Raw genomic sequence first — 72,089 nt, forward strand, 5'->3', positions numbered from 1 at the left:
TGTGATGAGTTTGAGAAATCCATGGAGCACATAAAGCATATTTGAAGATTTAACCTCCTTTATAAGGAGGATTGCCATACAGGCTGAAAAGAAGCCCAATTCCTTACCTTGGCCCTGTAAGGGTTTTGTGAGAGCCATCATCATTACACAAGAACTGCTCCAATCCCACAGACATGGATGTGCCATTAGTACTGAATGGAGTCCAAACATCAAATAGCTATCAGAGGATGAAATACATAGATGATGACTCAGAACAAAGTACAACATTATATTACCTGATTGAAATGCAAAGTACAAGTAACTGTGTGCTATGAAGTAGATCAGGTGTAGAGAGTTTGTGAGCCAGTGCAGGAGAACCCACCTGAGTACAAAACACAGTCGAGCATTTAAAGTCCACCCTGGTTTCTGTGAGGCTACAGGACCATGAGCCAAGGTGAATTCAGTAAAGGCACCTTTTCCCTTATGAGATGCCACTGTCCCTTTACTGTACAGTAACCACAGGGTTTACAGCAGTTCTCTCTTGACAGAACCCAAGACACTCCTGCACGTAGGCTATGAAAAACTGGTCACTGTCCAAGGAAAAGCAACATAAAAAGGACAATAAATTTATAGTGTAATTTTGCCCTAGTTACAACAGTGTACAACTAGGACAAGCAAGGCTGCTTTCCACAAACAAATTTATCACCACTGTTTGCTCCTCTATTGCTTTCAATAAGAAATGCCAAAATAAGTATGATTTAACAAGGCTATCAGCTGGCTGGAATACTCATTGGGTTTGGTGCAATACAATAAAATTGGTTGCTAAGTGTTGTGTTAAAAATAAATAAATAAAGAAGGAATGAATATGGACCTAAATCTGCCACTTAATGCACCACAGCTATGCCTCAATATTTACTGTAAACCAGGAGAAGATTGTCTTTGGATCCCAACTTGCATATTCATAAGGTTGTCATACAGCTTGAAAGTGGGTTTTTTCTGTTTTGTTATAGCACTTTAGATATTAGGGGTGTTTTAGCACACAGTTTATGTAAATCCTGCTCTGAGCAATCTGGATTTCACTGATGCTGAGTTTAGAATTCTGTTGAGTTAGGGGAAGATGGAGACTTGAGGAAAAGCACTCTGTTGGAAAATTCAACAGCGAGTACAGAGATGGAGCTGTACAAGGAAGGTGTGACAAGGCAGGAGTGATGGAAGAACCAGGTCCATGCAGAAGTTCCAGACTCCCTGACCCAGGACCTGTTTTCTAAAGTAACCTCAATTTGCTGATGTTTCTTTGAGCCTTCTCCACCCCATCCACAGTTTGTGGTATTAGTCCCTTGCATGATTATGATGGAAGAACCTCAAACTGTGAACTAGATAATACTTCTTGGAGGAAGAGCAAAGTTAAGTGGGGTAGGTGAGCACAGGTTAATTGAGTAACAGCGTACTTTGGGATCCTTGTACAGAGGAATGTCAAGCAGAGATAACAACTGTATTCTATTACCAGTGACACCAGTTCCATCAGAGCATCCTTACATGTGCTGCACTCAGCCTTGGTTTTATGTCTGGGAAGGTCTGAGTTATTAATGGAGATGTGACACTGTGAAGCTGAATGCCTCTGGGGATCAGGATTGTGAAACAACAAACCTTCATTCACCGACACGCCAGGTGACTTGAAGCATTCCATTCTGCACGGAATGCCGCTGTTCCTCATCCCTGCCACTGCTGTTTACCTGAAGGGAAAGCTCTGCGGAGCACATGCTGGGCTTTGCCATTTGCGTGTACAGTGCATAGTATAATCCCAGTAATTCATCATATCAAAAGCAATGATTTCGTCTTACTAAAAGGATAACCTGAGTTCTTGAAGAATGTGACAGCTGGAGAGCAGAGGGGAGCCGAAGGGAATGCAGCAATCCCTGCCAGGACTGCTTGCAGGATTTGATTTGGGATGTTCAGGACTAATGTCATGGGCTCCCACGTCCCGAGTTATGCCATGCTGCAGCAGCAAATCCTTATTCTACTCATCTCATGACTTAACACATCCATGGTTACTGTAACATATCAGTGTTACACCTTCATTAATCCCTTTTTTCCATACAAACCCTGTATACAGTAGTGAAGTATTGCACACAGTTCACTAAAAAGAAATTCATGTCGGTCCCTGCTTCCTAACTAGCAGTGTCCTTGTACCAGAAAGGGGAGACAGGACATGAGTGAGGAAAAGAGTGGCAGAGACCCCATACATACCCCATCTTTTCTAGAAACAGGACAGAAGACAGCTCTGAGACCAGTGCTGCAATCCAGCTGCCTCTGCTTCCTTCTCTGTGGGAACAGAGAGATAACCAGACATCTGGATCATACACACATCACATCTCCATTTTCCAGATCATATTCAAGAGCACACAACAGACACTTGCTTTCCTCCAGTGGAATGAGAAACCAGATGGCTTCAAAAGATCCACTTTGCCTCCAAGGCGGCATATGGAATATCAATCAATAATAGATTAATAGACCTTTCCCCACTTAAAAATTGAAGCTGTTTGTTAGCTGAGCTGTTTTTGCCAGGGAAGTGCTACAGAACAATGGCTGCATTCAAAGAGCCATGTCATCTCTTTGGAGATGTCCTTTGCAGGCCCTTGAGGAAATCACTTCAGAAGGAGCTTGAGACAGAAGAATCCTCACAAAAGCTGGTTTTAGTTCTAAAAAGCAGCGGCCATTTGGAGCCTTCAGAGAAAAGGGATGGGTATTACAAAGCAGGAAAAGCTGTTCATCTTCAACTTAACAGCAAGCAACCAAATACAACAAGGAAAATAATTTGTCTGAGGAGCACAGTCATGGCAGGCCCATAGGAATAATGGCTTAAGGTGTTCCTGCCCTCACCTGAGCAATCCAGAGAGAGCAGTCACTAACAAAGCCAGGACCAGAGCCAAGAGCAGAGCAAGTCTCAGGGCTCCGAGTTCTTGCACTGAAACTCTGGATACTGAGGGACAGCAAATGCAGTTGATTAATTTGAACAGGGTTTTTCAAGTCTTATTAAATGGTATTTTTAACTCTGCTGGGAATCCTAATCCTCTGGTTTTGGCAATTGATGCACTGTTGGGTGTGCATTTCCCTCACCGTCTTCCTCTCCCCTGGGATCTCACCTCCTTATTATGAACCTGGATAAGCAGCTTTAATTCAGAGTCAGTCTCATCTCCTGAATTAAACTGGGCCCAGAAAAATCCTATTACTGTTGTGAGGGAAGGTGAATAAATGTGTATCTTGGCTGATCATGTATTAATCCTGGTATCCACTTAGGGTCTGAAAGGAAATGTCTGTTCAGTTGCCTAGCAATATAATTGAATGTAAGTCTTAGCATTCTGAAAAAGGGTCAATTGCTAAATAAGCCCCAAAACCTCATTTTCATGCTTTTTTTCCTCAAGCTTTATATTTTCTAAATGCAAACCCAATAACTACCAGATACAAGAATATGAAATAAGACAATGGCGAAAGCTCATATTTTACATGCTGAGTGTCTCACTCATCAGGTGCAGAGCTCACACCAACTGAGACAGATTTCACATAGAAGAAAAACAAGGAAAGAACGAGGGAAGGTTGCCAGGGTGCAGCAGGAATAGCACATTATTTCATGCAATGTCAGGTGCTGGTGTTCACTGGGTCACATCCATTTCCTATCGCAGACCTGTGCCTGTCTGCAACCAGCTGGGGAGCTGGCCCAGGTAATCTGAACACCAAATTCCTGGCTTTTTTTCTTAAATGAGCATGGATTCTCCTTCCTGAAAAAATGCAAGTACAGTGAGAACCATTGGGGGGGGGGGGGAATGTTAATATCTATTTACAGTGATCTAAAACTGTTTGTTCAGAGAACTTCCCCCAGGAGAGGATTTGCCTTTGGCCTGGAGAGTACATCTGGGAAGAGAGCCCTCAGTGAAAGGTGCCTTGTGAGCAGTCACTAGGAAGAAGCAGTAATTCCATTTGCTGTGGAGAACTGAGTGTGTGCTGCTAAATGTCAAGTGTTTCTGTGAACAGCTGGAGAGATGAAGCCACAAAACTCCTGTTTATAACCCTGCAGCCTCTTATCCTGTATTGGGATGCAATTTGGTTCAGCCATGTGGCTCAGCATATTAATCACATTGGTTTAGGCCATTTTATATTACCCTTTTTGTGTGGCAAATATGGGAGACAAAAGTCTTGAGATCAACTGTTTTAAGGCTTTTCCACTTGATACGTGTTATTCTTCCCTGAGAACTTCTAAGGAATTCACCCAAACATGATAAATATCAAAATCTATATGGAAGACAGTCAGTCTCCTCACCCCATTGCTTTTGGAAAAACAAACAGCACTCTAAGCAGAGATTCCTCCAGCAAGAAATGCCATAAAATCCTTCAGGATACAGGCTATTACCAACCTAATGACTATCAAACGTATTCATAGAATCATAGAATAGTTAGGGTTGGAAAGGACCTTAAGATCATCCAGTTCCAACCCCCCTGCCGTGGGCAGGGACACCTCACACTAAACCATCTCACCCAAGGCCTCGTCCAACCTGACCTTGAACACTGCCAGGGATGGAGCCTTCACAACTTCCCTGGGCAACCCATTCCAGTGCCTCATCACCCTAACAGGAAAGAATTTCCTCCTTAGATCCAATCTAAACTTCTCCTGTTTCAGTTTTAACCCGTTACCCCTTGTCCTGTCACTAAAGTCCCTAATGAAGAGTCCCTCCCCTTTTTTGATAATGGGTTGCAGTAGCAAAAGGACTGATAGGCTGATGTGCAGTATCTTTCAGATACTGTCTCTTTCACGTCACAACCATTTTTTCCCTTCATTAGTACCTGGATATAGTCTGAAAGAATCTGAGAGAGAAATTAAAGTGAATGAGAAGATGTTAGCGGATGCTGCATGCCTGTACCTGCTTTTGGGCTTAGGCTTCTAGCTCATTAGAGACTCATTGGGTCTTTAGGAAGATGAGATGTGCTCCATTTGGATCTCCCTGTCACTGGAGAATATTTCCTTCTTTCTGATTGCCACCTTGCTCAGTGTGTGCCATCAGTCCCCCTCTGACTCCACTTCCAGAGCATTCCTTATCCAGCTAGCAGCGTCTGCTCTCTTCTGGGTCAAATGCTTATCAAACTTTGGAAAATCTGGTGTCCACAAGTGTGAAGAACTGCCAAAATTTCCAATGCATGGAATGAGGAAAACTGCAAAGAGCCTTAATACCATCTGGAAACACCTTTAAATGTGGAAACCCATAGAACCATAGAATAGTTTGGGTTGGAAGGGACCTTAAAGCTCATCCAGTTCCATGGGCAGGGACACCTTGCACTAGAGCAGGTTGCTCCAAGCCCCATCCAACCTGGCCTTGAACACTGCCAGGGATGGGGAATTTCTTCTCCTTTCTAAAGATAAATACTTGTAGAGTTTTTGAGTCATGGGGTAGGATACATGTGGAATAATACCAGGGAGCCTCTTCTCTCTCAAAGGCACACCTTGGCTCATACAGCTAAAAAGAATTCAAATAGGTGCCACTTCTTTAACTGTAAGGGCAACTTAATACTGAGAGATTCGGTGCATAGATCTCACAATTGAGATGAGACACCTTCATAAGCCCAGAAATAAGTAGGTGAAATTCTCTACGTGCTATTATATATAACAGTTAATAACACGTTCAGAACAAGCCATGGTAAACCCCATCAATTCCAAAGTACACCTTCAGAATCTAGGGATGCTTTCAGTCTCTCCTGGATCCGTGCTGCATTTCCCTGTCTGTTTGTATCAGAGTTCCAAGAAAAAAAACCTCAGCAACCACTTATTCCCATAAGATTTCAGATTAGTCAAAGGAATGCTATGGATATTGATAAAGGTCTTCCAGTTTTACAGAAGCAAATACCTTACCAGCACTGCCAATATTTCTGACAGTTAAAGTAATTGCAATACTTTGTGGATCTTGATTTCTAATCTGCTTTTTATTGCAGTAAAAATCACGTCTGATTATGTCTTTCTATGGGTTACATGCTGGTGTTTTAAACACATTTTTCTTCATAACTGACATTTTTCTAAATAACTATTGAATTTGAGTTATATCTTACCCAAAATGGAGCCCTGTATTATGCTGGGTGCTGCTCCTGTGCCTAATACGAGACAACCTCCTCCTCAAAGAGTTTACAGCCGAAAGAAAGAAAGGAGATTCATTGTTATGGAATAAATAAGGATGTATGCACATTGACACCAGGAAATACACAAACTGGGAGCTGCAGGGACTTGGGGAACCTGGAAACTGAAACCCTAGGCTTTAAGCACAAATCCAGCCCCTTTGTTTTAGTGTATTTTTCATGAAATACTATAAATCTCCAATTTCTCTAAATAGATCTCTGGGCACCTCTGATACAGTGAGAACTATGGGGAAAGCACAGTCCTAATTCTAACTGTACCCACATTTTATCAAGTATTAGTGATTCCAGGTTGCGCAGAACAAGACTGCTGTGTCCTGTATTTTAGTATGAATAAATGCTTCATGTTTGCTTTTCATTTTGCATATAGATGCACAAAAAAGCATTTTACCACCAGGCGTTTAAGAATGGATTGCACACAGATCCTGGAACCTGGCCAACACATTGCTCATTGATCTGTGCTGGAAATGCTTTGTTACATAAATCAAAATGAGGAACAAAACGTTAAATCCTGACACTTAGATTATTTTCCCCTTTTTTTTCGTGCCCCGAGACAATCAGGCAAGAGGCCTGCCTGCAGGGAAGGGACAGGGGGGAAATCGAGCTTTATTTCATCGGAGACTTTAATCACTGACATCTTTCTTTTTCCTCTTTATTTTTTCCATCATCAGATATTCATGGGAATGAAACAATGACCAAGGTTTCTACAGTGCTGTACAGAGTGGAAGCGTTGTGCAATCCCTCAGCTCTACAGCGCACTGAGTAAACAGCCCTTCATCTCAGTGCCAGTTCAGTAATGTTCTCATGCCCTCTTTTGGGGGGAGGCAGTTATTCTCCATATAGCCTTCAAACAGCAAGTGACACATCTCAGTGTTGAAATAATGCAATTTGCTAACGTGAACTCTCATTGGTGAAGATGAGCTAAGCCTCAATTTTTCCTCCACCCCCACTTTCTTCCCCTTAGATACACTCAGTGTGCAATTTCCAAGTGATTGTAGTGAAAGACTGTCATCTTTATTCCCAGCAGAGGAATGTCTGCTTACAGTCATTAGTGAGCATCGCTTGCATTGCAATGATACTAAAGAGAAATGTAAGGTAGGCAGCATCACATGTGTTACACCAGCATGTATGAACTTTGACTGAGCAAATACTCCAGGCTTGAAAGAGCACTGGCAGTAGTGCTGTGGGCATCTGTAATTCAGCAAAAACAGCTTTACAAAACAAACAGCAGGAGAAAGAAGTATTATTATCTCTGCTTTATAGATGGGGAATTGATGCACATAACTCATCCCTTTTGCAGCCCCACAGAGCTCATGTAATTGTTCCCTGCAGCTACATTTCTCCAGTGGCTTAGTACACATAAGAGTAAAATCCATCCATGATCATACTGCTTTCTTAAAGCATTGCAGTCCCGAGATGGGAGTGATGTAAAGCAGCAGTAACCTGGCTGGCTGCACAGGGGGAAGATTCACCTCCAAAGGACATACTCCCCAAATACAGACCCAACAGATCTGTGGGTGGAATTTTGTGAATGGCTTCCACGGCACTCACAGTGTTGGCAGTGCTTCCAACATTGAAATAAGAAGATATACTCAGTTCTCCAGCTCTTGCAAATACAGCTGATGTCTGTGGTGCATCAAGAACGTCTCACTAATGCCTTATGATTTCCCTAAATACATTACGAAAGGTGCATCTGTAGGGAGAATTCACAGCGCAACCTGCATCCATTAAACCATATTAGCAGAGTTTTGCGAAGAAAAGTTTCAGTCACTCAAATGCAACTCTCCTTTTTAATTAAAGTGACTAATAACTTTGGACAGAAGACTGGAACCCTGTTTCATTGCAACCCTGCAAGCAGTTCCCTTAAGGGCTGTAGCTTAACCACCAGGTACCTGGATTCTAGTGACAGGAGGCCCCTTGGGTGAGGGATAAAAGGCATCTGAAGGGGGCTACCAGGATGCTGGAGAGGGACTCTTTGTCAGGGACCGTAGTGATAGAACAAGGGGTGATGGGTTCAAACTGAAACAGGGGAAGTTCAGGTTGGAGATAAGGCAGAAGTTCTTTACTGTGAGTGTGCTGAGGTGCTGGCACAGGGTGCCCAGAGCAGTGGTAATTGCTCCATCCCTGGGGAGGGCTCAAGGCGAGGTTGGACAGAGCCATTGGTCTAGTGTGAGGTGCCCCTGCCCATGGCAGGGGTTGGAATTGGATGAGTTTAAGGTGCTTTCCAACCCAAGCCATCCTATGGTTCTTTAGCCCAAGGCAGAGCAGAGAGGTGGCAGAGAGTGGAGAGGGTTAGAGCTTGTATTAACGCATGCACACATATGTGCATCTCCAGGTATCCAGAGGGGAAAAGAGGGATGATTGCCTTTATATTGAAGGAAAAGAGACAAACTGAATCCCAAATCTCCTGAACATATATCTCTGCTTGGGTGAAGAACCACTGGATTCAATGCACATGCCACAGATTGTAGGACTGCCAATAGTTTTCCTCTTTCAGCGTCTTGATCACCTAACTAAATAAGGAGGATAACAGCATTGACCTACTGTCCATCTTAACTGCAGTAAACTCTGTGGAGAGGCCCCACAACCTTCAATAAGCATTTCATTAATGCCACACTCTGCAAATCACATTTGTTCACACCCTAGAGAAGGGCTTTGAGATCCTCATGTTGCTAAAGGGCGGATGTCCTGTGCACATGTACTCCAGGTCTTCCTCACCCCGCCTCACTTCCTGCTCCCCATAGATACCCATAGATCTACATTCAGATTTAATTGAATAGGTCCAGAAGAAAAAAGTACCGGTTAAGATTGTTCTATCAGCTAAAAATAAAAGCTCAACTGCTTGAAGCTGTGCGGGCAATGGCCCTCCTACCAGTGCTGTAATCAACCTGCAGCATCAGTAGGATTTTACACGATCTTTTCCCTTCCAATATGTGATTGTACAAACCTTAGAGAAAAAATAAATCCTGCAATATAATGAGGGATTTAGGGTTTTTTTTTCCTCTCCTTTGATTGCTATTGCTTGGTGTTACCTGGGCAGGAAACATCTGCTTCTTTCCCCATTAAAGAGCAAAGATTACCAGTTTTTAGTTAAACCTGGCATTCTACAGCTATTTACTGGGACTTGAGGAGGGAAAAAAAGAGAAGAAGAAGTTGGAACCTAATTACACAGCAGATGCTGAGAGTGGTATTTATTCACCAAAACCACACAGGTCATTCATTAAAATCTCAGTTTTAATTAGCAAACACCTGTTTTGTGTTTGATTTTACACTGATACGTCCTGTCTGCAATTTGCTTTCTTCAGTACAAGCAATTAGATAGCCCTGACAGTTACAGTTAATCTAATTACAACAGGGGTGCCTTGGGAGCCCAGCCTGGACTTTCAGAAATGACACACATAGGATGACAGCTCCATCCCACCCGGGCTGTGGTAGTTGCTGGGATGGAGGGATGGTCTTTTTCCACCTTTCTGAATGACAAAAAGATATCGCAAAGTTCCAGCCTTTTCTCTTTTAAAGAAAAATTCCTTTGTAGGAAATAATCTGAGCTCCAGAAGGACACGTGATGCTATTGCTGCTTCCAGACATGACCTCTAGTCTCAAATTCACATTTAGAGTGATATATTGCAACAGGCTCATTGAATACAGCCCATTCACTCTCCTCTTGTTGCCCTGAATTATTCTTCACTGGTTTCCCACAACCCTTTCAAGTCCTTAAAGGAGAATTGAAAAGCAGCTCTTCTCTCCTCTCTTTTCTCTATGGTCCCCACTAGCTGAGAGGGAAGTCTGAAAGGTTGGAAGGAATCACTTCGAAAGGTCTCCTCTGCACAAGAGTGAAAAGCACCTGCTATCCCCTCGTGCTGCCTCCTGTGGAGTGATCCCAGATGAGCCTTAGGTCAGAAATCAGATACTTCCAATCAACATTCACCCTGGAATTACTCTATTTTCTGTTTACTGACAAATAAAACCATAAAAGAATTGGAAGTCGCAGTTATTTGAGACAGTTCTATCCTCTGGCTGATGTATTTCATTTTATGCCATGGGAGTTTCCAGGAATCCAAAGTTTTTCACTTTAGCTTACCTGCAGCCTAGTAGTCATAAAGGAGATACCAAGATACAGACCAGGCCATGTTTTAATACAAGGGAAGAACATGGGATACCTGAGGGAACCCACCCAACATCTTGTTTTTAGGCTTTACAAAACCAAGTGCTTGAAAACTGTACTTAACAAAACACTGAGCAATGAAAATGCATTTTGATTACAATGCTGAGATGAACTGTATTATTGTGGATGTAAATGAGACATTATCATGAATTCTGGTTTGAAATACATCTATTTGAAGCTTGTGTTCTACATCACAATCACATGTTGCACATTTTCCACAAAGAATTTTGGCACCCAGAGTCACTGTGCTACTCTCTTTTCAAATCTCCTTTGTCAAAGCTCGCCTCATCCTTTAAACAAGGCTGAAGTAATTCTCTAATTCAAAGACTAATGTAGCAATAAGCAAACTACAGTAATGTGAGTGTTGTTGTAATAAATTGTTGCATCAAAAGGAGTGTGAGCAGCAGGTCGAAGGAGGTGATCCTACCCCTCTGCTCTCATGAGACCCCACTCGCAGCACTGTGTGTACCCAGCATAAGGACATGGAGCTGTTGGAGCAAGTCCAGAGGAGACCATGAGAATGCTCAGGGGCTGGAGCAGTTCCTGAATGGAGTCAGGCTGAGAACACTGGGGCTGGAGAAGCTGCATGGAGACCTCAGAGCCGCTTCCAGTGTCTGAAGGGGGCTACAAGGATGCTGGGGAGGGACTCTTCATCAGGGACTGTAGGGATAGGACAAGGGGTGATGGGTTCAGACTGAAACAGGGGAGGTTCAGGTTGGAGACAAAGAAGTTCTTTACTGTGAGGGTGCTGAGGCGCTGGCACAGGATGCCCAGAGAAGCTGTGGCTGCCCCATCCCTGGCAGTGTTCAAGGCCAGGTTGGACAGAGCCTTGGGTGACATGGTTTAGTGTGAGGTGCCCCTGCCCATGGCAGGAGTTGGAATTAGATGAGCTTAAGGTCCTTTCCAAGCCAAACTATTCTATGATTCTATGACTAACAAGGTGGCTTTTGCTGAGTGTTACCCCAATGTCTGAATGTCCCACCACCCATTGCTCTCAGTGTAGTATTTAGCAGTCCATTAAAATAGGAAGTGATACAAGTGATACCTGTGATTATAAAATTATCATCATTTAGGACAGATCTTCTTCTGAAAACATTCCATGCCTCGCATTTATGCCACGGCTTTCTTTTTATTTGTCTAGTAAGCTGGCCTCCTCCCCATCTATCATAGAAATCCACTGTAAAAGGAAAGAAAATCACCTTGGGGTAGGTGAAGAGATTTTGAAATAAGGGAATAAAGTATTTAAATTTAACTGTGTCATCCTGGATAGGCTCCATACTAGAACTGATTAATCCAGCCCTCTGCTTGTCCTGGAGGGGAATGGTGCTCCTAAATGCACAGGGTGAAAGCTGTGGAAGGAGATATGGGGCAGATTCATTCCTCCCTGACGAAGGGAGATGTGAGGCTCCCAGCAGGAGAGTGTGCAGTAATGGAGCACTCATTACTAGCTGAAAGCAAGCTGGGAGAGTTCAGGGGTGTTGGGATGTGCCACAATAATGCAGATATGTCAGTGGAGAGAGGACAACTTGTGAGTTTGGCAAGTGTATTTCTGCACTGAGTGAGAGCACAAACCTGGGAGATAATGAGCAAGTTGCATTCCGGAGCAATTTCCTGCTTCACCCCAGTCAGGCATATCTGGCCTATTAAATAGTTGTAAAGTTACATCATGGACAATGGCACATAAGCTGATGATGGATGTGTTGTGTAAATCATGGCACTGGGAAAAAAAAATGCTTAAAGGGGCTTGTGTGGATTTCTTCCTGCCTAATTTTTAATACCACTGTGACAGAGCCAGCCTTTCCTTTGGCACACTGGTTCCATTCTGTGACCCAGACAAAGCTCAGGATAACATTCCACATTTGGGCTTTGATACTAAGAACATAATTTACACCACGCCTGAAGCTACTCTGCTATTATACCAGCATCTCCCCATTAACCCTCAGCCTCAGGAAATAATGCTGCACCAGGGGGCTTTAAAGCCAGCTTGCCCGATTCCTTTAGCCTGTAACCAGCACAGCTGGGAGCCCAGGCCAAGGACCTTATTTTGAACTCTGGATTCTACTAAGGCAGTGCTGCTTTCCCTCCACTCATCAGATTTATCCCTGCCTGCTTCTGGATTATCATTAAAATGCCTATGAAACCAAAACGAGGTGATAGTGATGACACAAAGTGCCTGTGCTTGTCCCACAGTCCTTCTGCTTGTGGAGAGCTGCAACTTGCTCCTAGCATGGCTAAAGCATATTGATACCTCATCTCTCGTCTCTGGGGTGAGTGGGAATCTCCTCTGAGGAGATGTGTCCATACCAGCCGGGAGATGTCCAGCTGAGTGCTGTCACACAACATGAAGCATCCTGAGGCAATGGGACCTCACATCAGGGATGCTCATCCCCATTTGGAATGGGTGCCTGGGGGTATTTTGAATGGGAAGCCAGGTTTTAAGACTCTATTCACAATAAGGTACTTGGCTTCTAGAACCAGCCCTTTAGTTTTAATTTGATGTCTAACTTGCCATATCAATATGAACAAGCTTTGGAATTGTGACTTACTGTTCTGGCTGATTTTAGATTCAATTCCTGTTCTTATATAAATCTTACATTGTGATAACACACCCTGGAGTAACGTCAAACTGTGCATGCCCCGGCACCCTCAGAGAAATGATGGCATAAACCTACAGAAGCCAATGTTGATACAGTGCTTTAAACTAGTCAAGGAGCTGGTATTTTAGGTGCAAATGAGAGGATGAGAAATGAAGTTCATACAAATTTAAGGACCAGCCTTCCAGTTGCAGCAAAGCCAGCCTTGGGTCTTAAAAACTTTTGCATTAGTCCAGCTACTAATGAACGGGGACAGGATCACAATGTGGCTTACCACAAGATACTACATGGATACACACCATCCTGGACTGCAAAGTTTCACTACTCAAAGGATTCACTTTTTGGTCAGAAAGAAGAAATAGCTCCAGGTTACACAGAGTAATTGGAACAGAACAACACAAAATCATCTCTCTGGAGAGTCACAAAAGACTTGGGCTTCTTTCAGCAAATCCTTTCCAGAGCTAGTTCAGATACTTCGAGATAGCCAAAACAAGTACACGAACAGAATACAGACCTCTTTCTAGCTTTATATCCTGACATCCTCTTACCCCTTCCAAGCTAGATGACATAAAATATAGAACTTCACAAAGAGAACCTTCCCAGGTAAGTATTATTTAAGCGATATTCTCCTTTAGGTCACTACTCAATAGTCCTGTCAGTTCAAAGCATGCTTTGGGTCACAGCAATTCCTCCCCCCAAGAATAGAAGAAAGTCTTAAGAAGATATGGACTACTGGAAGACGGGTCTTCTTTTAATCAGCTTTAATATCAGAGTGGCAGCAGCAACCTCTATGCTTAGGCCACAAAGGTTTTATTATCCTTTCTTTTGAAACTGATAAATTGGTGCAGACTTCGGGATGGCTTTTTAACAGCCACCAGAAAAAAAAAAAGAGAAAAGGAAGAGAATGAAAAGGGAAGGAAGAAAGGATGTGGCTATCTTGTGAGATACTTAGAGCTCTCTGGAAAATTCAGATGGACAGACCTGTCATGCTGCTGTCATCCTGCCTCTTCTCTTCTGAAGAGTTTATAGCTGTCCATTGCAGCACTCCGGTCGTGCCAGTCATCCCACCGTGTTTTGTGATGGCAACTGTGTCATTGTTTTCTTGCTGCATGATGGCTTTCAGCTCCTCCTGTTTGTTGCCTGTTGCTGCAGGCACTGATATAGATGCACCAGTGGATCCCATCACCTTCTGGGAGGAAGAAGCCGTAATTCCTACATGACCATTCTCAGGTGCTTCTGTGATGTCTAACGCATCATAGAATCATAGAATGGTTTGGGTTAGAAAGGGCCTTAAGATCATTCAGTTCCAACCCTCCTGTCATGGCCAGGGACACCTTACCCTAGACCACATCACCCAAGGCTCTGTCCACCCTGGCTTTGAACACTGCCAGTGTTGGAGCATTTACCACTTTATTGGGCACCCTGTGCCAGTGCCTCACCACCCTCACAGTGAAGAACTTTTCCCTTATACCTAACCTGAAAACAACATCAATAACTCTCAAGTCCTTGCTGCCACATGGATCTTCACCCCTGAACTCCACTGAGACAGCAGACCAAAGGACCTCGCTATCACACTGTCCCTCCAACACTGCTGTGCAGCCCCCAGGCTTATCTCCAGCAGCCTGGGTCGATCCCTGTCCCCCTTCAAATCTAGTTTAAAGCTCTTTCAACAACCCTGCTACCTCCTGCTCCTAACTGAGGTCTGCCAGGCTAACAGCAGCTCCAGGTCATGGCTGCTGTGAGCCCAAGAAGCAATGGTGCTTGCAGACAGTAAATTAAAAGGGCTGGTGGTGAAAAGATATTTAGAAGTAGTGACAAACAGTGTTCCTGAATTAACTTTAAGCCTCACATTAGTCCCACTAAAGACAGCAGGATTATTCAAATGCCGATTTTCTCAGCTGATGAACTGTTTAATTGGACTGAAACCCACTGAATAAACATCTACATGGACGTCGCTGAGAAAACACAAAGGGAAACGGATTAGGAGTGGAAGCAGTTTCTTTTCAGCAGGCTTCACTGTGGATGTTTATGAATTATCCCTCCTTTTGCATAAAGGATGGGGGAACATGGTTAACCAAAGCAATAACAATAACTTGGCACTTCTACTGTGTCCTGGAGGAAAGTTTATTGCACACTGTGTGTGCTTGTAGTGAGCAGTGTGCCATTCTGAGAGCTTCCTTAGGAGCCCATCGTGGTCCATTTTCAAATGAAGGGACAGAATTCTTGCAGTGATAGTGAAGCTGAGTGGCAGGAACCTGCATTTATGTAGATAACACAAACGCATTGCTTTTTCTCCTGAAGTAATCTCAACCTTATGATACTGATTTGAAGGGGTAACTGCCCATGTGATAAAACCCAGTGGAGGGGAAGACTGAAGAGGAGGAAGCAACATCTTCTGACAGAGAATAAATATTTGCCTCATGGGGCACTATAATCATCTGGTCATCTATAATATCACGAATGAGAAATCAAAACCTCCAGCACTGTTTAATCAACATGTTTGAGCACAGGCAGGGCACATTACTACACAAACCTGGTAAAACCAAATGAAGTTTATGGACATAAACCTAATTAATTTAGTGTATTTGGATTCCCGTCCTTTGGTCCCTGTTGTGTAAACTGCAGCAGCTGCAGCTGTATTGCAATGAGGATCAAGTTGTGCCAAACACGATGTGAGTTTCAGTTTGCAAATATTTGAGGCTTCAGCGTGGGAAGGTTGACACAGCATCGCAATCAATTCAACAAACAAGCTACAAGGGTACTATTGACAGGGAGCACAACGCTCCAGCAAATCTGCCCATTGAAGGCAATGTGTACCCAAATATGAATTCTGATTTTCGTAATCCTTTTGCCATCAAGGAATCCATCCTCCCGTGCCACTTCAGCATAGCAAAATCTAAGGTCTTGATTTATTCATGGCAAAAGCCAACTAGCATAGCAAATGGTAAAGAAATTAAAGGACATGCTGATTTAGAAATTACTCAAACAGCTCTGGGAGGTGGTGGGGCCAGCTGGAGATAAGCTGTGGTAGGGACATGCCAAATCCTCCTCGTGTTCCAGAACCAATATCCATAGGACTAAATGCCAAATATTTTCACTCAAAATATCTGCATAGCTTTCAGGTCGAGCTGGGCCTTATGTATTGGACTGAATTTCATCTCTGGCATTAATGAAGAGACAGGGACTGCCAGTTAGTTTTTCATGCAGTGTACTATTAGCACAAGCTGCTCACAGAGCACCCAAAGCACCCAGCCATGGCTGTGAATGATTTTGCATCTAAGATACACATGCATTTATCCACTGGAATTCCCAGGGGGTTTATAAAGACCTCCCAAATGGCACCCAAACAATGAATGAGGGAGAGACTTGCATCAAAACCACAGTGGTTTGCTCTTCAACAGGACTAGATGGAGGAGTAAGGACAGTGCTGTGAGTACTGTGAGTCAGAAGGAGACCTCAGGGCTGAATTTCAAGTGTGGTTTCAGTTTAAATCAGAATTGCTGGCCAAGACCTCTGTTTGCTCCCAGAACCCACTGGCAGCGGCTGAAGGGAAGCCAGACTCACCAGACCCTGCACTTCTCTTGACATGCCATTCCTGGTTTAGACCTCTGTCAGACTGTGGTAGGAGTCTCATGACGTTGACAACTCCTTGCTAGAAGGAGCAGTAGAGTCCCTTGATGTGTATTTAACATAGAGCAGATCAACATTCTTTTTCCCCCTCCTCTTGCTGGCCCTGTCACAGGCAGGATGCATGAGGGCAGGCTCCAGACTGAGCTGTCACTGCTCCACTGTCCATTCACATTAAGCTCTGGACGCTGAGAGGAGAAGCTGCTGTTACAACTCATATTCCTCAGCTGCCTGGCACAGCTGATGCATGGGCACCTTGGTGGAAAACAGGAGCATGCTTCATTGCTTTGCTTGTGGGTTGGCAGCCAGGCAAAGGCCCACCATACATGTTAAGTCCTGTAAACACTCTGCTGACACCTGAATATGCTGCTTGCTCTGAACACTTGCAGGGACAGTTCCCAGCTCCTTTGGGAGCTCTCTGCAGTAGGAGAGAGGCAGGGAGGAAAGAAACCGACAGCAGCACTCCAGAACGTGCTGGTGAAACTCTGCTGCAGGAGCTGCTGCAGCGTGTTTGGGTTCTGTGGCATCTCCCCACAGTGGTTGCATTTGCTGTCTCTTCCCCAGCTCAAACCATGGGATTCTTCCACACTCACTGGGCTATTCCTTTGAAACCAGATCAATAACTTGCTCAGCCCATCTGTTCATAGGTATAGGTATAGATCACAGCTGACACACTGTGGCCTTGGTGCCACTTGTACAAAATTAATAATACTGATAATTCCAGTGGCTCCTAATGAACACAAAAAAATATCAAATCCAATTACAGGAAATAGTGGTTTAGAACAAGGACTTTGAGCCTCATTACCCACACAGTCTAGTTCTTGTTTTAACCTGGGCTTGCTTTGTTCTTGAGGTTTGGAACATCCCTTTCAGCTAACACAAGTGAAACCAGAGGGCAACATAAAACACTTAAGGACCACTTTCTGATAAGCGGACACATCATCATTAGCAAAATGCTTTTATCATCTGTGATTTCTCGGATAATTCAAAAGGTTTTCTTTAACCATTCTTTTAAAGGGATTTTATCAAGTCTTATCATATTAAACATCTATATCTGGGTGACATAGAATTTTATGGAGTGACATTCAGTCCCATGTATCCCAAGATACATGGATTGAAACCAAAGATTCATTTCAAACCACCCAAACCATCAGTGTCAGTGCCAGCTACCTGAGCAAACCCTGCCTGAGGCAGAGCAGGACAGTGAGATGCTGTGTCCTCATCCAGACCTGCTCTAGGCAGAGCCCTCCACATGGATTTTCCTGCACCTGGTTTTGAAAATTTCCAACCCAGGGATGAAACTTGCCAGTCTGATTGCATGAAACTCGGTCTTCACAGCAGATTCTAGCACCTACCTGGAAAAGAGGCTGTTTTATATGGTTCAGAATCCCACTGAAGATAACAAGACTTCTGGGCATTTAAAAACTGCTTTTACAGTTGATTGTTCACAGAAACTTGAAAAACTTCAGTGAGGTTCAAAGCTTTTGCTCATCATCATGGTGAAGCAAGTACAATTCCTGATGCTGCCTACACTGCAGCAGCAGCCAAGCGAAGGTACAAAATATTCATCACTTTGCATCTCCTTTTGTCATTCCTTTTTGTTCTGTGTATCTGCATTTGTGAATTGTGCAGCAAAATACGTCTGTATTTGTATTTACATGAATCTGACTAGAGAAATACCTGCGGCTTTGACACTGCATTTACCACAGCAGCAATCTCAGACATCCTTATTCAGACTCTTATTTTCATCCTAGCTGAGGATGTGTCCTAATTCTGTGTTCAGAAGATGAGATATTTGCATTATGCATTCTAAATATAGTTTTTTCTTATTTATAAAATCAGGTTGAATGGTCATCAACAGAAATGTATCTGAGTTAGTTTCCTGCCCCATGGGAGTTGCTCTTCAAGGATTTGATATGAGGGTGGGACTAAAACTTGATGCAGCTTCAGTGTAGAATGATGATTTACTGTATGTTTAATTTTATAGCTGAAGGGTGAAGCTAAAATACATGTTCCCTGTGAGGGTGAGGCACTGGCCCAGGGTGCCCAGAGAAGCTGTGGCTGCCCCATCCCTGGCAGTGTTCAAGGCCAGGTTGGACACAGGGGCTTGGAGCAAGCTGCTCTAGTGGAAGGTGTCCCCGCCTGTGGCAGGGTCTTGGAACTGGGTGAGCTTTAAGGTCCTTTCAACCCAAACCAGTCTGGTACTGTACGCTAAAAAACATTGATATTTTGGCTCTCATGCCATGTTAGGAACAGAAACTGTGTACCTTACCCTAAAGTTCTGTGACTAACAGCTGAAGGGAATTAAATAATCATGTAATGGAAAATTCCTGTTGGGTTTAAGAAGCCTGACTCCTTTTTATTCAAACGCTTTGCTTTTGTGGTTGTTTCTGTTTAAAATTCTACAGCCAAATTTATCTGTAGTATAACACCATTGATTTCAATGGACTTACAGCAGGGATAAAGATGTTAACACTCACTTATCATATCCACCCTGTAATTTTTCCTCCATCAGGTAAAGCTCTGCTTAGCAGACAGGATATAGGGGATTGTTGCAGCCGCTGTCCTTGTGACATTTCATTAAGCTGGTCTTCTAAAGCTTATCATTAGAGGTACTGAAGTCTTGTTGGGAGAACTTAATTGCATCCCATTTTCCCTGACCAAAGATGCATTTGAAAAGTCAGCTTGCATTTTGATTTTTCTTTACTTTTTCAAGGTCTTTGTGCTGCCCAGAATTTTAAATCCCTCCATCTGCTTCAATCCCTCTTCACCTGCAGTTTGCACAACTCCTGCTACTCCTAACTTAATGTTCCTGTTCCTTCCCAGTCTCCCAGTCAGACTCCAGAACATAGACTACTACCACTGGAAAAGACTTATGTTTAGGCTTCTGCACGGGTGGGAAAATAATGAAAAGGCCATGAAAGTATAGAGAGCAGAGGACATTTCTCTTTTCTGCAAGCAAAAACTATTGTCCCTTCCTGTAAAATACCCCAAGCAAGAGAGGAAACTCCAAAGTTCTTTCCATCTTATGCCCTGCTCCTTCCTTCTGATTTCAAACAGTAAGTTACACATATTTCTAGCCTCACAAAGCTGTGTACACACAGCTAACAGGAGGTCTGTGAATATTCCTCCATCTGGAGGCTCAATTTTTAATGTTATAAAGCAAGTTTTGTTTACAGCTTTGCCACTCCAGGGTATTGAAGGTGAAGTGACAGAAAATACTCACCTAATAGAAGGGGTTTTGTTGTGGCCCTTCAGGTTTCTGTTCAAAGGATTTAATAATTATCTGTTAATTGTTTAAATAATAACCTGTTCATTTCAGGTACCTAAATCTGCCTTTCTTTGGGACAGACGATCCTGAGAGCTTCTTCTGAGGGGCAGCTCTGCTGAAGCTGATGGAGTTTCAATCAGGAGCGTGTTAAGAGGAGAATCAGGCCCCTTGTTTGTTTTTTATAACCTCTGCTCTCCAGAATCCAATTCCCTCTCCCTGTCTGTGCACAATAAAAGTGTTATTTAAGGCCAGTCCTCCTTGCCGAGTTCTGCACTTTGACACAAACAATGACTATTTATTCGCAGACATATTAATATATTGTAGCTGCAGAGAGACATTCGTTAGCACATGCAATAGGAAGTGCCTGTGCAATCCATGCTGTAATGGCTGAGTCAATTATCACCACATAAATCTTTACTTTCAAGCATATTATGGGTTTTTCCTGCAGCAAGTAACACTGTCTCTCAGTTGCAGTCAGGAATGATCATTAGTACACTGCTGGTTTTGAAGGGGATGGTTCTTAGTGACAAGTCATGGAAAAGAGGAGTGGGTTTGGGGTTTGTTTTGTTTTTGTGGTTTAAAGGTATTTAGATGGAGTGTGTGCAATAGGCAGCTCTGCTGGCTTAATTTGACCAGCCTCATCTTCCTGTTCAGCGATGTACACAGTGCCAGCCTTAAGGAGATAAGTCTTTCAATTACCCTTCAGCAGTCCCTGCTTTTCCATCCCTGAGCCCCTCAGGGCTCTGACAATATAATGAAATTCAGGCTCTGTAGCCTGAGAAACAGCCTAGCTCTGCCAACACACCTCAGCCACACACAGAGCCCACGGCTGCACTGCAGGTAGTAGCAGAACTGCCTCATATGAACCACATTCAAATAAGCCATTAACTAACTGCTTTGTCTACCAAAAGCAAGGAATGCATTTTGACTTGGACCACTGCAAATCCTACAGGTCTCCACAGAATCCTTAACATCCGTTCAGCAAATCTCTATTACCCACAGTGTCCAAGGCAGATAAAAGAAGCCAGCTTGGATCCTATGGTATAAAAAGGCCCTAATCCCTCATGGCAAGCCAGGAGGTGTATCTGTCTGACCACGCAGCACAGGTACCCATGCAACTTTGCCAAAATAGCCGTGTCCTGCCCTGGAGGAGCCCCTGCATCACTTACTTTGCCTTTCATTGTGCTGTAATTTGAAAATCTATCTATGTTTCTATAGACTTCGAAAGGTTTCTGTAAGCTATTCTTCCAGAAGGTGAACTGGTGCCAGAGGCTATTTTGGAATTAGAAAAGCAAAGGGCAAACCTAGTTATTTTGTGCAGAAAAGCTGCTAGCACTCGCACACAGTACACTGAGGAAGAGAACAACTCATCAGGATTATAAATCCTGGATTCTGATGGCTGGGTTCTGCTTCTAGCACAAAATGTGCAGGCCTAGACAAATCTGACGGAGGTCATTTCATTTGCACGTGGCGAGGACAGCATCAGAATCAGCCCCTTGCTCATCAGGGGCTTTTTGTCTGTATTAATGGTCCACAATTAGCTCTACTTTGTGCATATTGAAAGAACAGATTGCACTACAGCAGGCTCAGATGAAACTTTAGCTTGTCCAGCTATGAAATTACAGAAATAAACCCTGAATATTAAAAGCCCAAGGGGTCTAAAAAATCTAGTGTTGTATTCTATTTGATAAAGATTCTGCACAGAGCAAAAGGAAATGACCAGACCTGCAGAAACACAGTTCACATGTAGTGGGCTTGCTTTGTGTAGGTATCGGAGCAGAATCAAGTTTGATTGAATGGCTGCACAGCCACTAATAATAGGTGTAATTATTGCACCCCACTTACATCCAGCCTGCGTATGGTCATAAAGCATTCCAGCTATTCCAGAGAGACACTAATGCAAGCCATCAAATAGATTCCTTTAAGTAAGGATTGAAGTGTTGCCACAAGAGAGATTTAGTGGAGATGAAACTGGGGAGAGGGAAGGGGTATGAGCGTTGATCTAAGGTGAGACACACAAGTCCAATGACTCAGATGATCTCAGCTCTGTTTCTAATGCCTGGGAGTAACAGGGTTTGGAAGCATGTTGCAGCTTTCTCTTCCATGCATCTGCAATAAATCTAATTATTCCCACAATATAAAGGCCTGCCACATCACCCCTTCCACTCCAATATCCAATTTAGACCACCAATGACATTTAAAAGGCACCTTTGTGTTCAAGCACTCAAGCTGCAAGGCAAGCTCTACGTGTAGGTGTGTAGAAGGGAAAAGATTCATTCTAAAAGCTGGCAAAATGAGCCAGGATAATAGAAAAGCAGACATTACTTTAAGAGGGAGTGTATGTGTGCTCATGTGCCTGTGGTCTTTTCGCCAGCCTGAAAGAGTGTGCAGCTTTGCTGAGTCAATTCTGAGCCTGTTCAAAAATAACAGAAACAAAATGTTCTTATGCTTTAGTTCTCCTTGTTTGTATATTCAATTCCAAGTGCAGAATGAAGATTCTCCCTGCCCAAGCCGCAGAAAATAACACTCAAAGTGCATCTCAATGCAATTCCATGCAGCTTGATGTTTACCTTGGGCACACTTTCAGCTTTACACAATGTTAATTAATCCTTTATGATCTGCATTGAGAAATAAGCCAAAGAGTAGAGTTCCTGCTGTCTTGTTCCCAGCCGTAACTGCGCGCAGAGAACAGGACAAAAGGGGTTGTGTTCACTTTAACCTTACCCTATGCAGCTGATGCTGTGCAGCAGTATGAGCCTGGCACCTTCTGAAAAGGAAGCTGCTGATCCTTTGGTTCGTGTGTTGTGTGCAGTGTGTCCCAGATTCCTTGTTTTGTGGGCATCCCAAGTAAGCTGAGACTGTAACTTCCTAAAGGAATGCTTCTCCTGGAGACTGGCCTCAGCTGCCAGCTCAGAGGCACCCTACACAGTTCAATTGTCCTGTATAAGTAAATCTTAGCTTAAGCAGACCTTGATCTTGACCTTTCTAAGAGGTGAAATCCAACTGCAAGATGGATCTATGAAAATTGTACTTATAACCTCAAAGGTTTCTATGAGAACCTCAACCTCTGGTATTTTCCTCTCCACTAGAGAAGGAAGGTATCAGTGGTTAAGGCTCTCCAGAGATGTTTTGGCTTTAGGCTGTAGAAAAAGCATCGGTGAGAGCCTGTAGTAAGGTTACTACTAACACAGCAATAAATAAAAATACTTATTGGAAAGCAAAGAGCAACCTGAGGGAAATCTCAGTGTGTAAGACCGATAAGCAGGCACAGGCTGTTCCGAAGAATTACTTGTGCAATCTCACTTGAGTAGCTTTCTAAGGCAAATTAAAAGAGAAAAACTGTAAGTGTATTGAGAGGAGACAGAATACAAAATGAGGTTTGTGCTTCTATTTTTCTTCCTCCCCGTGACTTGAAGTACAACCTTGAGGGGACTGTTACTCTGAGATTCACTGCCTCTATTCATGAAATGAACGCGGCAAAATTATCATAATGTAACTTATTTAGCTCATTTTGTTACCAGGAAATTCAAACAAAGAACTTGCCAAGACTCAGTCTGGAGTTTCAGAAAGCAGGCTCCCTTTCCTGCAACACTGGGGATGGCTCCATCTTACGTGTGTGCCTGATGGTTTCGTTATGAGTGGTTTATTAGGATAAAACATACATGTGCATTGCTTTTCCAAGAAATGATGGGCACATTCAGAATGTTCTCAGAACTCATTATTATATGTAAATGTTTGAGATGCATGTGCACACAGTCCCTGAGGTTGTCGTAGGGGTCCTCTGGTGATCTTCAATAGCCTTCCTCACTGTGTCTGCCGGATGAACTCCGTCCTTGCACATGCCCTGTTGTTCTCTGGCTGTTATCCATTCCCATGTTTCTCAAAACTTGCTGATTCCAACATTTTGATCTGCTTATGTCACTGTTTCAAGGACAGAGTGTCCCATGATTACCTCTTCTCTGGTCCAGACACAATAATTTACTTGTTCTTCATCAGGGTGATAAGACTTCTCCAAGGCTGGAGTCAGCTCCTTCACTCATTTGTGCAAAGGACTTGGAAATGCTCAGATGAAACCTTTTTGATGACAATTATTATTTGTAGAAATGTCACAAACCAGGAGTGGAGCTACCTACTAGGACCTTCATAGAATCATAGAATTGTTAAGGTTGGAGAGGACCTTAAGATCATCCAGTTCCAACCCCCAGCCATGGGCAGGGACACCTAAACCTAGACCATGTCCCCCAAGGCTCTGTCCAACCTGGCCTTGAGCACCGCCAGGGATGGGGCAGCCAAAGCTTCTCTGAACAACAGTTCACAGGCAGAACGATAAAGAGGACTAATAGAGGAAAAATATAACAGCATTCACTGTTTTATAAAGGTCAAGGGAAAATACAAATTGCATTTACCTGGGAAGAGGGATAAGCACTTTGAAATAAAAAGGCAAATCTGTATAATGCAGAACAAAGGCAGTTTAAGCAAAGCTCATTTTTATAATAATGCCAGGTTCCCAGTTGTGTCAGATTATTATGGTCAAATTGTAAATTAACTCCAGATATCCCATGTTAAATGAAGCTGGGTCAAGCATTAGTTCCTGTTCTTTGACTCCACTTGCATACTAAAAACCTATTGTGTTAGTACCATCAGCTGGATTTTACTGGACAGCTTGTCACAAACACGGTATTTCTCACCGAAGCTGGATTTGATGAGGCCCATGTATTTCATTTCCACTTCCCCAGGAGAACAGTGCATTATCACAAGTGTACGCAAAAAACAACCCAGTAGGTGTTTTACATCAAAATTGGCTGAAAATTACCCAAATAAATCTAAGAGATTGATCAGACATTACTCTTTGCTTCAAGATAAACACATACTTGCCTCAAGTCTTGATTCTTGTTTGTTTTCTGAGCTATTCTGGATTTGATATTTCCACATTTCCTTCATCCAGACCATAGGTTAGCTATTTCCAGGAGCTGCAGCACCACAGAAAGGAAGCCAGCTCCAAGATTTACAGATGTTATAGAGCACTTGCTTTTTTCTAAGCTAGGTATCTACAGTAGCTCCTCGTGAAACCTTTGTTATTGGATTAATTCATTCATTGGTGTTCTAATTGGGAAAAACTACCTACTTACAATAATGAACTTGAGACACCCACCTTCCCCATACTAACACACTCTCATTTTCAGGCTGATCTTAATTTTCTGTGGATAAAGTCAGACTGAAAGGAAACCTGTCAGTATTTGCCACTGGAAATCACCCATTCATTTCACTGGAAGTGATCCCAACACTGAGACAATTTCTGACTGCATTGTGCTCATCTTTTTCTGTTTGTGTGGAACACAAAGAATCAGATGGTTTTTTCCCTCACTTTGCTTTGCAAAAATTCCCATTAGGTAACTGGGAGTCAAGCACAAAGTGAGTAGGATGGCTGCTAATGGTATAGATTTCCTCGGCGTGGGAAGCCTGCGGTGAAGTTTGCCACACTGAATCAGATGACTGATCCATCAGGTTCTCTAGCTGGCCTCTGGCAGTGGTCCATACCTGCTGGCCACCTTCCAACCCAAATCATTTCACTCTTACAGTTAAGGTATCTCTTCCCTTATGGTCTTAACCAGATGATTATTCTCTCATTGTTCATTTCTTGGCCCAGACTGCTGAGTATAGTTTGTGTTTCTAGAAGAAAATCACAGACAGGACAGAAATAGGCTGCTTCTGAGGCTTGGTGATGCTTTAACATTCAGGTAAGATAAGCAACATTTTTCAAGTGCTGCATTTTGTTTTCTTCTAATCCCAGTGTGTTATCTTTGGCTTTTCAACCATTCTAATGTGTGGCAATTATTTTTGAATAAATCAGTGTATGATTTCAAAATTAAATAAATACCCTCTGCAAACCATGAGCAGATGCTACAGCTGATGCTACAGAGGAAACAGAAGGAAATTCCTGATTAATTACATATGGAGCTGCTTTGGTCAGCTACAAATACCCAGTGTACAATCACGGGCTGTTTAAATAACCCTCAGTAGGTCTTTCAGACTGCTGGGGCTGCAGGTTCTTCTGTGAATGTTCTGACACTGTATCCACCTCAGCTAAGAGGTGGCTATGGTGACACTATAGATCTATTGACAGCCACATAAAGCTCAGACCAGACCACCTGAGAGGGTCTGTAGGAAGAGGGATGCTGCTTAAACCTTCTGTGACATTTAACAGTGAGAGATCAATGAGCACTTCAGAGCATCTGCTCCTTTTACTGCTGGCTCACGAGAGAGAAGCAAGGCTTCATGCAGACCCCTGACTTTAAGAGCCATAGCAGATGGATGAGACAATGGCCCTGAGCTTCCCCCACTGCACCCAGGCCAGGCACCGTGAAGATCTCAGCAGTGTGAGCAGAGAAAGTGGGGAAGAAAAGAAACACCAGGCAAACCCTGCAGTTGCAGGGAGCTCCGAAACTGCCTTTCAATCCACTGCTCTGCTTCAGTATCCCCTCCTTTGAAAACACAAACACACCAGAAAGGGGAATAGGTGGTTTTGAGAAGCCATAGCGCAGCAGCAGCAGCCTGACACCCTGCTGACAATAACAAAGACTGTGCTGCCGACCTCTAAAACGTGTGACAAAGATGCTGGGATGGGGGGGGGGTGGGGTGGTGAGAAGGGAGAAGCATTATTTGTAATTCCTCGTGTGGGTTATTTTTCCTCTGCAGTTTATAAAACAGCCCTTTGGAAGCTGGGAAATGAAATCTGTTTCTTTTCTCAGGGCATGGCTGCATGCTGGTAAAGCTAGCTGAAGTTTTGCCACTGCCTTCAATGGGAGGACAATCAGTTCCTTTGCTGGTCTCCACAGCTTTGAATTCTCTGGTTGCTTCACCACTAGGGGTGGATGCCACGCTGCATGCTTTGGAAAGAGTGGCATTAAAGCTTTTGTACCAAGGAGAGTAGAAACAGCAAAGGTTGGAATTCAGTGCTGCTTTTCTGAATCACTGAGTGAAAGTGGAGATGGGATTACAGAGGAATCAGATCTATGAATTCCACTTTATTTTCATGTTCAAAGCTTTCCTATCAGCATTGTTTAGATTCTTTGCATGTACTCATAATTTTCACGATCCCCACTGCACAAACTGCATCAAAGAGAAAAGCCCAGGTCTGTTCAGTTCCTTTCTCAGCACAAAGAACAACTGAGCTCCTCTCTACTCTGACATTGCACAGGCCAACAGAGAACCAAGGGGCGCACACTTTCCTTTCAGTTCCACCAGAGAACATCCCCTCTTGATGTGCAAGCCAGGAGTCAGGCATCAACAAGAGCAGCCTCTTCCTACATGCACACAGCAGCAGCAATGATGCTCACCCTGAAAAGAATCACAGCCTATCACTGTTATTTCCTCCCTTGAAAAGGAATACAAAAATCATGCTGCTTATCCCAGCTCTGTTTGCTGACCTGATAACTTATTCTACACCTGGTAAGATTTGAAGCACCTTTCCTGCAAAACCAGCCTCCAGCTCACATGAAGCAAATCTCTGGACAGAAAAAGCTCAGGTTCCATGAGGAATTATGAGGGAGACAGAAAGGGACTGGATTGTACGCTGGAGCCTGGGGTATGTGCAGAGATACTTAATGAAATGACAGCCCTTGTTTTGTAAAGGAGCTAATGGCTTTGACAAGAATCATAGTTTCTATTCAAGAGGCTCTTGCAGCCCAAGTAACGAGTCTGTAATTCACTCGCCAGGACTGTCATATTCACAAAATGCATTTGTTAGAAGCTGCATCAGGCCGAATGCTTAATAAATTCAATAATCTCCCCACTAAATGCATTAGTGCTGCCCCAGCTATGAGCTTGATAGATCGTGGTAGTTGCCCTTAAGCAATTAGTATTGGGACAATCGCTCCGATTCAGTTGAAACAAAGCACTGGCACTTGGAAATTAGTTTACTCTAATGAGAGAAAGAATTTCTGAAGAGGGTGTAGGCAACAAAAACTGAAAAATACGATGGTGCAGGGACAAAAATGAGCAAGAATGACTTTACAAAATCGCACACAAGGTCAGTTCCCAGGTACTCTGGGACAAAGACCACATGTAGGTGATGTGCCATGAGCATAAGCTGCATCCAGTACTGTTAAGAACAGGGTTATTCTCCTGCCTTTCTATGAATGGTAACTGAAACAAGTCCTTCCCAACCTTTTTAGCTTCATTAAATTATAAGTCACGAGAAAGATGGTCGTCTGAGAGCAAACTGATTTCTGTGGCTAAAGAACTGTCAGGCTAATATGAGATGCCATGAACAAGTGGCAGTTGTGCAATAACTTACCCAGCAAATACACTGTGTCTGTGTTCCCTGAAACAACCCTGAGCTGGATGCTTGCTGTCCCTTCAAGAAGTCAAAGGACACTGCAGCAAAAAGAAGGTTATTCCTATGTGCACAAGTGCCCACTTTTGCTCTGCACAAATAATTGAATTATACATCTGATTAAATCAGAAAATAGGAAGATCTTTGGCTGTGCAACACTCCACGCTCAGTACCTGAACTCAAGTTCCGCACTCACCTCTCTGCCAGTTATAATATAGCAATTAGTTCCAGCAGAACTGTATTTGCTTATAGAACTAATTAGAGATCAAGAAAGTGGCTCACTTTTGATAATTACATGGTTGTGTCCCATCTATCAGCCAGTGTTAAATTGTTGTTATATTAATGTAAAGCTTATAATCATGGCTGTTGTAAATTGAATAAATGTTCTTGCCAATTCTCCAATGCAATTAATTTACATAAAAGCCTCTGGAACTAAAATTAAAATGATATACATCTTTCCAAGGGTTTCATTTAAAACAAAGCTAAATAATAGAGAAATTATATATCTTTTTTCTTTTCACATTCTTCTGTTTACTGAAGTTAATGGCCAAATAATCATTGAAATGTGCCTAACCCAGTTATTCAGAATTGTTATACCAATAGCTCATTTACATGTACAGTGATGCATTATTCAAGACATTAATATTTTAAAAAGCCTGTCCTAAACCAAGGGAGATTCCAGATGATGGTGCAGGAGATCAGAGGGAATTCTATTCCCTCACAGTCATCTGCACGTAAATCATGCTCATCTCTTTTATTTAGGCATCTGCATTTTTGTATAGAGCATGGATGCTGCTGATACAGACAAATCTGACCAAGCCTTCCCTGCTGAAGAAAGAAAATCTACATTCTAGTCATCTATAAACCTGTCACAGCCCAAATTTAAACAAGCTGCACCATGCTTTTTCAAACAAGTAATATTGTGAATCACAGAAGCTAGGGTCAGAAACGGTGTGTAAAAATACGTATGCCTCCAAAATCATGAGGGTTGGTAAAGGGGAACTCGTTTAAAGCTGTGACAACTTTGCTTACCATGCAAACACTGCGTGTTACAGTGCTATTTCTTCCACCTCCTCTCAGACTGTTTTGCCTGCCTGTTAAGAAGCAGATGCAGACTAAGTATAGATAGACAGTTAACTGTGGCTCTGAGCCTGAGCTCAAGACCAGGTGTGCTTCTCATTCCTGCTTCAAAACATTAGATCTCTACCCAGTCAACACATCTTTCTGGATGGGAAGACATCAAGTTCACATCGTGCCTGACCATAAGTTCACATTCTTGTACACAGAGCCTGGCTTGGGAAAACTGGAGCAGATCCATGTGTGTAGAAGGTCCATGCCAATGATCATCCTGAGCCTGGTCTTGCCCAGAGCCTGCATGGCTGCTTCACATCCCAACAAAGGATGGCTACAGTCAACGTAGCTAGAAAGGGTGAGACCTCCTTCACTGATGTTTACACGTGGTTTACAGGAGGGCATTCTAAAAATCAGTTTTAATGCTTTAGGACTCCTCAATGCCTCCACAGAACTAAATGTTAAGAAAAGGGTTAAAATGTGGTGTGTGTCCCAGTAAAAGAATTAGTCAGAACACCACTGGTAGGTAATTACTGGCCTGGTCCTCTCTCCTGCTGCAGCCTGCTTAATACACTGCCCATTTTACTCTACAGTTCATTTTTTTCTACTCTGATATTTCTGACATTATCTTATTCTAGCTGAGCTTAAATACTCACTAGAGTGGAAGTTGTTTTCCCTTGATTGTCTTGGAGCAAATCTCCTCACTGCACCCACCCTATTACAGGGAACCAAGCATGTTAGGGGAGGAAGCCAGTGACATTAGATAATGATTCAGAGGACCTCCTAAAGCTCACTCATTTCCTTCCACTGTCTCTAAATTATTATTCCCAGCAACTTTTGGAATTTCTACTCTTTTTCCTGTAATAGCCTTATCCAAGGAGACAGTGGCTGTGAGCATGCAGAGCATAGGGGTGGCAGTTCAGTAACTCAGATCAGCTTGCATTATGCTTCAATCCATGTTAGCTCCATACAGTCACAAAACCCACACAACTCACACGATTGCCCTTCCTTAAGTGTTCGCTCCTGACAGTTTGGGTTTCTGCCATGGATGGGCATTTCGTAAAAACTCCTGGAAAAGAAACTCATGGATGTGTGGAAGTATTTCTGCAGTCGTTATGCATGCTTCTACATTAAGCACTTACATGCCACATTAGAATTACAGCCAGTCACTCAAACAAATCACTTTCTTCTGGGAAGAACATCTCTGGACAAGTGGCACTTCTATTATGCTGGCCATTATTATGGAGTGAAGCAGCAGACAGAAGTGAGACTGTCAGGGACAGGAGACAATCTAAAACACACAGAAAGTTCCATTGTAAGATTTAAGACATCTTTCCAGAGCCAAGAAACATCCCATAAAACCTGGCACGCACACAGATGTTGAGTAGGACACTCACAGCTGCAGTTTAGAGCTCTGGTGTCACCAGGGTCAGACCCACACAGCATAACATACATTAAGAAATGAAAACCAACTTGTTGCATTACAGGCTTCCGGGAAGTATTTCTCTGCTTTAAGAAACCGCATGACAAAGTTCTACATAAGGAACCCAGTGTTAGCAAACACAGAGCTTCCTCTGTGCTGCAGAGAGGAGACTGCTTCCATGAACAGTCTGTCATTTGGATAAATGGTGGGACTCTAATGTGGGGACTCCGCAGCACACAGGAGCAATGGGATCTTTGTGCAGGCAGGAGTATTTGCTATTCATTATTTGCTGTTTGTAACCTGTTTATCATTACAGTTTCAGCCAGCCAAGCACACTGTGGAGGTGCAAATGTTTGTAACCTAAGTGAGCTCCAAGCAGCCTGAGTAAACAGCTCATAAAAACTGCACAGACTAAAAGTTCTCAGCACAAACTCTTCTGCAAAGGTATGAGAACTGGGTGCTATGTGCATATTCCAGGGTCACCAGCAGGAACGTAACTGCAGCATGTATCACTTCTTTTGTAACTTGAATTCCTGCAGGCTGCCTACTCAGACCCTTGGGAGCATCACCAGAGCTCAAATACTTAAAAGACAAACCAAGAAACACAGTTCCAGAGCCCCATAACAGTAAGGCCCTGGGAGTTAACCAGAAGCATTTATCCTACAACTGGCCTGAGATCTGATTTAACAAGTGGCCATGTTGAATTCAATGTCTGTCAAGCTTTAGGAGTTGTAAAAGGATTTATTACTTCCTTTACTGAATTAATTAATCACTGTTATTAGGGTAATTTTAGATTGTTCAAGAACATTTCCTTCACCTTTCTCATTCTTCTGTGTCCTCCAACCTCCTTCATGCCCAGATACCACCCCACAATGTATGAAAAGGTAATACATTAATGCTATTGTGAAGATATAAACTCACAGAGAATATATTGTACTACTGAATATATTGTAGCACAATTCTTCCACCTACACTACTTATACTTTCATTTTTGAATGGGAGATAGATCCCACTGTCTACCATTCCCTTTAAAGCTATTTAAAATCATTAATCATTTCTGTTATTAAATGATCCAGAGGAGAAGAAGGCATTGTAGGGAATAGATATCAAGTCCAGTTGCTGAGGATCAGGAGCAATCTATGGAATTCTGCTGGTATAAGACTGGCCTAGAATGAATCCAAGCATTTTTATTTCAATGGCTCCTCCTCCATTCCTCCCCTCACTGTCTTGTACCATACTTTTGTGTCCTGCTTCCTAACAGCTCTGATTTGCTCTGCACCAAGGAGACATTAGAGAGCTTGGGGGTGGTCAGGGCTGTTGCAGGATGGGTTAGTTATGTACAGTTGGATTTTGCATATTCATGTAATGAAGAAAACAAATCCGTTGGTGTAATTCCTGACCTCCAGCTCTTCACAGACACACAGGCACTAATTTATCTTAATACCAGTGTATATGACAGGAAGTGTACTGAATTGATGACTGTGACCCTCACTCACAAACAGGGAGAAAATGCATTCCATGAGACCATGCATTGTGTTCACAGCCAGTACTAATCCCATCAGAGCAACTCTTTGTTCCCCAGCCATAACACACTACAAGAAGAACACGACCAGTAGTAACTGAGCATCCATTATTTCCTATACATTCATCCCACAGGGCAGTGCTGGACAATACATACACCAGATACCATGCAAGGTCTTTGATTATTGCAGGGAACTGATTGAATTTAACTTGATACACTCTCTTCCCACTATTTTTTTTTTCTGCCTGGATTTATAGGGTGTTTTTGTCTTGCTGTTTCATTGTTTTCAATGGTGAGAACTTTGCCAAGCCTGCACTGCCAGCAACTTCCTTCCTGGTGAGAGGATGGGAATAAACCTCTTCAGATAGCAGCAAGAGTGGTTTCAGTCTGCAGAGGAACCTGACAAAATGTCAGTGCCAAACCTCACTATCTTCCCCAAGATGGTGCTTCCATGTAACACCCTCCTACCACTGCAGCTACACAAGTGTTCCCTTCTGAGCTACATCACCAACTACTAACAGGTACTAACATGCTGGGGGACATTTATGTTTCATTTTCCATGGTCTAGCGCAGTTGTTCAAGGAGAGAAGTTGACTCAAGAGACAGAGGGCAAATAGACCTGAGTTTAACTTCTTTGAATTTCCTTGTATTTATTGCCTTGCCATTCAACATGGCAACGGGCAGCAGATAATTTATGGTATCGTGCTCATAGAAACAAGTTTGTATTAATGCAATAAAAAGCTCAGAGCACCAGCAGTTCTAATAAAATGAGAATTATCAATAGAGCAGAAGAAGGAGGGGTGGGAGAAGAAGAGATGGTCATTAAATCACTAACACCAAGGTCTGGCTGAGATATGCTCAAGTCAATAATACCATAAAGTTTTATACTGGGTGTACTGTGGGAAAATGTTATCATCTCATGCACATGAAGACAGAACCATTTAGATGTAATATATTCACTTCCAATAATAGGAGAAGGATCACATGTGCTGTGGTCTAGAACTCCGAGGGGGAGAGGTGTTGGGGTGGGAGTTAGAAGGTAGAAGAGCACCACATGCAAACATTGCTCCAGCAGGGCCAGCCTGTGGGAAAGCAGACCAAAAGCTCCATCTCTGTAACTGTTTCAAAGGGATCCTCTCCCTGTGTAAGGAGAAATATAGTAGAGACATGGTTTAAATGCACTTGTGATGTCTTGGCTTTCCCCAGTGTCTCTCACAGGGACGGGAAAGAACTGGAAGTGGGAGGAATGGGAAAAGAAATAACTGTAATGTGTTTACACCAGAGAGCAGAAACTGTAACAACTCTCGCGTCAGTTACAGAAGTGTGATGTATAGTGAAGAAGATTAATTCAAGAAGTAGAACATTAAGCCTTCTTTTACATATGCTCAGAGAGGGAACAGCTGCATCTGAGCCATAAAAAGGGAAATACCAACAACGCCAAAAAAAATCTTAAGAAAATGAAACCCCAATTAATCAAAAGGAGGAAAATCCCCTGAAGTCACTGCACGTAACCAGATCTGTTACCGCTTCCAAGGATTTGTGCCAGTGCACTTGCTGCCCCTGCCCATCCAGCCACAGCAAGGGCACAGACTTCTTTGCTCAGTAAAACTCAGGGCTGAAGGATGCAAAAGGTTCTTTCACTTCCACTTTGTTTCAAACAAGGGTGGCCTTGACTAAATACAAACTGTTTCCTAATGCTTCTGTATTGGACAGACAGAGGCTGACTCATCTCAGCATCCTGCTGGGCTGAAGAGATGCAGGAGAGAAGGAGCTGAAGGGCAGAGTTTAGAGTGATGGATCTGTGGCTCTCAGGACTCACCCCATTGCCAGCACACACCAGAAACTCCAGATGGAGGAATGGTTGTTACAGCCCTGGCTCCTCTGTGAGACACAGCTCATGTGTGCAGCAGAGAGAGCTTCCTCCGAGGCCTGCAGCCTGCAGGACTGGCAAGTAATCAGCTAAAAACAATATCAAGAGTGGTCCAGAGTAGAAGATAAAGAGTTAGAATGAAGAGGCAAGGTTTGCACATACAAAACTGAAGTACAGGCAAAGGTCTCGCCCATATATGCCAGCAGGTTTTTCCTTGAGAGTAATTAGCTTTAGTTTATGCCATCAATCCTATTAATTCCACTCCACCCAAAGTTCAGAGAGCAATCCCCAGGTGTCTGAATGACTGAAAAGAACACATGAGCCCACGGGTCTCTGGGCATTTAAGACTACAAACTTTCTGTGGGTTTAAGAGTAGCAAATACACAAGATTGATAAGAACTTTTCTCTTTTTTTCTTTGGCAAGTATGAAAGAGCCACATTATCTAGTAGGAGGGCACGGCAAAGCAGAGAGATCTTGACAGAGGACTAGAAACAGGTATAATTTACATGGTTTGATATTAGTCTACCTGGACATTCCCAGGGATGTGGAAGATATGAAAAAGCAGATATTAAACAATTACAAGAAGAAAGCAACATTTTTTTAGGACACATTTTACCATTCTGCACTTCAAAGAAGGGGAAAATGATCACAATAGGAAAGGTGCACTGAATCCCACTGACACGGGAAACGATAGAAAGACAGAAGAATACAGAAAAGAACCAAACTATGGAGCAACAGTGAGATTCTGAGGTACAATCCACTGCCAGATGTCTGCAGCACGCACAGTCCCTGGAGCAGGGCTGCAGCACAGACCCAAGCCCTCACCTCCTCCTATGCACAGAACCTTACCTCCCAACAGGTGAAGGGGAGTTGTGTCCCGGAGCTCCTGCATGCATAGAAGCAGTTCTGCCTTTAACAGATGCAGATTAATTGGTGCTTTTTCATCAGAGCTTTCCATCTGGAGCATTGCAAAAGCCTTGCCAGAAAACCTGGGAGATCTTTCAACCTTCTGCTGGAGTTGGGGGCACCGGCAGTTGCTGGGCTCTGTCTTGGCATGCAGAGGTGTGAGCAGGAGCTCTGCTGCTGAACTCCATTGCGTGTGAGACCAGCCTCAAGAATCCTGACTCTTAAAGAGGGGCTCAGCAGACTCCTGGGCTCCCCTGTGGTAACGTTTCAATATAACCACCTTGACTTAAATCCTTCCACTGATTTTATGTCCTCGCTATTTAAATGAAAACTTGCTTTTGTGCTTCTGGCTGACTGAAGCACAGTGATTTTATGGTAGATTTCACATTGCAATTAACTTGCTCCCCCTGCTTTACCCTCCTCCCCTCCCTTGGCTAGAGGAGCCCTGGGACTGCATCTTGGGAAACCTAAAGCCTAAAAACCAATGCCAGCATGTTGTCTGGGTGCAAAACTTGCCAAGTAAAAAGGGACGCTCACAACTTCTACCGCAGTCACTGAGGATAAGTGTCACAAGTTATGTAGTTCTGTACTAAATACAGTAAATACATGTACAATGTGGGATAGGATTGCAGATTCCTGCCCCACCTGTTCTGGCAAATCAGCATGCAGCCCTTTCCTCCCAGCCCTGCAGTGTTCCCTGGGTTGGCAGTTCCTTGGATTATGGAGTATTATGATTTAGGATAGCAGCGTTTCACCTGTACTGCAGTGACTCTCAGAATCACTGACAGCAGCTTATCCATTGATGAACTGAATGACTCCTGAAGAAACAAATCAAATGTATTCTCATATCCCTTCCTCTGGGCTTCCTATTCTTTCTATTTGTTGTATAATTTATAATTTATATAACTTGTGAGAGCTCAAAGACTGTTTGGTTTAATTGTAGAGCAGAGAGAACTCTCTGCAGTTACAAGTGAATCTCCTGCCTCCCAGCTGCACATTCCCATGTGTCCAAACAAATCCAGTGAGAAACCTTCTCCAAACAAGCTCGGAGTAACTTAAAGCTACTTGAACTTCAGTGTCTGCATTTCAGAATTTGGTCTTAAAGCACTGATTAAAATTTAAGCCCTTAAATCTCATGGCTTTTTCCATACCTCTGCAGCTGATATAACTGAAGTGCTTTAGTTTGACTTGGTAGCACGAGCCAAAACAGCACTGTGTATATAACAAAACCAGTTACTGGATTATTCCAGTCTTGGCAAGAATGTCCAGCATTTCTAGAACTAATGTTGATAGTAACAGTTATCCCATCGCTAAGTATATACCTGTAAGTAAAAGGGTTCTGCATTTCAATGCCATTTCAGCCATTGAGATATTAAAAGTAAACCTGGTAATATCCCACTGTTATTGCTATTGTTTTCCTGCAAACAGCACACAGAGGAAAACATGGAAGGAGAAAAGGAGCCTTCCCTGGTTTATTTTTGTATACCCCAGAAAATTATAGCACAGCTAATAAAATGAGGGTGTCCTACACAAGCTCCAATATTGTATAAATCATGAATAATACATCAGGCAAAAATGAGGAACTGCAATAGAATCAAACCTATATGGAAATAAATAAAACATAACAGAAGCACTGCAATCATGTTAGCTCTGTTGATAAAAGTGTGTTTGTGTTTGCAAGAGGAGAAGGGAGGAAACTTCTCTAGTAAATGATTGTAAAAGCATTAGTAATAATAAGAACTACATGGCAAGCTAAGAGAACTGGTAATTAACAAATAAGTGTCCAGACACCTGAAGCCGTTTGGTGGAGAAGGTAAAAAGATGGGAAACCAAATGTAACAGTACCTTTAATAAGGTGTCATGGATGAACCTTGAGGGTGGATGGGAGCACACATCCTGCCTTGCAGAGCAAATCGAATTTCATAATGGTATCTTGCAGCGTGTATCTCTAATTCTGCATGTGAAAAACTTCTGCCTGAGGAAACCAGAGGGGACTCAGGAATTGGAGGAAATCACCTCAGTGCTTCACCTTGGGTAAGTGTGGGATTAAATGCCAGCTTTACATTCCCCACAGATTCTTTCAGGTGTGTAGCCAGGAAAGAATGTGCCAGTTCAGGGCACAACCACTTCCCTTGCAGGAAGAAGAGAAATTAAGAAGGAAGAAGGTGATTCCATGTTTATGACACTCCCCTGGAATCCACTGCAGATGCTGCAGATCCTGGTGAGATCTCCTTGTTCTTCTATGTACTTCTCCACACCTCCTCCTATCCAAACTTTATTCCCCCCACTACCTAATGGAATAGAGTTCCACCCAAAAAGGCAGCTTTGGTAGGTTCTGAGCTCAGCACAACTAAGCTGTGAAGGTATCATCGTGCATGTTTAATGGAAGTCTAAAGAAAACGTTCAAGGACAAAGAATCCACTTCCACAGTTCCCTGTAATGATCCCCATGCTTCAAAGTAAATCTCTTACCCCTAAGATTACTATTAACATTTTATGCAAATGGGATGCATCTCTCTTTTTTTTTTAAGATTCAGAATAATCTATGCATATCTTTATATTACTGCTCAGAGCCATTAGCCAAGATGAGTTCATGTTTTTATTCCCTTTGAATGCTGGATGTATTTTATTTCTTTGGGTGGCAGCTTTTATTATTAAAGTCAGCAAAACTTGATGAATCCTATTACCTGCCATTCTCCTTTCCAACCAGACATGATTTATGAGCCAAAACCCGAGTCTCGATTGCTAATAGCCTGCTTTTCTCTGATCTTCTTTGCATTTGCTTCTGAATGGGAACAAAATTGAAAGTAATAGCTCAAAATAACTCTGATTATTAAACAACAATAAGTAGCTTGGAGAACCTATTTACTAAAGTATTCTTAGAGCATCATACACATTCATGGACAGTGTCGGATGGGGTTTGTCCAAAGCTATAAGCCAGTTGCATGCTGTGCTTGTTGACCTTCTTGGAGAAGGAAGGCGTTTCCTTCTTCTATTTCCCAGTCTTTTAATGACTGGGATGCTCCCTCCAAGTGCCCACGCTCCCCACTGCTGGAGATCTGGTGACGTTTGTCATGTGCAGGCCCCACTGTGATGGAAATAACCCCAGTAACAATGACTACAAAGCATGGATAGGGTTTGTACGCTTTTGTACCAGTGGAGTACGCTTTTTGTACTGCAATGGTCAGTAAAAAAGAAGTAAAAGCTGATTTTTCACTTCACTCATTTACAAAGAGCTGCAGCCTTCACTGGACAAGTACTGAAAGCCAAATAACTTTAATCAAGCTTTAACAAAGAGCCAGCAAGGTGTGACTGGAAGGTCGGCACCGCAGCTCTCTCAGCTGCATGCCAGCACTCAGATGCATTTAATGCTGTGGCTGCCCTTCAGTGAAGGCCTCTGGAAGTCTTACAGCACCATCTATAAATATTCAGGAGTTGTTGAATGCAGCAGCAGGAAGAGCCTTTAATTTAATTTTGAAGGCTGCAACAGACTGAGCTTTCCAAACCTGATGGAGGGGAAAGGCTCTCCTGCCAAAGCACGGCACTGCTTCTGGCTTTCAAACCCCAGCATTAAGGCCACAGTTTAGGGAGCATCATCTAAGTTGAATCCTCTCTCAAAGAGCAGGAAGAGAAGAGCACAGGCCTTACACTTTCCCACTGCTGCCCCCACCAATCTCATTCAAGCTAATGGGTACTCAAAAGGTTTGGCACCTTGAGATTTAAGTGGTTGTTGTTGATATTCTGGCAGCTCAAGGGAGCCTGATTTCCTGCGGTTTTTATCCTGGGTTAGAGCTGCATGAATAGGTAACTAAGAGTTTATCCCTACCTCAAAAGCTGCAAATGCAAATAGATGATGGATTAAAGGCAAAACCAAAAGCACAGAGGAGTGAGGTCCTCTGCCTGTGGCCAAAAGTAGATCTGGGGGCATTCAGAGGAAGCCACTGCCTCCCCAACTGCTGCCAGTGCACAACTGCTCCATAGAGTGGTTCATTCTGCTGATGATACTGCTGTGAGGCTCTGTTCTGTGAGAAACTCTATGTGAAATGCAGAGACAGGAACAAAACCACACCAGCAACAATTAAAAAGGGGAGTTGTTAATCTGAGTTAAAATGAAAAGACCAACTACCCCACAAGCAAAATTCAAGGCATTTAAGGCTGAGGATCTGAAGATCTGTTAAAGTAATAAACCCCGGGACACTTCTTTGTCTTCTTGACTTTCTTCTATACAAGGGAGATCAACCCTCCAGCTATCCAGAATTGACTATCCAGGGCAGAACTGGAGGGAAAATAGATGAACTGCTGATAGCAGCACTCTTTATAAGAAACATGGAATGCACTGGGATAAGATAGGGTAAGATCAGGAAGCAACCTATGCCCAGCCCTATCCAGAAGAAGATGCTTGGAAAAGAGGCCATGAAATAAAACTATCACTGAACAAAGAGGATCAGGGCAGAGAAAAAGCTTTTGCTGCCTAAGGACATTGAACCTTGGCAATGCCTAGTAGACCTTCAGCTCATATTCATGGGCTGTCACTCACAATGGGGACACCCGTGGCACAGCAGGGACTCGCAATGCTGAGCAGGAGTCTTGGGACATCGTATACATAAAACTGAAGTGCCAGTTAAGATCATAGAATCACGGGATGATTTAGGTTGGAAAGGACCTTAAGATGATCCAGTTCCAACTCCCTGCCATGGACATTTACCACATCTTTGGGCAACCTGTGCCAGGGCCTCACCAACATGGTGGTTACACAGAAACCCACAGGCTGTAAAAAAGATCCAAAATACAAGCTGGTGGGTTGTTTGTGAGGAAAGGATTGTGCTCTCCAAATACAAGTTACCTACAGAATGAGTTATTCTAACAAAGGCTACACCAGTGGAAACCATAAGCTCAGAGTGCTCATGAAGATGCTTTGGCTTCTGCTTTTTCCAGCATGTTAGCCAAAGTCAGGCAGATGTTTACCCATGTTCCTGCAAGTTCAGGGTGTTACCTTGAAACCTGCACACCCAATTCTGAGGAACACACGCTGAGAGCAAAGAAGAGGTTAAAAACAAAGGAGAAGCACATCTTCATGTGGTGCAATTTCTTACATTCTCTACTTAATGATTCAGATGCTGTGGTGTGATTTACTATGAGTTGTGACTTCTCACATTTAATGAAGTGAAACCCTCTTGGCCCACTGTGAGATGTATGCAGGGATGAGAACCCAGTAATTTACAGCATTTGTGACCTTATTACAACGTACTTTTTGCTTGACTGCTCTTCAGACCTAACAGGATCTGTTATCAAGGGCTCCATGGAATATTCGTTATTATTTATAATTGGATGTAAAAGAGATTTACCTGTAAAAAAATGTAGCTTAAAAATGTAATTTTCAATAATTTTATGCTAACTTAAAAACAAGATACTCTTTAAGGTTAATATTCATTTCAATGATGCTGATGAATGCTGCTCTTTGCAGTGAGAGACAAGTAGTACAAGGTTTGGTAGACTGCCTGCTAAAGGGTAACTAACTGTTGAGCAAGCAGAAGCAATAGATACCCTCCAGGGGACTGCTGACTTGCTCCTCACTTGAAATCTGCAACCTGAAATGCTGCTTCCAAGTTACTACTGTGGCAATCCATACCTTGGTGCCAAGCAGGTGGATGGATACCGCAGTAATTACAACCTCCTAAACCCTCATTAGGAAATATGTACATTCTGCCAATTCATTTATGGTCTAATGGAGACATTATCAGGTATCATGATTACTCCCTGCGTTTGCTGTTCCCCTACTTCAGGCAATTTACCCCTCTGACACGGACTCTCCACCAGTTGTATGGACAGATTCTGACACCAGGGGGCAATAAACTCAACACTTCGGGGAGCCCCAAAGCTTCTGGAAGCCTGGTGCACTTGCGATGACATAGAACTTCATGAACTTCTAAATCCAGAGGTGGGATTTATTTGGGAGTGAACTAGAAACCTAACACTACTAAACAATGATAGACAGATATAATTGAGGATTCCTAAAGAAATCCAGCATCCATCCTAACTAACTTGCTTACAATGGTACAGTGTGTCAGATGGTGCCCGTGTAGCCCAAGACACATCTTTTCCTTCCAAATTCCTATTACTTGGAGCTCAGCCTTGCAGTTATGGTGAAAAAAAAAAATCACATCCATTCAACTTAAACCAGTTTAAGTAAACTCAGAGTGTAGTTCCTCCTAAAGGAAAATTTATCTCAGTAATAAATCAGACAATACAGTAAAAGATCTGCACTAAGCTTTATAATGCTTACACAGATCCAGTTTAGGGCACTCCTTAACTGGGTTCATCATCCTTGTGCATTGAAGCTAGAAATAAGTGCAGAAGTCATGCAAGAATAATGACGAGGATCACTATGAAATACACTGTAAATCCTGATCAGCAGCGAGAACTGACCAAGGTTTTACCTGATTCTTTCCCATTTTATCATGTAGCTTCACAAGCAAGAGATGCCAACAGCTGCCCTTGCTCTTAACAAGTGAAAAAGATGCTATCAGTCAGTTTTGAGATCTTTGTCTGAGCTTCCCCGTCATCCCTACACAGATAATGTTTCTCCTACACTGTAAAATGCTATAAAAGTTTCACAGCAGCGTTTGAAATATTGGTACATGTTGTATTATTTGCTCAGAATAGACTGCAGTGAAGCAGCAAAAGGCTTTTTTAACAAGTGCTGTTTATTCCTATTTAGTCCCGGATTCCACCATCTGCATCACAAAGGGTCTGCATCTGCTGTTTCGTTTTACATTTGGTGGCTTATCGTGACAGAACAACAAAAAGATTGCAATTTGAAAAACTTCTTCTTTCAACTTTTCTAATCTTTGCAGCAACAATTTAACAAACATTTTCATGTTTGCATCTATTGGGTTTTTTTTATATCAGGTCATTCAGAGCTTTCATTTGATTGCTTGAGGAAACCAAACTGTTGCTGCTCAATCTCTTTGCAATGTTCCCTATAGTGCAGCTTCTCAGAGAGCTATCAAAGCACCAGTGGAGGGCTGATAAAATCAATCTGTTAAAATCACCTATACAATTTATTCTTCCTCCTTTCCCCGCCCCCTCTGCCTTTTAAATAAGGATGCCTGGTTATTATCCAGCCACCTAAACAACAAAAGAATTTTCTCCTGTACTGTGTTGCCACTTTGATAATGCCATATTGCTATAGAGAACGTTTACTTCTAAAGACTGGAGATTTGTTTGTAATGCTGGAGGTGTTCAAGCTGTGGAGGATATTGCAGAGGTAGCTCCCAAAGAGCTGCAACTTCTATTTTAATGTTGCCCCTGCTTCTCAGCTAAGTTTTCTCAGAGTGAGACTACTCGGGGATCATGAAGTCCAGATCCCAGTTATGGCAACAGACTGGAACAGAAGAAAACAGGGGGATATGAAATAGAAATAAAGGTCTTCTAGTAACACAATAGCCAACGCTGCTTTAAATATCCCACCACCATCCTCTAGGAAGATCTAAGCCCTTCCCTCCATACTCTGTAGCTCCCTGACCAGAGTTTAGCAAAACACACATGCTCCATAGCCCCTGCTCCAGACTCTCATCTGCATGGCTCCAAGCACCTGCTGGTCAATAGACAGAATTAGCTTCCCATTACTCACCCTGTTCTACAGGCAGTTCCACTCTAGCTGTTCAGCTCCCTATGGCAATATTGGAGGAAAATATCCCTTGTGTAAAGTCAGCATTGTGCTTTCATGGAACTAGAGTTGCTTCCAGCAGCCCTGGATACAAAAGCTCTGAAGACTGAAGTTGCCTGCGCGAATCCAGCACTATCACAAAACTCCATACCGAAATGCCAGTTCATGAGTAATCTTTTTTACCCCTAATAGTCAGGCTTAAATTGACTTAATTGTATGAGATATAGCCTTAGCAATTTCCTTTTGTGATTTATAGGATTAAAACCTGTTTTCCTGCTGGCAGGCAGTGCTGTTCACCAGCCTCCCATCTCCTGTTCCCATTTCATTTAGGCAGAGTGATCTGGCATTATTAAAATTGGATTGTTTCCTTATCCCCATTAAATAAAAGGTGGTTTGACACCAAGTGTTAATATATTATTGCTTTATGTTCCTCCCTGTCCATCAAACCTCCAGCCTGCACTCTGGGGCACAGCAGAAGCTAATCATACATTAAGAATCAGTGGTAGTGTAAGCAAGACACATCTAGCCTTGCACTGGTTTGTCTTTAAAGATTAAGATTTTCCTTTCTAGTCTTTTCTGATGCTCTTTCTTAACAATACAGGACAGCAGAGAGGTAACCGAGTGTCCTGTCCCAAGACTCCTACTCGCCAGGCAAGTGTGACAACTGAAAAAGTGCCCTTCCTGCGTATCACACAAGGTATAGGTCAGCAGCTGGGACATGACAGAGCCTTGTTTGTGTGATATTAGAAGGAGCTAAGTCATAATCAAAAGATCCACATGCGAGGCATGGTGAGACATGAGGAAGAGATCTCTGCTACAGCCTTGCAGCCAGCACAGAGGGAAGGGGCATGGCAGTCCAGGAGGAAAGGAAAATCAATCTTCTGGTGTGACATGATATTCCTTTGATCAAACTAATCTTTTCGTATTTCTCTTCCCTTTTGTTGTTGCTGTGAACATCTTTTGCCTCGGGGGGAAAAAGTGAAGAGACACAAATAGATAATATACTGGCATTTGAAATCAACCAACAGGGCACGAACTTGCTTGGGTGGAAATAGAAATAACCAAGTCTGATTGTATTGATTTACTACTCAGTTGTGAATCCTGCCCTTCTGGAGCCACCGGAAGAAAAATAGAAGCCTATTTTAGGAGGGAGGGAGGAAGCATGCACATAGACTCTGTGCATTCTCATTTCTTTCCTTTCACCATGTGAATCATTCCCAATGAGGCCAGTTCAGAGTCCGAGTCTGCTGCTGAACACTGACTATTGCTTCATTTTTTTTCAGAGAGATCCATAGGTCAGATTTAGGTGAAGCAAAATACATTTCTAAGTTCCTGAAATGATACGTTAACATGCTTGCCCTTTTGAGGAACTGTCACTGGATTTAGCAGAGATTTCTAGAAGATGAGTTCATTAAGTTCATGGAATACTCTCCCATGGGAAGTTGCTGAGGTTCTTTCACCAGATGTACTCGAGAGAAAATTCAATTTAACTGTGAACTGCAAAGGTTTGCTGAAAGTTAAGAACTCACAAGATCCCAGGAAGGGAAACAGACCACAGTTGCCCTTTAAATCTGACACTAGGGCTGGGGTTTACTGTCTGTAAACTGAGAGCTATCCATGTAAGGGTCTGAAGAATAGAGTCCAATTCTGTTGTTTCCACCACTGACATGACATTGGACATTAACATGAGAGATCATACCAGCTTTTAGCCTCTTGGAAGACTCCAGACCCCACAAAGAACATGTTAAGGATGAGTTTACCATTACTCACCTTGACCTGTTTAGGCTAAACCACGGCACACAACAGTACAGGTGCTATTTGAATACTTCAGGTGTCTCACACTGCACGAGCTCTAGCAGGGGAGACAGAGCCCCACTGACCTTTTCAGTATTCTGTATTGTGACTTGCTGGAGTCTTTTGACTCATTTCACTGTTTTACAGCTCCAGTGAGAGACACAGCGGGGTGGAATGGTCATCCCAATCAACATAGGAAATGATGAAAGGTCAGCATAGTAAAATACCCAAGGATGTTTCAGGGAATACATATGGGCATTAAAATTTAGCTGCAGTCTCTGTGCCAAAGCCTGTACTGAGAGAAGAAAATGGCAGCCTATGGATTCATCTCCTGTACGAGCCAGGAATTACTTTTCATGCAGACAGAGGTGCACATATTTCTAAAGCAAATGCAGAGACAGGACACAAACTTGAATACACGCCTGCAAAACACCATGCAAATATTTCTAGCCATGCAAATTACAGAGCAGTTTATGAAGTAAACCACAAGTGAACGGGATAGGTGGGTTGGGGCTTCTCTTTTTCCCCCCTCTTTTTAGTTTCATGTTCTACCCGCTGCAATGGAAACAACAGTCCTTGTCCCCCTGCTGGTCGCTATCAGCATGATCAGCCCCAATTCAGTGGACGTACACTGATCTGTACTGCTTGAAGCTTTGGCTCCCAGTAATCACACACGTTTACTTCAGCCCTTTTTGACATCAGCTTCCAAGTTGTCCTACACCCTTGAGATGGCTGCAGAGCTCTTTGGCTCACCACAGCAGTGTTATTCAGGGAGAGCTGCACATCACCTCTGTGCACGGTGCCGTGGCTCCAGTGCGACTCCCAGGTACTGCTGGGGTGCAAATTAATAACAGCAGAACTGATATTTATTTACCAGCAGTGTTCTTCCATAACTTAAGCTAATGCCAGAGCCCAAGATGAGCTTGTGAACTGATGCATAAAAAAGAATTTAATCTTGGCAAATTAGATACTAAAGAGCAGTATTAACTATGGTTTAGATACCCTGTTTGATAATCTGCATTCAGAACAACTTTTTCAACCTGATACGTCTGCAGCAAATTCTCCTTCGCACAAATTTCTCTGTTGAAACAATCACGAGTCAGAGTAAATAAATAGCAAGGTAGCTCTGATAAGAATTTTACTGATTTACTTTTCACTCCTCTGAAGCTGGCCTTGATTCAAGTATTTTTATGTAAGGTTCGTTTTTGAAGCCTTTTTGGCAGCAGTTTCAAGTTTCTTCTAATTCCTGCAAATTTCAAGTCAGATTTGGGGCTGTTGTTGATACCAGAATATCTTATTAGCAATAAAAGTATATTACCTATAATTGAATAGCTTCTCAATTAACAAGTTGGAGAGCCAGCAAAAACAGGCAATTCCCTCTGCTGCATCCACAGCAGGAGGCATCTGAATTACCAGAGAGTCGATTAGTGCACTTCCACCCAGATGATAAATAAGTACATAAAATGCACAAGATGGAAATAGGCAAATATCAGCTTTATGTAAAATGAATGCGGGAGAGGTTTAACAGTATGGAGAAAAGTACTGTTCAATGTGTAATTTCTATTTGAAATACAGCCAAAGAAGACTGTAGATGCAAATGGAGAAAGCACAGGAGTAATTCCGTAATACCTCCAAGACCACACAAAGGATGCAGTGTGCAGCAGTGACAAAGAGGAACTGATCTTCCTTCACTCAATCCCAGCTCAGCAGCAAAGAATCTGACCTCCTCAATCCTCCTGAACTTAACCAACCTTGTCTTTATTTTTCAACAAACAGAACCCTGCCCTAGGGAATTCTCACTGAAATTAATAACATTATAGAGTTGTTTAAGCACAGGGAGAAAGAACTAATCCTGAGACACTTGTATTTTGTTTGTACAAGCTCCTTTCATGATATTAACTCCCAAGTGTTTATTATTTGCAGAAATACATCGCTGGCATTTAAAAAGTCAGCTTTCATGTGTTGGAGCTAAATATGCATGATGTTTCCATGAGCGGTGTGTAATTGGGTAATTCTAATTGCAAAGAAGAATCTTTTCCTTCTTGGAAAACAGGTTGAAGTTTGTATAAGGTAATGAAGCAGGGGTCTGAAGTTCACTCATGGAACAAATTGCATTAAGTGAAATCAGGCAGTTGTCTGTTCTGATTTTCTTCCCCTGTAAAAGCTTGATGTCACCCAGTCCCCACTGCTGATGGACTGTTATTATCGAGCTTATTCTATGAAGAGACAAAAATTAAGTGATTAAGGAAAAATATTACAATCAACTCCCATTCATTCATCTCTCCAAACACCATGGTACTTCAGCCCAGTTTTTAAGTCACTTTCAATAAATAAGATGGGGACAAAAATGGGAAGGTTGTTGCTATGTAACTTACAGCATTGAAATGGATGAGGCACTGTGACCTTTGCCTCCGGAGATGATGTGCAAACTATTTATATGCACAGCTGTACAAATTACCAGAGTTTAATGTTAAATTCCATGGAAAATCATCTTTGCTGTTCTGCTTTTGAGGAAAGAACAGGGTTTAAATATTTAATAGGCTTTCTTACTGGGCACGAATATTTAATATTATGTAAGCGAGCCGCACGGAGATCTCATTCAAGGCTCTGGCTTCAAGCATTTGGCAAGCTCTTCTATAATGAGAGTGAAAATGATAGGTTCATCAAATCACAAGCAGCAAAAGGTACCAAATAACATTTTGGAGGTTCAGCAAAATCCCTTTTATCATGTGCTTTCTGCAGCACAACTTTCAGCAGTGTGTTCTCCCTCCTGCTGCCTGCTCCAAGCGGCTGTGAATCCCCAATGGAGTTCACCTTCCCCCTCGAACACGCAGGTAAGTGATAATTAGATTTCAAGTTTACAGAAAAGCCTTCAGAACTTCCATGTAATGTTCCTAATATGCTGATAAGCTGGAAAACAATTCTCACTGTAGTTTGACAAGCATTGGTGCAGGCCTGCTCAGTGCTGGAGAGTGCAAACACAACTAATCCAGTGCTCACCAGCACCAGCTGAAAATGACAGGAGATTCTGGCTTTGCGCCGAGATTGAGAGTTAAAACCCTTCCAAACAGGGGGGGCAGCAGAAATGAAATAAGAATTCACAGTTCTGTAGAGCTCAAGGTGTTTCACAGCTTTTAAAGCACCTATTTTAAAGACACAAGAGCAGAGGCGTGGAGAGGCAGAACAAGCTGCATGACAGACCAGCAGCAAAGTCTGGACTTAGACCCAGAATGTCCAAGGTTTTATTTCATGACATTCCCATTGCAAACCTCTCCTAGGAAGCAGAACACAGAGGCAGGATCAAACAACAAAGTCTTTACTCTCAGCAAAGCCACCCTGACTGAAAACCATGACCAAAGATGTCCAAGAATATTCTCTCTGGCCCAGTCCTATGTGTTCCAACAAGATCAAACACCCTGACACTGAGTGTTCTCAACTCTGCAGAAGCCACATCAACAACTATTAAAGGTCTATTCAGAGCCTATAAACATTTTATGCAGCAAGTATATCAAGTTATGTGTAAATACTCACATATTTGATACGTTTCCTTTGGGGCCTTTTGATGTGTATCCCAAATATTACTCTGCTGAATGTACCACTTCATTATTGTCCACAAAGTCAAGAGAACACATTATCAGTAAACAGATAATGGCTTTTACTTGAGACTTAAGATGATGAAGACACTAAGCAGTGCATGTGGGTAGTAACAGAACCTGGTAGATGGGTGATAAGATCCTGTCTTCCTTTTGTTGTTCTGTCTTCATCTGAGACAACATTGGGGAGGTTGGAAGATGTGAAAATTGCCTGTGGATTGCGTGTGGCGACATGCATTGCACCAGAGTCCTGAGTTAAGTAATAAAGTTGGGGAAAGAGTGGGGGTTATTTTGGGTTGTGGGTTTGTTTGGGGTTTAAATTAAGAAGATTTTTGGCTTTCTAGGAATTAAACAAGTGAAACTTTCAATCTGATTTTAAAATGTTACCAGGTTTTATGGATGGGGAATTCTATTCCCCTTGGTTTCAGGATGAAGAAATAGTGTATTGCAATACAGCATGTAAGCAGGGGTCAGGCTGAATTACTGGGATTTGGTTACTGAGTCAGAGGCACCAGGAGCACTGACAGAGGCTGACAGGCTTCCAGGGGCAGTAAATCCTGTGTGGTACCTTCTGGACTGGAGACAAAAAAACACCATTTGCCTTTTTTTTTTTGCCCTCACATCTTGCAGTCCAAGAGAAATTGTATTAGATCAGCACCGCTCCCAAGAAAGCCTGAGGCTGTAGGAAGCAGTACGAGTGAACCTGTCTGTGGCAATCCTACCTTTGAGTCAGCACTGGATCAATTGCCAAGCATGATTTTATGGTTTGATGGACCATAAAGCTTCAGGCAACAAATGTGGGGTATGATCTTGATCATGTGAGGTCATTAAAGATCCCATAGCACTACTTGTTTGCATCAGGTTATTCATCTGGTTGTCCTGGATCAATTTTAGTTCATCTCTTTCAAGAGAAAATCCCCATATGCAATTTCTGACTTATTCTTCACCTCCAGGATTCAGCTGCTGTGTGGGAGCATCACTGTTTCAAACACTGCAATGTCACCCCAAAGGCAGCCAAGTATTTTCCATTGGCTTGCAAAATACTGGGAAAGCCATATTTAATCTCCACAATAAAGGGTTATTTAACACAGAAAACGGGTTATTGGGGTTTATTGTGCAACATAGACATGAACATGAATGGTTAATTTTTAAAAGACAGTTTCCTGCCTGAGTTTCCATGCAAATGGAAAAGCCACTTCCTGCTGGCAGAGCTTGGAATCAAAATTGCAGGCAGCTAGATTTAAATATACAAAGCCCTCCACATATTACAGTTCTTTATGTGCTATTGGAGCCTTCCATAAGGTTTTAAAAGAGGCCATAAGTTATACATAATTCTTTGTGTGCGTCCTTGGAATTGGACGTTGATTTATACCAGCTGAAAGTTTGACCTCAGACAGTATTCTTGAAACACAGGGAGAGATTCAGTGCTTGAACTGACAAGGATACTACAAAAACTACAATACTTGACTGTTGTAAGGCTGGTCTAAATGAAAGACAACCAAGCACACCAGAAAGAGGGAAAGAAAACACTTATACTTGGGTTTAATCTGCATATGCTGAGATACTCCATATAGGAGACAAATAATTCAAGGCTACAGGCACCAAGGACTTCATAGAAAAAGGAGGATATTTATTACCAGTGAAGGATATAAAGTTATTTGAAAGGTAGAGACTTCATTCTTTTCTTTCAGGAAGTTAGGATTTATATTGCCTTTACAGTCTCTTGCTCTGGACAGATGAATCATTCTTGGGAAAAATACTTACCTGATTCAGCATTACTGGTTCTAGTGTGAAAGGGAGTTGGGGGATTTCACCCAACACTGTTAGAAACATGCAGGAATATGAAGAGTAGCAAAGCACTGCAGATTTTTTTTGTACTCACACACATTTGGTGCCCATTAGACCTCAGGATTGAATAAGCAATAGCTTTTTTGGATGCAGTGATTGTATTAGGATCAATAGGTCAATTCCAAAGGCTGAGAGGCATGCAAATCTCCAACTTGCTGACTTTTAGCAGGGTTTAGCATCACATTCCAAAAGCACTTGTGAAATTCCCATTAACAGGATCTTCAGGAGGTTTTAGTACATGGATTTGTCTTGAATCAATGACTGTAGCATGTAACATGTACTACATAGTGTGACCCACACGTGTGTGATGCGTGCCACGTGTACCATGTCATGAAGGCACTGTAGGTGCCCATATGGGTTTTTGTAGTAAAAGAGATTTTTCATCTTACCCGTGGGTACTTCCAATACAAGCACCCACCTTTGCTTCTGCATCTCCAGAGAGCAAGTCCTTCACCTTCAGAAGACTGCCCAAGTCCAGCACTTGCCCTGCGCACTTTACTGCTGCTACCCGTTGGGGGATTGGAGTGGGAAACAGATTTACTAGTAAAGAGTTCATTGTTGTTACTTTACTTCTCAATATTGCTTTCAATTTAGCAAGAGCCCTAATTTTGTTATCAGCGATGGTGCTTTAAGCACATTGAATTAGGCTCCTCGTTTATACCTGCCATAAATCAGTTTAAGATTAAACAGCTCAAGAAAAATGCTAAAATGATTCCCAAAAGCCAACAGGAAGTGGGAAACAATGTGAAAATATGAGCTGGAGAGATGGAAGCTAATAACAAGGAACAATAAGAGCAAGACCCAGGAAATTTGTGATTTCCACTCACTTACTAATCACACTGCACATGTATCTGTGCACCCTGCTGCTTTGTTTAGAATGTCAGTGTAAACCAAATTCCTTCAAACTTCACAAAACAAAGGAAAATAAAGGAAACCCCACTTAGCTCCAGCCAGGAAACACTCAGTGGCTGCAGGAATACAGGTTCTGTGCATCTCAAACCCACTTTGAAACACATTAGGTCAAAACACGATTTACCTTGGCAGAGTTTCAGCTTTCATATACATTTCACCCTATAGAAAATAAATGTTTCATCAAAATTGATTCCCTTTTCTGGGGCGAAAAAGACACAATTCCAACTGACTCCACTTAGAGCCACTCATCTCTTCTCCCACAGATAGTTCCATTTATTTCAATGGAACCACTCTGTGGAGAAGTGCTGCTGATTCTGAGTGCAGGTACCACAGTGCTATCATCCATCACCCTCACATCACTGAGATCCCTCACACAGCAAAGCAGCACAGCAGGATCTGGCTGGTGGAACACGTCCTGCTCAAACACTTGACAAGGAGTTGAGTGATTCGCTATCAGAGACGCACATCAACCGAGACACCCACAATCAGCATTCCTGATCATATGGGTTTTCAGGACCATTACACCTCATCTGATCAAGGACTGATGATTTCATCACTCCATTGTTATCATGCTGGATCTGATGGTTGATACTAGAACTACACCCTGTGCTATAAATAAAAGGAGAAAAGCTTATTTAACTGCAGGGTAGCCACCTCCAGTGACATGACATCTGCAGTGGTTTTCCAAAGCCGTATCTCAGTTTGATGCTTTGTGCATCTGTCAGCTTGTAAAAATAGACAAAAGTTTAGCCCAATAATTGCCATTATGTTTTATATAAAACATTTGGTCCCAGGTGGAGGGATCCATGGCCTTCAGTGAGATGAATCAAGAGGTCGTGATATGGGGAAGTGAAAGTAGCACTGAATTAATACAACAAATTGTCCATTATGGATCCACTTTTGTCCTAGATATTCCAAACCAAATGAAGTTTCTAGTGTGGAGAATTTGATTCTGAGCTCTGCACCATTTAATCACATTTCTTTTCACTACCCACTCACAGCAACTCACCTTGTATCAAACATAAATTAATACTATTATATTCTGAGGACCAAGTGCAGCTGAAACACTAACTTCATTAGTTCTGCAACACTACTTGTCAGGTAGACTGGCTGCAGTCCAATGGAAGGTGGCTATGTGTGAAGAAACAAGGTTAAAACCAAACCACAGCATGGAGAGAAGATGCAGAAGACAGAAGCAATTCTATATGTATAAGATAAAAGCAGGAATTAGTAATCTGTGTGTGTCAGGTTTTATACAAGCTTTTCCACTCCAAACAAGTATAAAACCATCAGAAGATTATACTCCTTGGGAGTGCTGGATGGAAACTGCATTCCCAGCACAACAGCAAGAGCAGAAGGGAGCAGACCTTCCTGACCCCCACAGCAAAGCTCCAGAGCTAATAACATTCTTGCAGGACTTTGACAAGTTGATCAGAAATGTTGTGTTTGTGAAAAGGTTATAAAGAGGCTTGCTGGACCCAGAGCAAGCACACAATGCCAGGGTCTAAACGGATTAATCTTCTCACTGTAAAGCATCAACCTTGTGGGTCTGATTCTTCTCATCTCTGTTTTGCACTGATGTCTCTCAGTACAGATATTCCTGGTTTTATGGAACTGTAAAATCAAATACGACCTGTTCAAAGAACTTGGTCCAGATGAAACCTCTTCCTAGGTGCTGGATCTTCCCCTGATCACATTCAAATTGTGTATCCTGAAGAACTGGTTTTGTGAAAGTTGAGAGCTGAACAGGCTTGAGACTGCAAAGTGCTTCTGTCCAAACTATTGATGACATTGCCCAGATGCTGCCTCTGCAAGTCATAAGGAAGTTCTTATTTCTCCTTGCACAATTTCAAGAGCAGTCGTGGTTGGAGGGCTAAATCAAAGCAGTACATCTTCTGAGGAAGCGCTGTAGCTAATAAAATCTAACCGTAGAAAAAGGAATTAAATGGAAATAGTCTGATAATCAGTTAAGCAGATACATGGTTTTGTTGGAGTATTTTCAGAACAAAATGTTTTTCACCATTCTGTAGTAATTTGAAGAACTAAAGAGCATCATTGCTTAGAAAAAGTCAGATAACAGCTACCAGCAGACTTGCCCACTTCATACCAAGGTGTTCCATTTTCAATCCCTCTCCCTTTTTCTTCCCATTAGTCACTAGTCCGTAGTCCACATTGAATATTACTAACCTTACCGACAAAAAAAAAGCAAAGATTCTAATTCTAGAATCAATTTATGGTCATATTTTCTCTCTGCAACATTCCTGGAACATAACCACCCCATCTGTGAAAAACAGAGGCAGTACAAATAAACACAAGCTGTGATCCCACAGCTCTTGGGGTCGTGTCTCTACAAAGCTATTGCAGCAGAGGGAAAGAGATCCACAAGCAATCTGTATATGCAAATGGGAGTTTAAAAATTGACATCAAGCCTCTAGTTCAGAAAAAGTCCCTTAGTCAAGAAAGTACATGAGTTATTTAAATAGTGTATATATTATAGCAGCAAAGCACCAGATTACAGTCTTGCTTTAAAGACAGCATCTTTAGTGGTTTGTTTTCCTTTCTACCTTCCATGTATTGGGCAACATCAGCTTCATTATACAAATACACTCTTATTTTCTTCCATCAGAACTCCTCGTTTGATCCTTTCTGGCTCCTATTCAGCAAACATGCCAGATGTTGTAATTTGCACCTGCTTGGTTAGGATTTGAAAAGCCTCATTATTTTTAGGTTAGCAGAAGGAAAAGTGTCTTTGGAGCCTTTGATGAATTCCATGAACTTTTCCCACCTATTAACTCGTACAGCTGGTTGTTACCAAGAGGCAGAAATCCATCAATGACTTGGAGCAGGTCAAAGCCGAAGCAGTAAATGGTGTAGCAGAATGGTGTCTAGCCAGTTTATATCAGGTATTTGGTACAGTCTGAATTCACCATGTTGATGTTCACAGCATACTTACATATGGTGTCACTTCACAGACCAGGACTAGAAAGTAGAAAGTGACACTTGGCCTTTATTAAGCGTTCTCACTTGCTCTCTCTATGCACAAATGAAGTCCTTTCCTCAAGCAATAGCCACAGGTGAGAAATTAGGTCTTTTGACTACAGCAGCAGAGAGGCTAAAATAATCTGTTTCCTGAGGGAGGAGCTCTGTGCAATTGCTTCACTGTATTAGAAAGTGGAGCGGTACAGATGAACTTGTACAATTACTCCCCTTCCTCAAAGCAGAGAAGATGCTTTGAGCAGGTGCTTTACAAGATTTATCACACCTCTGCCCAGGTTAGCAGCTCACAATGTAACCTCCTTTGTTCTGTTGCTTCGCTGAGCTAATGGAAACAAAAATCCCTCCTTTGAGATATTGCTTAAAGTCACAAAGCAGAAGCAGAAGACATACGTAAGGAGCTGGATTATTAATGGAAACAAACAGCTAAATGACCTTGGGCTGGAATCCTCAGAGGCACAACAGCCCATGGCATTACTGTGTTCCACCCTGGGGATTTAAACCCAGTCACACACCTGCATCTATTTCAAGGTGTCTTCTATTCTTTCCATGCCAGCCAGAGCAAACTGGAACAAGTTATTGCACAGCTATGGTGAAATCAATCCAATGTTAACAAGTGTCATTATATTAAACAGAATGCAGAAACTATCACAAGGAGGAAGCAAAGTATAAGGCTATCTTTGGCTCATCAACAAAGCCTTTTCTTCACATCTGCCTGGTTTTCTAATGACCTTTCATGCTGATTCACCCCACAGGGCTCACATTCCTATCTGGCTGGCTTCATGCAGTTGGATGTTCTCAGGGATGTGACCTTGCCCTTTCTGGGATTCAGCCCTGGGCTGGGGTTTTTATCATGTGTAGAGATGGTGACTTGTTAGGAAGCAGGAGTGTTGCTCCTGTGGCATTTACCCAGACTGTAAAGAAATTAACAGCAGAGAGAGAAAATGAACCTGCTGCTGGGCTCCGAATAGGAAATTATCTCTGAGTAACTGGAGCAAGGTGGGATGCAGTAAATAGGCCATTAACATTCCTTTTGGCAAATCTGCACCTGTCAGAGCTAAAATGCTCAAGAAGGGAAACAAAGGGGAAACATCTCTTAAATGAGGTCAGAGACAAAGAGGACTCTTTGGATGCTCCTGTTACTGACTTCAGCAGCCTTCTGGCTGCGTGTCAGCAGCAAGAGTTATTGCTTAGGGAACAAATGTACCTGTTATGCAAAATCAGTGCAAGATATTAAAATAGAAAACAAACCTGGTGTCCATATACTGCATCTGAATTTAGCACTGGTGAGTCTTCCCTAAGATCACATCTGTGACACCCAACCAAACTCCAAAACTGCTTTTAGTGAGGTGTTTCAAGGGCTGACACAGCATCTGAACTGCTGTATATTCTGCTGACCTCTCTCACAGTACAGATGAACGTGAAAGCTTTCCTCACAGCCTGCACACATTAGAGATGCAAACCCTCGTGATGAGTGGAAGACTGCTGCCAGCAGTTCCTATGCACTATGCATCAGGTCTGCAACTGTAAACAAGGAAAACATTAACATAAGCGCCTGGTAGGGTGAGCTACTCTCAAACAGGAATTCTCCAAGCTCTTCAGCAGCAGAAGAGCATTATTTTCCTGGTTTCCCCAAAATACATCTCAAATGAAAGCCAGGGAGGAGGGTTGAGTGCAGAACTGTGGCCATTTCAGTTAATTTTCAAGGTTTCCCTTCCACATGCCAAAAGACTTTAAAAGAGAAGCTCCTGTATTTCCAGTGCTCAGATTCACATAATGACGGTGCAAGTTCAATAACAGACAAAGTCTGGATGAATAGGGCTTTTACCTTTCTTCTGCAGAATTTGAGCAGAAGGGGAAAACACAGTCATATGAAGTGCATGGCTTCTTGGATCCAAACAAGGGAATTAGTTTGATCTTATCATAGAATGGTTTAGAATGGACCTTAAGATCATCCAGTTCCAAACCCCTGCCATGGGCAGGAATGCCTCACACTAGACCATGTCACACAAGGCTCTGTCCAGCCTTGCCTTGAGCACTGCCAGGTCATTTACCACTTCTTTGGGCAACCTGTGCCAGCGTCTCACCACCCTCACAGTAAAGAACTTCTTGTCTCTGTATAGCAAAAGAATTATAAGTTAGGAAGGAAAATGGATTTGTCTTGAAATTTCTGCAAAATTATATATTTATTTGGTTGCTGGTTTTGGCCTCATCCTTTTGAAGCACAGAACTGCCACTATAGGATGAGGATATAATCAGAGCCTTAATCACTTACAAGTCCATTCATTACTGGACCAGGGTTAGAGAAGCTGAGCAATGAGAAACTTAAGTGGCAACGAAACAAGCAGAGCAGGAAAGTGCAAAGGTGTTTAGTGGGACAGAGAGAGCAAACCACAGGAATGCCGGGATCATGACCTGGTTTCATACAGTGTTTTCCAATTAGTGATTTTTCTTCAAAGAAAACCTTCTCCGGGGAACACATCCGTTTCTTATGAGCATTCCATGCGGAAAATGGAAAACCTATATGGTAAAATTTGACTTCATGGTTAAAATTACAACCCATTTTTCCCCCGCAAAACCAACAAAATGGTCACTCACTGGTTTTCAAACAAATTCTCCTCTCACTTTTACTGAATAGCAAAGTTTCCATGATGTGAGATGTGGGCTTCCCCTCAAAAAAAGATTTCTACTTAACCTTGACCAGCTCCTCTCTGGATGATCATAGGATTTCTCAGTGGCGAGAATGGAATTCTTGTCAGATGCAATGGATGAACTCCATGTTTCCTAAAAGCTCATTTAGAACAAAATCCTACTTTAAGACCACACTCCACACACTCCACATGGGTTCCCCTGCAGGAAGGTAGATTTCTGTCCTCATCACATATCTACCCAGTCTCATGATCATCCGTTTCACAGGCACAAAAAAAAAAACTAGTTAAAGCAGACAGAAAACAGGTGCATTTACAAGACCTGTCCTGCCTTTTCACATCCAGTTCTTTCCTCCTCCCCTCTGCTTGGGCATTAGGTTTGGTTATAGTGAAAGAACATTTTTCCTTGAATTAGTGTGAAACACTCTGTCAGAGGATAGACTAACTACCAGTAATTTTCAGATCCATTTACATGACATTCCACTTATTTTATGCAGTGCCATGTTGCTGTTCCACTTCACTGCATTCATTACATATGTCCTTAAAATGGAAAGTTCTCATCTCTGTGAAGATCACATTTCCTGTGGTTATGTATTGCAGTATCTCCTTCTCATCAGCTGCTTTAACTGTTCATTTGCATCAGATCTTAGCTAGCACAAAGACTTTTTCAGAAGCAAAGATGTGATGATGGATCCTGAAAGCCAGCCTCCTTTGGCAGGAGTAGCTATAGATGTCATTCCAGGTGTTTTGGTACATTTAAAGCTGTAACATCTGTGTATATCCTAGTCACAAGTGTCATGATTACAGCCACACAGAAAATACAGAAACTAGAAACATTCAATCCAGGTTTCTTCCATTCTGACCCATTTTCTTAGCCAGGAGTCCAGCTTTCCCATCCCCTCCACTGCACCATCCTCCCAGGCCCTGCAGATGAATTAATGTTTCCAAGGCTACAGAGCAAATCAAAGCCTGAAATGGAATTAGAGCCTGCAATTACTACTTTGTACTTGAAAGTCTTAGTTTCTAGACCATGCAAATGGCTTCCAAATGGAAGCTTGATTAATACCATGTAGAAACTTAATTAACTGACAGGATCCATCTATTGGTCAGGCAGCCAAGTGGCAGCATTTCTGCTGCTCAGTCACTGGAGGTGTAAAACTCAAGCTGGTAAAGTTTAAAAGGAGAGTAAAGCTGCAAAAAAGCCTTTGCCATCAAGTTCCTCAACTTACATTTCACTGCCTGAATTCAGGGACGTGTCAATGCAGTCTGTTTACATGCTCCAATAGCCTTTTCACTACAGAATCCAAGAACTTCCTATTCAGCCAATACAGAGGTTCCAGCAAGCAGAACTGCTTTGGGAACTCCAGTTTAGCACAACAGTGTCTTGCTTCTTTTCCCAACCTGTTTTTAGCACTGACACATGCTGCTTAACAACTACATTATTCTTTCCTAAACACAGTTGCACTTCAAAGGTGCAAAGTTGAATACTACACAGTTTACCTGTATACTACCTGTTTACCTGTAACTCATTAGTATTAAACAGAAACTAGCAGGAAAAGCTCTTTCCAGGCTCACGTCTGAGGTTCACTCTTGCATTCTAAGTTGAAAATGGAACCAGAGTAGCTGCCAGCTGGTGTGTGCCCAGTGAAGGGGAAGTACACTTGCTTGAAACCTCTTGGAATTTGGAATGACATTTCATTCTGTTAGGACACAGGAAGGCTCAGAGCAGGGCTGTGGAGCAGCTAGTCCATAACCAGTGTGATAGAAGTGATTTGAGCAGCAGCCTCAAGAGGAAGCATTTAGCTGCTCAGCCAGCAATTGGGGTGAGCATAAACCTCCATTCTCCTACAAGGAAAGAGCGCAGATGTACATACGCAACAGGCCATGTTATCTCAAGCCAACTGGATTATGTGAGCTTTTATCTATTTGGAATGCATTTCTGCATTTCTACAGACCCCTACAGCCAGAATACACTTTTTAATCTCCTAACTCTAGCAAAAGCCCAAGTAAATGTACTCACAACTACACACTTATTATAATGAGATTTTAATCTAGCTTTCATAGATTGAGTTTCATAGGAGGATAAGGGGCAGGTCGGCATTATAATTCGGATACAGAAATCAAGAAGGTAATGGACTTGTTTGCATTTACAAACTCACAGAGAGTATCAACAGCAACTCTGAGAACATAGAATCATAGAATAGTGAGGGTTGGAAAGGGTCCAACCCTCACTGTTCTATGATTCTATGATTCTATGGAAAGGACCTTAAGATCATCTAGTTCCAACCCCCCTGCCATGGGCAGGGACACCTCCCACTAAACCATGTCATCCAAGGCTCTGTCCAACCTGGCCTTGAACACCACCAGGGATGGAGCATTCACAACTTCTTGGGCAACCCATTCCAGGTTGACATTAAGTCAAACACAAGCTATTGGGACTTCATAGAAGCACCACGTATGGGAAAAATACTATGTTATACTACAGAACACAGATGATAGATGCAAAAATCTCTACGCCTTGAGATCCATGAAGGGATAAAATCATGACACTGACCTCAAGAACAATGACTTTATACACGCTCTTCCCACAGTGATAAGGAACAGAAGGAAGAGATTTTCCCCATTGTTTCCAAGGGAGTTTTTCATCCAGAAAAGCAAAATGCATCCTGCCAAATCTGAGTGCTTTTCCTGGTAGAAAGCACCACGCACAACAGTTACCCAGCATCACACACTCCTGGCTGCAGACAGCGGATGAGACACACGAAGGATGTCAAGAAGAGAGAACAAATTTAGCACACAGGAAAAACAAACAGGAATTACTCATGATGAATTGTTAATAGCCTGTTTACTGCTGAACCTATCATGGAAAACAGGAGGGTGTCTAAGCCCATCATTTAGTTCAGGCCAGAGAATTCAAAGGGTAGTTAAACGATAATGGGAAACTGAAAATATGGTTGAGTTTGTGATGCTAGTAGCAGTTTATACGGGGGGGGGGGAGGGGGGGGGGGGGTGTGCAACAAAGAACAACGAAAAACATCCTACACAAGCGCAGAATAGCAATAGGCAAACACTGTGGGCAAACTGGCCTTTAATAAAGAGAGGAGAGAACTCCAAGTAAGCCAAATGTGATGCCAAAAAAGGCCTGGCTAGAGCTATGCCACTGAATCAATTCAAACAAATCATCTTTCAAGCATCACTCAGGCGTCAGACTTCATAACTCAGTTTATTTTTAGTAACTTATTTGCCAAGGTACAAATAAACCCCTGGTGTTTGGATAGTTGAACAGGGAATTTATCTTACAAAAGACAGACAGAGTCTTTGCCTCTACCTGGACTTGGAGAGCAAATATTTACTTGGAAGCAATCAGCTTCAGGAGAGACAGGAGTTGCTTTCTGTCACCAAATTCTGAAGGAGGAAGGTTTAGGGACGTGTGTTTGCACAAAGCCAGTGAAGGAAGGGTTAGGGACATGTGTTTGCAGAAAGCCAGCTAAAGCAAGCAGCAGGAGAAAGGGGCCTGTGAAGAGCTGAAGGAGTCTGAAGGCTCCAATGTCTCAAACCTGTTTTTCCTATAATTGGCTCCCTAACTGTCAAACTTAAACTTTATATTGACATTAGTAAGCATGAAATATGCACCTGTGGTTCATTCTCCATATGGAGCCTGAACCATCTGCAGCTTCTGCATCTGAATGTTCAGCAAGGGCAGGACTATGTTCTCCCCAGGGAGTCAGTTCTCAGCTGGACCTCATGGCTGGTCAGCACAGTGCCACAGACAAAGTGACAATTCCCCCTTCTGAAGGCACACCTCAGCAGCATGAGTGGTTTGAGCTTGGATCCTGGATGGAAAACTCACCCCACATCACCCCTTCAGCACACACTGCAAGTGACATTAGAAAATAGTTATTGCATGGACTTACATTGAAGTTGCTTTAGTGACATCAAACACAAAGCCACAAATCAAGCAAAGGGGGATTTAGGCACAGCCTTTTTTTAACCTTTACAGTTCTTAAACATTGCAAGAGTGGGTATTCATGCAAAACCGTCAGTACATCCCTCTATCTTCACTTGACTCCTGCATGCCTCTCTAAGGTATTTTGAGCTATCTGTGTGTAGAAAGTGTGCATGTTACAGACCTGATCTCCAGATTAACCTGTGCATGTACTTAGTGCATGGCTTTTCTGTTGCAGTTACACATTTCTCTTTTACACGAAGCTTTCAGTGAATTGCAACATGTGGCATTCTCAACTTGTGCAATATTACGAGTGTCAGAGCTGTCAGGATGATTAACAATAGGTATTTGAAAAGAAAACAGTAGGTAGTTAAGACCTGCTCTTGGAATATGATTTATGGAGCGTTTTTATGACAGAATCATGACTCTGAGACAAGAACAGCATGCATTCAGCAACCTGAAGCAAGCGGATGTTTGCCCAAGCAGATTAATGTTTACTACAGGATTCATGTTCCTTTTATTTTGCAAAGTTAGTTAAAGTCAATAAGGAACAATAAGGAATACTGTCCTCAAACAGATGGAACATTATGGGATACCCCATCCCATGGGTATTACACACATCCCACCGGTTTTGTCACAGAAGCGGCAAGCAGATCAGATCAGTCACTCTAAAGCCAAACTCAAAAATAGGCACAAGAAGTGTCTTTGCAGGACATTTCTACAGAACATGGAAATAGGCAGTAATTCCTTAGATGCAATGGAATGTCAGGGCCCACAAGATCCCTGGGAATGCCAAGGTTACACCAGTGTTGCTGGAAGCTGCACAAACATAGCAAGCAAGTACCAGGGATGGAAAAGTGAATTCAGACCTGTGGTACCCTCCAGTGCTAGGGGTTTTTTGGCTATTGAGCTGCTGTACATCTAAAAGGAAATGAAGATACTTTACTTTGGGCATTGCTCAAACTGTTTCAAACTTCCCTGTCATCTCTTGTTTTTCACACACAAACAGAACAACAATATAGAAAACTAGGGCTTTTATGTGGACTCAAAGGATAACCAAGAGATCAGCAACTCAGTGACTTGCCAAAGTTCTGTAACAAATATATAGCCCAAGTAAGATCCATACCTATGGGAATAACTTCCTTCTCAATTACTCAGCTGCAAACAAGTTGGTTTTTTCCCCCCAAGTCCCCAAAATCGATAAATCTGTTTAGCTGTAAAAGTGAAATTAGTGAGACCCGAATCAGCTCCCAACATGGTTCTATTGATCCAAACCATGAACATTTCCTTCCCTGCATGAGCATAACCATGTCTTTACTGGTTAGAGACATCACTCCAGGTCACAGCCAAACTGAGTGTTCTACTTCACCTGTGTTCACCCAGGTAACATCTGAAACCAAAGAGAGTTCTGTGATACCACAGAGATTGCAGCAAAGCCGGGTCCAGCTCCATCACTAAAGCTAAATGATTCCAGACTCCCACACATCTGTGCACAACCTTCCTGGCCATAACTCCTTACCTGCAGGAACACCATTGCACAAAAAGTGATTGACAAGGACTTTGTTTTCTTCGTGCAACATGCAGAAACTCCAGCAGAACTGGCCACTGGACCTGCCTCAGTCCTAAGGTGTAATTTCTATTGATGGCAAAAGGATGGCTAAGAGCATCCCATTGAACAAATAAACCCTGCAAGATGTATCTGGACCTAGTTTTAATTCCTAACCATTATCTCCTTTATTATGCACTTTGCCTCTTCTTCTACTTGCCAAAGCACCAGGATATCTGGAATGTCATTTACAGCCTAATGTGAGGTGCAAAGAAAGCAAAGCAATAATGAGGATTGTGCTGCTTGCAAATGCTGTTCCCCAACTGAGACATAACCACTCCCTGGCAGTCAAAAGGCCACATATGTTGAACAGAGTAGTTGTTTGGGAGATTTTCCTAGGTTTTATTTTGTTAAACATTAGAAATGAATGAATGAAAGGAAGAAACCTCTGTGCTTAAAACCCCAGGGGATGCAAGGAAATGGGCTGCTGCAATTGTCTAAAGCAGCTGTGAAAACATTTACCCTTATTCACATTTGTGTTCTCTTATTCCTTGTTCTTTGGAGCTTTTGTCCCAAAGCATTATTTTGCAGGAGTTTGGGGTTATTTGTGTTGTAGTAAGGGAACCCAATGTACTAATGTTAAACTGCTCTTAAATGCAAGATTTGAGAGCAGGTTTCTAAGCATCTATTCATTCTGAAAGAGAAATCAGTGACATTTGGTAAGTAAATATTATCCCTACAGACCAACACATGGCAAATTACCACATCTGGGGAAGAAGCAACTTACTCAGGTCACAAAGACGCTGGAGGGGAAACAGCAACAGCCATTGCTATTGTGCAGCATTAGCATGGTGGCGACTAGTTAAGAAACCAAGCCAAAAACTCTTGGTGCACCTACATTGGGTAAATTAAGGCAGATGGAAATCATGCCAACAAGCAGCATTGTGGAGACACCAACATGGTGCTGTGCCTAATCTGACTGCTCCTGTCACAGCATCCTCCCACCATCTCTGTAAAACACCCTCACTGAGGGTAGAGCTCAACCAGCACATCTGGTTGAGTTATACAGATGTTACTACAGCCTCATTGCAAAGATGTTTAGTTTCCCAAAGATGTTTGATTTTGCTGACAGGGACCAAAGCACATCACGTTCCAGTGATTTCCCTCAGTCCACACAGGGAGTCACTCAAGCCTCCATTTTCATGGCATTCTCCTCCATCCTTCTGTTTTCCACTCTCCTGCTCCCTCCCTGCACCCTTCTCTTCCTGAACCTGTCATGTCTGCATCAGGAGTGCAATTGGAAAGGGAATCTCAGAGGAGCTACCTGTCAGATATGTCTACTTGGAGATCAGCTCTGCTGCTTAAATGTGGAAAGGAATGGTTCCTGGGAGGAAATATTGCTGTATTGCTGTTAAGAATAGGAACTTTATCCAGCTGGTGAATATGACAGAGATCTATCAAAATAAATAAAAAATAAATATTAAGTAAGTCATCAAGCCTTACTAGACCACTTGGGTAGCAAGGGAGAATAAGGCTCAGAAGATAAAGAAGATTTATTTTTTAACAGATGGAGACCATCTATGTGCAAAAAAAAAGAAAGCTCAGAGAAATTTTCACAGATTGTTCCTGAAATACCAAGATGTTCTTAAGGCACTTTCAGGTGAAAGACATGTAGAAATTAGTAAGCATTTTAACTACAAATATAATTACAGGTTTAGGTCATTAAGTGATAGAGATGGGTCTCACACTATTACACCCAGAAAAGTCATCTGCACGTGCTGTCGTTTAAATATAGGATCTGGATGACTGACACTTTGCTGCCTGGTTTAGATCTGGCAGCCCAGTCAGGTCTCTGCAATCCCTGCATGGTTTAACTCCTATTAGAGAAATCAGCTTTCCTGTGGGCTCACTTTATTTTATACTCTTTGGACAAATACCTACTGGTAGCTCCATAGAATCAGAACATTCACTAGCGCAGCATTTTACAAGGGAAACTTAGAGGTGAACTTACAAGGCTACAGGAGCAATTTTTCAATACACTTTCCTATTGCATAGTACAATTCAAGCAGTAATTGCTGGTATCTTGGTTTTCCTTCTGTAGCACAAAGCATATCCTAGTCCACATGCCCTGTCTTTTGGAGCTATCTGTCAGATCTCCAGAGAGGCAGAGAGATGCTGTGGGTGTTCACCTGCAGCGTATGTGACTTTAAAAGTTGGCCAACCAGCCAGATGCCCATAAAAGCAAGACGAAGAAACAAGTGTTTGATCCTTCCAGTTGATAAAGTGTCACTTCCCACACCAGAAACGTAAGAGGAAAAGCAGCAATCCATAAAACAAAAACCCCCTTTCTTTGGTCAGTAAACAAACCTAGAGAATAGGCTTTCAGTGTGTTGACAATGTTCTGGCAGTTCATTAATCCCAGCAAAATCTCTCCAAAGTTACTGATGCATGGATTCCATTTTCAAATTTCTCATTAGTTCCTCTTTATGGATTAAATGCTGATGTTCACGACTGAATGCACACAGCTTCAGCTGATGGATGTAATTGGGTTGTAATGGATTTTAGCTGCTGTTCCTTCTGATCTAGCCAATTTGAAATGCAGTATCAATGTATTCTCCCCATCTCTCTGTAGGGAATGAGAAATTGAAACCTACAACATGAAATTTATCAACTCCCATAAAGTTCACTCCAACCACATAAAACTGTTAAACTTCTCATTATCATTCAACTACAGTTATTTCCCAAACTCTGGTCAGGCAGTCAAAATATTAAAGTGCATTTAGAAAAGTAGAATTGAGCCTTCAACATTCTGTATGTCCCCAACATTGATTTAGGGGCTGTAAATATTACCAACATTACCAACCCAGGATGACATTAACATAGCAAAGCCTTAACATCAAGTGATGTTGCAGGTTGCAGAACCTCCTTCCAGTTTTTAATAGATCTCTATCTCGATAGATAGATGATTTGCTACCACTCTGGGGCCAGTGTGCAAAAACAGCTTTACACTTCTTCCCCTCTCCATAAACAGCATCTGCCTTGCTCTCAGCTTTCGCTGATTTAATCCAGCCTTAGCTAACCAGAGGAGTATGAAATGGTAAGAGTATGTGTGTATTTCATTAGGGAAGGCAGAACAGCAAAGGCATAGAAAGGTTGACAGAAGACCCCTGTGGAAATGCAAGGATTTTTACCAAACCAGGGAGACGGACACCATAAGGTGCGGGGAAAAACTGGCTGTAGTTTGGGGTTTTTTAGACTTAATCTAAAACCTAGGTACAGTGATGCTTTGAGAGATCTCAGTGCAACTGGAATGGATAAAATGCAAATCTAGAGTCAGATTCCTATAGTCATGGAGTATCTATAGACCAGAGAACTGGCAACAGACTTAATTCCTGGCTTCAGAAAGTTAGAAACTGGGATGTCAATCCTCATTAGTGCAACAAATTATATAGCGAGATTTATAAGTTCGTAATTATGTGTTTGGAGGAAGGAAACAAGCAGAAAGAAGGACTCAAGTTGGTGCAGCTCTGGTCAATGTAAACCAGTGTCAGTCATCTGACTCGAATCTTTTTGATATCTCAGTTCTCAAAGTGTTTTTACTTATTTATTTTCTTGCATCTTCATCTACCCAGAGAGACACATCTTGAACAGTGTCAGCCACTGTCTTCTACTCTCCCTACCCAGTGATAGCCAACAGTGAGGAAGCCCAAAGCCAAGGCCAAAGCTGGTAAAAGGATTTAGGCAAATTGCCCTGCTCACAGTTTCTTCAATGAGCCCCACACATGAAACGAAGAATCTCTCATTGGAATATTAATGCCTCTAAAAGCTGAAGGTGCTGAGAGTTTACCATTTAGCTTCCAGAAACCAGACAGCCAGGCATCCAGTTTTGAAAACACCACTTTTTTTGCCCATAGAACTATCTAGTTCCACTCCATATGGGAGCACTTTGCAGAACAGCTTCAGAATGGTCCTCCCAAGTTGGCCAGCAGCATGATCTGAGCTGCCTGAAAAATCTCAGCACTGTACAAAGTCCTAAGCCTCTGCAAATGCAGCCGGCTCCACCCAACGTTCCCATACTCTTTAAATCTGACATGAGTAACAAAACCTGTGAGCAAGATCAAGCATGACAACAGGCCCCCAATTCAAAGCAGTTTCATTTTGATGTGATTGACTTCAATTGCCTTTACATTAGGCCCTATCAAATGAACCCATTTGCAGCTTTCCAACTTGCCAACTACCTTCCCTATCAGCTGCTGCTAGGACTGAATCCATCCCATCTGCATCACTCGTTTTCCGTTTCAGATTCTAGGCCAAATTCAATAATAGTTGTAAGTGAAAACTTCATTATTGACTTCAGTGGAGTTGCTCATGCTTAAAGGAGGGATGAATGTGACCTATTCTGCCTATTGTTGGCTACAGAATCCCAACCTCATTATAAAAACCCAGTAAGACAGATTTTAAATTTCTTAGTTTTATTACTATTACTATTGAAGTATTCATTTCCATTCTACAAGGTATTTAAAGACTGGCATCTCAAATAAATTATACATTTAGGGCATGTTAGAATAAACACTGCTTACTCTGCCAGCTCATACTCATCTGTCACTTCCTTGCATAGAAGCAGTGTGCTGCTTGCTGTGCTTAGTTAAAACAAGCTTCCTAACTTGAGTATACTTGTAATCAGTATTGCTTTATTTTAACATCTAGAACTTAAATTTATAACCTATCCGCCACAATGCTGAATATAATCTTTAAATGCTATGACAATGAACTGTAAAAGCAGTATTTCCTCCATCCTCAGAGAAAAGCAGAGATGCAACAGAACTTGTGCATTTGAGAAACCTGAAATACATGTCTTTGTTTTCTCCATTTCTCTTTCTAGAGTTCCTCTAGAACTCTAGAGTTTTTGCAGCTCTAACTGGGCACATGTGAACATCAACTTGACACAGACTTTATGTGTTTTCTGGCTCCAGTTCTCTCTGAAGTGGGGATGTTCCCATCAGATGCTTTAAACTGTGTGTCACCCTGTCTCCTCCATAACATCAGAGCAGCTCCATCCATGCTACCTCTTCAGTTGAGTGGAGTGTCAAAGCAAGCCAGGGAGGGGAAAGGAAAGATCTACCTAAGATTAGTAGTAAAATCTCTAAACTGTAGACACTCAGGAAGTAAGGATTGCTCAAGTGGCTGTAGCCAGTGCTGATGGCACGAGCAGCACTCACACTGAAGCTGTGTATGAAACCATGCACTTTCTTGAGTGTTATTTGAATACAAAAGCCTTCTCATTTGTTATCACTAATGCTTGTTCTCTTCCAAACCTGATATACTCTTAATTAAATGATTGCAGTCCTTTTGTAGATTATGCATAAATCTTCATTTGTTTTCTTTAGTAGCACTGGATCTGGTTTCGTTAATTGCGTAAATGCTCCCCTCAGGCAGAAAAGCAATAGAGCTCAAATATAGAAGGGGTTTTGCTTAAGGAGACTCAATTTGATTTAACATCACTGTCAATATGATGAATGACGATTCTCTCAAATGAGTCATCTAATACCTTGAATTCAGCACTGGAATATTCATGTCATTAGGACACAAATGATAAATTCAATTTGGAATCATATTGGCCTGCCCAGAATTTCCCTTCATTTGGGGAAATAGAGATCTCAACCTTTTTACTTCCCTGATATGCAAGTCAAAGTCGCTATCTCAGATTTGCCTAAATACTTCGCCTCAGTTTCCATCACATTGCTGTCATGACTCTTAAGAGAGCTCAGATCCCTGGATCTTAAGGCTTCTTTGATGGTGGTCCTGCTCAGTTCAGGAGCATACACCTGCATTATGAGTAGGAACAAAACAATTACTAGTATTTTCCTTCCACATGAAGCATATTCCAAATGAGGTCTTGAGGCACTTTGACAACCAAGTATCGAAAAGGAGGTAGAATGATAGGTCAAGTTTAGAACAGAATGTGGCTCCCAGAAGCTTTAGGCATTCATTAAAGTGTTCAACTATTGCCCCTTTGAAAGAGCAAAGAAGAAGCCTGAGAAGAGCAAGGTGTGTGGTGAAAGGTGGAGGTTCTTGCACTCTCCCAGAATAATGCTGCATTACTTTCAAGGAGACAATGCGTACAATTAGCAACCAAGTAGAGATCATTTTCTTCTTGTTTTGTCTTTTTAATTAAATCATCTCCTGGTCTCAGTGATAGTGCCATCATTTTACACACCATGCGTTCGTTAGAAATGCATTTACACGTATCATAACTTGATCTATCATCTCTTCCCCTCATTTATGTACTCTAGATTAATACACCTTGTGGTACAGCACATTGGCCGTGTTCAGAATAGCCTGAAAAAGACAACATTAATAACCCCATATGGAATCTATCAAAGAGTATATGTGTCCATGTGTGTAATACATATTTCTCTACAGATACGCAGCAAAGCAAGACAAGAACCATGCCTTTCCTAATCAATATCAAATCTACAGAGCCAGAGGCCTAATTCTTCTTCCATACAAGCCCCACACTCCCCCCGTTACTAATGTTGCCCTCTGGAATTCTTATACCAGCTTCACACTTAGAGAGCTCAGCTACTTCTGGAAACCAGTGACCAGCTAGAAAACTGTGCCAGATACATGACATTAGAAGAAATATCATTACATTTAAGCCTTAGAGTTTGCAGCCCAACAGAATCAAACTGGTGCCTTTTGTCTGTATTCAACCCTTTGCTGGCTTTGTCTAGGAGTTACCATGCACTTTCTAGTGCAGGGATACAAAACCAGTCAATCAGGTATTTGTATTTTGTCATCGCCCAATGTTCTGAGATTAACACATGATGTTTTTCTGAGGAAACACTGAAGTGAGGTACCAGACAATGCAACCCACAAGTTGCAGTTGACAAGAGTGACGTTTCACATCTTTCAGATATCTGAGGTCTATACAGCTTTTCCTATAGAGTAATTTAATTCTGTAATTTAATAGTTGTTTGGCTACTTCTACTAAGCTGCAGCCTGACATCAGTACAGACACAACCGAAGAACTAATAGAACTCTTCAGTGGGAAACAAAAGTTCCTTTAGAACTCCCTTCAGGTCACTGACATGAGAGGAATGTAGAGAAATAGAATGTAGAGAAATAAGAACTTTTAACTCCAGACCAAAGAGGCTCCTATAGCAAAACAGAAGGTTTTACTGCCCCAATTCCATGCAAATTTAAAGTTCAGAAGTAGAATTTTATTCGAGTAGGGTGGGATAGAATTTTCCCTTTCACAGGATAATCTGCAAGACATTCTTCCATTCTAAGGTGAAACACATCTGAGATAATAAAACCATAAGAGAACATTTGAACACCACAAGGATGTCCAGCCCTCCAAAGGAAGATTCAGACAATCCAAAGTCCCACCCCACTTTCGGAGAGGTTTAATGTCTATCTAAAGCTCTTTTGGGCTGTTAGTTTGGTTTTGCTGAGGGAGAATGACTGCTGAACCTGATGCATGGCTCTGCAGCAGCAATCTCACCCTGCACGAAGGTGTTTGTATGGAAGGTGCTTGGCAGGTATAGCTTCACATAGGCTTTACTCTCCAAACACAGTAAGGTTCCAGTAGAGAATGGACAAGGGACTCTAATGGCCTTTTAGCCTGCCCAAGAGATGAACTGTAAGAAATTAATACAAGGCAGAAGAGTGGGGATGGTGATGAACATGTGGTTTGGAAATGAGTGTGATGTAGAACTGCCAGGATCTCAGCAAAACCTCATCACAGGCAGGCTCCCTGCACCTTGCACTGTGCAGTCTGACAAGGGTGTGCAGCCTTGAAATCAATTGACGGCACAGGAAAGAACATTATTAGGCATCTGCAACCTCCAGACACTCTGCAGCGACAGGATTTGTTGGAGGGCAGAAATGACAGCTATGTAACAACAGTATCTTATTGATATGGGCTTCCTGAGCAGTGATGGAAGAAAGGGTGAATGCTTCTGACAGCAAGTGACTGCGGGATATGTTAGAGGCTTGATGGAGCAAGCAAGGCTACAAATGAAGTGGTGCAGGAAGAGACATGGACATGGCACATGACAGATAAAGATGTAAGTAGGCCAAACATTACTATCTCAGGGTGATAGCGACATTTTGGCCTATACAAAGCAAGAGTCATTTGTTATTATTGTGTTGAAGCCCATTAAGCACACTGGCTGCCTCCTAGTAAAGCCGTTTGTATTAAAATCATACTGATGATTCCACTGCTGAGAGCTGCATTTGCTCTACAAGGTTATTAATTATGCACCAAACTGACAAAGACAATGGCACATACCTGCCTGTAAGGGAATTAGAAGACTGGAGTTACTAAGTCACAGCTGCTTGTGTTAGAAAGATCATACACTGGGGCTGTTTGTTTGAAATAGAAGGACAAGCAACAGATAAAAACATAGACAATAGCGAATAGCACTGGAAAAGGTAGTGCATGTCTAGGTGCTTTTCTGAAAAATCCAGCAGAGAACGTTAAGAAGCAAATGAAGAAATGCAATTAGCATGCAAAATCATTGTGGCAGCATGTTAAAATACAGACAGTAAGTGAAAACTTGCAGCAGTGATTACAACACAGTAGATAAGCGCAGAATGTTTAACAGCACTTTTCAAAGACATCTACCCACCCAACAAGCTCAGTTCAGGTTTTCAATGTTTGCAGGGGTTCAGAACATTAGTGATGAGTAAAAAAACCCGTCTCATTGCAGTCGCTGATAAAGGATGCCTGAGTATATTTAAAGAAACTATTAGCAAACATGGATTATGAGTGAAAGGCATCTTGAACCCTTTTAAGACTACAGATATTTCACTTATTTAGAGAGACACATGAGTATGACAGAATGGACAAAATCCTGCTTCCTTTTAAGCAAGGCCCAGTATTTCAATGCTTGCATTGCTATTAGCATCACTAAAGCTATTGATAAACCAAGCAGAATTCAAAATACATGGCCAAATGTTATTATTTCATTGATTCAAGACAAGAGCCTTCTTCTTAGAGGTGCTTAATTCATTTGGAGTCCAAAGTTTGTACAACTTGAGATATTGATTTGATTCTAAAGAGACGTAACACCTTCCTAGGCAGTAATGCAAAGATGAGGAGGATAAATCAATTGAACATATTTTTCTGCATGTCATTAAACAGTTTTGCATTCCACAGTCCTAGGGCTCTTTTGTCCAAATGGATTCTCCTTTCATTAGTCTTCCATCAAAGCCAGACAAACCGGCTTGTTTTTCCCAAGGAAAATGCTTAAAGAACTTGGATTAAGGAAGGATTAAGCAGTTTCCTTCTCAATGAGCTAAATACAGTACTTAGGAACTTGTGAACTTACCTTTTCTAGTTGTCTTCTGCTGTCTTCTGTCCCAGCACTGCCCTTTCCATAGACACATGCAAGTTGCTGCTTTCCATCTGCAGGCTTATTGAGCAAAAGCCATTTACTTTTTCCTGTAGGTCTTTGAAACCATCTGCTGCTGATGGAGATTTGCAATGAAAAAGCAAGACACTGAATTCCCAGAGTGACATCAGGGCGTTCACCTTGGGCGTTATGTTGAGTGCTTTTGAATAGCCAGTGAAATGCAGACTGCTGACCAAAGGCTGCTTGGACAGTACAGAGAATGCACATCTCATATTTGTTTAAAATGTTGTATCCAGAAAGTAATAGCCACATGGATGGTTTTTTGATACATTTACTTTTTCTACTAACATCAGAATAGAGATTTTTAGCAACTCCCTTGTAACTGAGTCAAGTTTGACCACAGGGCTAGATCCTCAGCTGCTCCAATCTGCAAGTTTCCATGAAATTGGTGAAGCTTTGCTTACTTACATCAGTATTGCCTTGGGTTTCTTCTCAATGATATATATATATGTATACATCATTGCAAGTCATTTGTAGGCTCCATATGAGAAGTACCACAACGAGTCAGAGCGCATTAATAGAAGAACCCAAGAGCTTGGAAGATGAGGTGGAGCTTTGCTCTTTATCAGGGTTATTTTGCCATTACCACATTCAAGTTCCACCTGGTGCTGGAAAGGACCATTGACTTATTGATGGCATCTGCACTGTCAAGAAGTCCTATTTGCAAGTCATACACCTCCTCCGTCCTTTATTACTTCCTCAGGGCCATGGAGCTGGAAAACCAGAGCAGTATTTAATCCAACCATTACGATTTAAACCATACCCATTTAATCAACAGGTATT

The 72,089-nt window shown here is 42.3% G+C and overlaps 1 long non-coding RNA gene across 1 annotated transcript; it reads left to right on the forward strand.

Annotated features, from left to right (window-relative positions):
• Nucleotides 1-27,307: 27,307 nt before the first annotated feature.
• On the forward strand, nucleotides 27,308-48,256 carry LOC130595618 (uncharacterized). Its single transcript, XR_008971356.1, has 4 exons — nucleotides 27,308-27,392; nucleotides 29,429-29,571; nucleotides 47,140-47,231; nucleotides 47,676-48,256. It is a non-coding gene; the product is annotated as an uncharacterized LOC130595618 (long non-coding RNA).
• The last annotated feature ends 23,833 nt before the right edge of the window (nucleotides 48,257-72,089 follow it).

Source organism: Pezoporus wallicus, unplaced genomic scaffold (assembly GCF_028554395.1).
Source record: "Pezoporus wallicus isolate ANWC-B61680 ecotype Strahan unplaced genomic scaffold, APGP_CSIRO_Pwel_v1 contig_2348, whole genome shotgun sequence".
In the NCBI taxonomy this organism is placed as follows: Eukaryota; Metazoa; Chordata; class Aves; order Psittaciformes; family Psittacidae; genus Pezoporus; species Pezoporus wallicus.